Raw genomic sequence first — 64,765 nt, forward strand, 5'->3', positions numbered from 1 at the left:
ACTAATGTGGGTTCATTCAACATTTAATTCTTAAATTAATTGTTCTGCCTTTAAACCACAAGATGATTTTCTTTTCATTTCTTTGGAATAACATTTTAGTTTATATTTAAAAATTGGAAACACTTTAAATATCCAACGTCAGAGAAAGGGATAATTATATCTATTCAATTTAATTATATAATGTCATTGTAAGGGTTGCTATCAAGGCAATATGGTAAATATTAGTAATACATAATTATGCTTTCTATGTGCTAGACATGCTCCTAAGAGCTAAAGGTGAGTTACTTCCTTTAATCCTAAGAACCCCATGAAGTAAGTACCTTTATGTCTTAGTCTATTTGGGCTGCTATAACCAAGTACCATAGATTGAGTGGCTTAAAAAGAACAGAAATTTATTTCTCCCAGTTTGGATGTCTAGGAAATCCAAGATTGAGGTACAGGGTGTCTGGTGAGGGCCCTTCTTTGTAGATGGTAGTCTTTTCACTGTGTCTTCACATGGTAGAAAAGGTAAGGGATAGGAAGGGCAGCAGAACAGAATAGACATTATGATTGATGTATGTACATTCCATGTATGTATTATATGTCAAAATACATTCTGCTGTCATGTATGACTAAAAAAAAATAAAAATAAAAATAAATCGTATGGTAAAATAAAAAAAAAAAGAAAGAAAGAAAAGGCAAGGGAGCTCCCTGGGGTCTCTTTTATAGGGACACTCATCCTATAGGGCTGAGGATGTGGCTTGGTGATAGAGCACATGGCTGGCATGTGTAAGGCCCTGGGTTCAATCCCCAATACTGCCAAAATTAATAACAACAATAATAATGATGACACTAGTCCCATTCACAGGGGCTGTGCCCTCATGACCTGATCCTCTCCCAAAGACCTACAAATGCCATCACATGTAGGAGGTTTAGGGTTTTAATGAATGAATTTTAGGGGAACACCAATAATCACTCTCTAGCATATTATTATCTGCATCTTACAGATAAGGAAACCAGGATACAGAGAAGTTAAGTAATTGCCCAAGGTCACTTAACAAGTAATAGAGCCAGAAATTAAACAGGGTGGCTGGCTTCAGCTGGCAACCTCAACTATAAAGGGAAAAGGCTTATGGTATAATGTTAGGAAGAAAAAAGAGAAGACAAAAATTATAGCTGTAATACTGTATCAGAATGTTGACTGACACTTTCGATTGTCACAGGACTGCAGCTAAGGTCTGGGGATCTAAAGAGAGCTATTAGTTGGGTACAGTGGCGCATACCTTTTATCCCAGTGACTCAGGAGGCTGAGTCAGAATGATCACAAGTTCAAAGCCAGACTCAGTAATTTAGCAAGGTCCTCATTGACTTATTGAGACCCTCTCTCAAAATAAAAAATAAAAAGGGCTGGGGATATAGCTCAGTGGTAAAGTGCCCCTGGGTTCAATCCTTAGTACCAAGGGCAGGGGCAGGGTGCAAGCTGTCAACCGACCTATGACAGCTGGAGCCATGGAGCTTAATGAAGATCCACAGGATGGCAGGCCCCTGGAGGCCTTGTTGGCCTTGTCTATGAGCAGATTGACCTTTACCTTGAGGGAAACACAACACTGTAACGGACCCAGTGTGATTCCTCTTCGTACTTGGCACTAGCCCAGTGCTGGATGTAGAGAATGGGCTCAGGAATTGTTGGGCTAAAAGGAGCCTTATGATATTGACAGCCACTGTTCTAAGAGTTTTACATTCATAATACATTTATTCCTCCAAGATAAGGCTATCATTTATGCTTGAAAGAAGAGGAACTGAGCCTTTGAGAAGTTTGTCCAATACCTGCCTAAGTCCAAAGCCCAGGTTCTTCTCTGTACTCTGCAGTCCATTAATGTGGCCTCTATGCATTGCACATGAACACATACTGAAAGGCTAAACAGACACACATCAAATTTAACACTCCCATAGAGCAACCTTTAAGAAATGGGAAGTTCACAGAGGAAGAAAATACAATAATATGCTAGATGTTGTTTATAAAAACAGCTTCTCCCAGATTGCAATAAAACACAGAGACATTCACTTTCTGGTTCCATTGAAATAGCAATGCTGACATGGTCATCCTGCCAGAGCCTATCAGATGTGGCTAAATGCAAAGGTTTGGCATCCTCTGCAGACAACTATAGGACTATTGGGGCCTTTATTAACCACGTCTGCCCAGCCAAGAACGCTGATAGACAAATCATAGAAAGGGAAATACAAATGACTAAGAAACATGAAATTTTATTCAGCTAAAGTAATCAAAGAATTGAAAATCAAGACAATTAGTTGCTATTTTTTGAACCTACTGATTCTCATGAAATCAGAAGTTTTAAAAACTTGTAATACTTGCTACTGGCCAGGATTTGTCTCTCACTATTGATAGGAATTTAAATGTTGATAGAATATAACCTTTCTAGGAAGCCTTAAAATTGTTCATACTCCTCTCCCACCCCCAGTGCTGGAAACTGAACTCCAGAGCCTCACACATGCTCTACCACTGAGTCACATCCCCAGTCCCTTACTCCTCTTTGATTCATCATTTCTACTTTGAAGAATCTGTCCAAGGGAAATAATCAGATGTACATATTTATATACAAAAGATGTATATCTTTATATATAAAAATGTTATATGCATATTGTCAGTGTTATAACAATAATAATTAGAAAAACCTAAACAATTAATAATAGGGGATTGGTTAAGTACTTTGTGCTTTGTGATGTTTTATGTTGGGATATTGTACATTTCTAAAGCATATTCATGAAGGAAATTCTGGTAATATGAAATTACTAAAACATAGTTTCTATGACTATTTATACAATGATCCTAATTATGTAAAATATGATGATATATAATAAAAAACAAAACAAAATACACCAAAACATTAAATTCTTTATTTCAGAGTGATTGCATTATGGGTATTTTACATTTTTCTCCTTCATATTTGCCCTCATTTTCCAAATTTTTTTTACAATGAGTACACAGTACTCTCAGATTTAGTAATAACCAACAACAGGACTCATTTGAATCTCAGGATATGTCAGACAACCACATCCTTGATCTACCCCCTGGCATCTCTTAAGATGAGAAGAAAGACCCAAGCTGCAAACCCACATTAATTGCAAGCACCATCTCCAAGTGAGAAAACTAAATATTGAAATCCTGCTTCAAAGTCTCCCTGATGCTAAAATAAGACCAGAAAAGCATTTGCTGCAGTTCTTGGAGATCTAATGGAGGACGTCATTCACAGTGGGCACCAAGTCAAACCCTGGCCCTTCATCAGAGTTGGCTGTAGAGCAAAGAATGTGAACCATTTGGGGGAGGAATGAGGTTGAAGGTTCACAAATAACTCATTCTCTTAGGTTTCTATCATTGTAATAAAAGGGATCACTAACAGGTGCACAGCAAACAGAGCTCTTGAGCTTTGGAACAAGGTGGAGACAAGGTAGTAGCAATAGCAGCAGTAGTGATAGAAACAGTAACAACAAGCAATTAATAATGTATCAGGCATCAACTTGAAACACTTTACATACATGGTCTCCTCTAATGTTTTACTGTGAAGTAGAAGAAGAAATTACCTCTAATTTATAAGCAAGTATATTATCACTCAAAGTAGTCAAATAACTTGCCCATAGTTACTAAGCTAATAAGTAGAACTTTAGACCTCAAGTGCTTTCCACAGCTGCTAACTACACTTCCTCCATTTTAATTATTTTTTATCATTATTGTTAATTAGCAGAGACAATAATTTAGCAGTAAAGCCTGCTGGGCTCAATCCTGATCATCCTAGTTGTATAACCTTGGACAAGTAACTTCAACTCTGTGTTTCAATTTCTTCCTCTGTAGAAATGGGGATCCTCATATTTACCTCACAGAGTTCAAGGTCAAATAAAACAATGTATGTAAACCATTGAGCCAAAGTCTGCCCCACTGAAAACACTCAAAAGACACTGGTACATATCTGATTTTCCTACATGTCTTTCCACATAATGGGTCAAGGCCAGGAGGGTACAGTGTCCTTGGGGTTCCATGCTCAGAACTTCTAGACTCTCAGAAGAGTCATACTCCCCTCCTTTCATACCCTCAGTGCCTCCCCACCCCCATCCCAAGAGCCTCCCTTGGAGCACATGCTTGACAGAGGGCAGCAACAGGGCTGAGAGAGTGCTTGGCAGGAGTGGACACTTGACCCCTCTTTCTACCGAAGTGCCCTGAGAAGCAGGCCTTAGGGACTACTATGCCCTTTGTTGGAAATATGTTAAGGTAGCCATGTCAATTTCATACTGGCTTCTGAAGGCTGGGTGGTAAGGAAACCAAATTTTAAGGGAGGAAGTTTCCCCAAAAAAGACCACACAAAGAGCAACTATAGGGATGGCATGGGGACACAAGCATCAGCCCCTACAATTGCATTCAGAACCACAGAAGGAAAAGACCCTGACAAGATCTCACACTGAAAACTAGCAACAGAACCAGGATCAGACCCTAACCCTCTGAGTACAAGCCACTATCATACCCAGATCCTTCCTTACGTAAGAGGCAGCTAAGGGCCAGTTAGAGGTCTCCAGCCTACCAGCTGGACACCATGGGCCTTCCCACCCTCTGACTTCTGTTCCAGAGCTTTCTTTATGTCACTGGGCATCCCCTCCAGGAACTTTCCTCCTAGAATCACAGAAATGGTACCCTGCTGCCAGCCTATTATCAATGGTGAAGGCAGTATTTTAAATAATGACAATAATCAAGGTCTGCTCTCAAGCAGCAGTGGGGGCCTTGGGAATGACAAAATCTTCCAAATTAGGCCACATTCATGTAAGGAAACTAGAAATGTCTTTCTCATTCCATCAAGCCCAAATTAGAACAAATTCTGAAGAAGGTTGAGATCAAGCCTGTGGGTCTCATTTCCTTTCTCAAACAATCATTGCACTGTTCTTATGATCACTGGGTGTTTGCTGGGTGTGTGCAATGCCTCAAGTGCAGACTGGAATTTGGAACTGGATGTAATCCTTCGCCTCACGCTGGCAGCACTAACTCTTTAAGAAGCAGGAGCTTTGGAATCTTACTCATCCAGTCCCACATTGGGGAACTAGTCTATGAATCTACCAAGCTGGATTCCCAGCACAGTGTCCATCTCCTTTCTGTTCTGATGGGAAAAGTCCATGATCTTGTGGACCTAGCTGTACCATGTCCAGCCTATGCTACCTACAGCAAGAATCGAACTCTCTAAACTCCAGTTTTGTCATCTGTAAAATCTGCATCTAATGCCTGCTCTACCTATTATGTTCAAGGAGGATTCATTCATTCATTCAGCAAAAAGGTATTAAGCTCTGACCAAGAGACACTCTAGTAAACAAGACAACAAAGTAAGGGACTTGCACTTACGGTGCTTACAATATAGCAAGCGAAATAAACCAATTAATGAATAAATGGGTAAACAATCAAGATATTTATGGATTATGATAAATACTACAAATGAGATTAAAGGGGTATTATGATACAGAAAGACATTCCCTCAGCATGGTCAGGGAAAGTCTCTTTGAGGATGTACTATTCCACCTGAAATCAAAAGAAAGGGTTGCAGATGTAGGTCAGAGGTAGAGCACTTACCTAGCATGCATGAGACTCTGGCTTCAATCCCCAGAACTGTAAAATTAAAAAAAAAAAAAAAAGAAGAAGAAGAAGAAGAAAAGAAGGAGGAGGAGGAGGAGGAGGAGGAGAAAAAGGAGAAGGAAGAGGAGTCAACTCTGCAAAACAAGAAGGAACAGCAAGTGTGAGATTTTGAGGAGGATAAAGAGATGAAATTGAGTGAAGCATGTGAAATGCAGGAGAGAGAGGTACCAGTAAGATACTGCAGGGCTCCACAGCTCCACAAGAAGACTAGATTCTATTCATAAGAATTGAAGGCAGAGTTTTAGGCAGGGGGATGAGAGAGGATGAGGGCAGCAGGGATGGAAACTCAGAAGCCACAGATGCGGAGAGGGCCAGCAGTGAGAGGATGGTGGCATAGACTGGCCTGGAGGCAGATTCAGGATCTGTTCTGGAAGTGGGATTGTCCAAACGTGCTATTGGATTGGGTGTGGGGTGAGAGATAGACATCAAGAATGGCTAAGATTTGGGAATCAAAGGGATCACTCACTCACTCACTCATTCATCCATTCAACAAATATCATTAAGCACAAACACCTGCCTGATCTTATGCTTGGCATTGGGGATAAAAATGGGGATGGTGATCATAGCTAAGTCAGGGAGACAGACCAGAAAATAGGCAAATATAATATATTTAAATAAGTACAATAAATGCTAAAGAACATCTAACTCCACCGAAGGGAAAGGGTCAAAGAAACCTTCCTAGGGCAGGGAAAGTTGAGTCGAGTCTTGAAGGAGGAAAAGGAATAAGAAGAGCTCTGAAATACAGTAGTAGTCTAACAGTAGGAGCTGATGTTCATTAAGCCCTGAGCATGTGCTTTCAGAGGCACAATTAGTCAACTCTCACATAAAAATCCTATGAGGCATACCGTTATTATTACCCCCCCTTTATGGATGAGGAAACTGAGGCACAGTTAACCTCTGTTCCATCACTTGTACAAGATCACATAACTTGTTGTGGCAGAGCCACACTGCCTGCCTGTGGGACAGGCACTGCACGTTTGGAGCTGACAGCAAGTATAGAAGATGTAGGGTGTGAGGCAGTGGGATGTGATGAGAGGGAAGAAAATCGACATGGAGGTACCTGAATGGATCTTGCAAATTAGAAAATACTGTCCCCCAAGCAGATTATCATCATGATTTTAAATAGCTGTCCCCCCTGCCCCGTGAGAAGGGATCATTGGCCTTGGAGGGCAGTGACTTGCTTGTAGCAGGATGGGGACTGCCCAACAGAGGGGATCCTAGGAGAGAATGGGTTGCTGTGATCCTGACCCAGAGCTGCAAAACAGCAGGTATGGGCTCCAGTCCCAGATCCACCCCTAGCTTTCACATGGCCGTGGGTATGTCCTTCCCCAGCTTTGTCTTTAGCTTCCCCATCTCTAAGATGCAAGGACAGAAGACTGATGATTCCCAGGGCTTTTCCAACCTTCACATTTTGAACAACTGATGCTGGTGGCCTTCTGCTCCTCTAGACAGGGCAGGGATTGAAAAGGAATGTCTGTTTGGGGCTGTCTACCAAAGCAAAAAGCCACCATGGTTGGAAGTGACACCTTCCAGAAAGCAAAATCCATGCTGGATGGGAAGCCTATGGCCTATGACCCTATGTCCACATGGTCTGGGTCAAATGCTTCCCATTCTTCCAGCTCCTACCTGGACTCTGGTGTCAAAACCCTCGAATCCAGTCCATTGCATCCCCTTCAACCTTGCGGGGAGAGTCTGAGTAGCAACAGCATTCTAGACACTGTACTTCCGAGGATGTAGTGGGAAAACTCAGATGTAGTTGATACCCTTAAGGGGTCCTGTTTTGAGTTTCCTATGAGCCAAAATCCTATGGTTTTCTCACGTGCTGCTCCAGGGTCCTCCCTATGTCATAGGTTTTTGGAGTTTTTTTTTTAAAGTTGTTGATGGACTTTTATTTTATTCATTTATTTATATACAGTGCTGAGAATCAGACTCAGTGCCTCACACATGCAAGGCAAATGCTCTAATCTCTGAGCCACAACCCCAGCCCTTATACCATAGGTTTTGAATCCCCTGTCCCAGAATAAAAGGAATTCATATGGATGCAGCATTGATTTTTCTCATGTCTTGGGAGTCTCCAGGTTCTCATGTCTTGCAGACTCAGGCCTGCAAGAGACCCCTTTTCATCAAAGTCACGCAACCAAAACCCTTCCTGCTGACACAGAACTCTGTAAACCATAAAGACTTCCATTCATTATTAATCCACAAATTATTCCTTCTGTTATTCATTAAAGTCCTAACCTAGTTTGAACAGGGATAGGACTGCCAGATAAAAATGCAAGATGCCTAGTTAAACTTGAATTTCAGATAAATGATAAATAATTTTAGTGTAAGTATGCCCCAAGTATTGCATGGAACATACTTATATTAAAATATCATTCATCATTTATCTGAAGTTCAAATATAACTAGATATCCTGTAATTTTATTCACTAAATTTGGCAACCTTAGACAGGATCAGTTTAACCCATTTTGCAGAATTGAGACTCAAAGAGGTAAAATGACTTATCCAAAATCCTTGAGATTAGGGACTATGTCTGGTCCTTTTTTTTTTTTTTTAAGTATTCAATTTTTTTTTTAAACATGAGAAATATATTCCTTTAAAGCCAGTATATCCATGCTGTTAACAGTGATCTAAAAGATATATGTGTCATGAAAAGTCTATTCCTCTAAGAATCTATACCCTGTTTGTGTTTGTGTGTGGGGAGGGAGAGAGGTACAAAGCATTAAAAAGTTAATAAGTTCAGTTTTAATCTCCACTTGCCAAGTTAGAGCGTTGGAGTTAGCTCAGAGAAGATGCTTGTGAAATGTTTCCTCAAGCACTGGGCATTTTGAGCCTCCCACCCTCACATACTGGGGATTGAACTCAGGGACATTCTACCACTGAGCTGCATCCCCACCCCTTTTTTATTTTTGAGACAGGGTCTCACTAAGTTGCTTAGGCTGGCCTCAAAGTTGCAATCCTCCTGCCTCAGTCTCTTGAACCGCTGGATTACAGATGTGTACTATCACATTGGCTTGAGCCTTTCATTCCTACAGGAACCTACAAGGTGAAAGAAAAAGACCTGGTTCAGGTCAGAGATTGGTTGCAGAATACAGGGTTAGGCTTCTCTATTCTCCCTTCAGGTTGTGCCAAAGATAAATTAAGATGAGTTTCAGGGGAGAATAATAGACTGAAACATCATGAAATGACCATGCGGTATCATGAAAAGGCTCCTTGTCATCAATGCTGCCCAAGGATTCACTGCACTATCACCTAGATATGCAAAATCCCCCTCTTGCCCTCCATATTAAGAGTCTGGTTCCGGGGAGCTGCTAGACACATCTCTTATGATGGACACCTTTGGACACAAGTGTGTGATCTGTCCATAGCTGTGTCATCTGCCCAGTCAGAGCTGTGAATAGACACTCAAACACTCTGAGAAGCCTTGAGCTACTGATGATGGAGGTCAGAGGTCTTGATTCTGTTTCAGGCTATCAACAAAGAAAGATGAGCTGCTGAAGAATAGAACCTAGGCATGAGCCCTTGCAAAAGGCCTGATTTTTTCATGTTTGAGGTTCACTGATAGAATCCTAGATGTTAAAGTCAGAAGAGACAAAGCAACGAGGTCTAACCCAAATATTCTCAGTCTTCCAGAAGAGAAGGAAAGGATATATTTAAGCTCACACAATAACTTGGCAGCAGAACCAGGCCTGGAACTGCTATGAGCCACATTCCTGATGCAGATGATCAACTTTCTGTGCTAAGCAAACAGCAGGTGGGCGGATGTGGTCACCAACCAGTTCTCTGGCGTTTGGGTCCCCAAGCTTTAACCTTGGCACACCATTAACAGCTTAATCCAGTCCGTCACCCTTTTCTCCCTGGAGGCCCTGCAGTCCACAGAACATGGATTAAAAATGAATGGTTCTGAGCCAAACCCCTGACACAGGAGACAAAATGGCCCATAGAGACCATCTGGTCTAGTTCCCTCAGTGATGCAGAATCACCAGTATCTGTGCTGCAGCATCATTCCGGACCACTGACCTCCATGAGCTGGCTGGTGGCAGGCGATGCAGAGGCAGAGAGTGGAGAATGGACCATGGTCACAAAGTGGGGAGCCAGCACAGGAAAGTGGCAACATGACCATTCTGCCTCCTCTGGGCCCCACCCAAAAGTTCTTTTTATATTGAACTAAAGTCTGTCTCTATGAACTTCTTCCCAGTGGGCCCCGCTCAGCTCCTGGAGGCCCACAGACCAAGTCTGCTACTTCTGGAGATTTGGGTAGGAGGTGGCCCAAATCATGCCATAAGCAAAGTTGCTAAGTTAGGCAAGAGTCCCCATCTGCACGCAGCCCGGGCCCACCCTGCCTGGCTCTCAATCTGGAGAGATATATATGTCTCACTTAGGAGGAGGAAGCAAAGGGAAGAAGAGCGAGGGCAGTGCTGCCTGGAATTCTTGGATGAATTCCTCTGTCTATAGGTGCTGGAACTGTTCTCCATTCTTCAGAGAGCAGAAAGCCTGTTGCTGTTATGAATGTTATATTCTGGTTAGGGAGATGGACAATATATTATGTAAATGTCTGTAAAACAACAATTTCAGGAAAAGACAGAGCTAAGAAGCAAACACAGGCTGATGATAATAGCATAGAAAACCCCACAGAGCAGCATGTCACTTTTACCAGAGTGGCCACTTTTACCAGAAGTTCTCTTGGAAAAGGTGCCCAGAATTGAGAAGCCTGTGAGGAGGAGACAGCCTTGGGAAGGTCAAGGAGAGGGAGCAGTGGAGGGGATGCCTCTAGGACAAAAACAAGCTTGGTATATCCTAGGGGGGAGAAAATAGAATGGGTAGAATCCCTCAAAAGAGAGGAAGCAGAAAAGGAGATAGAATCTGAGAGGAGATCTTGATCTGAGCCACAACCTACTATACTGAACTGAGCTAAAGATTAAATCTGTGAAAAAGGAATCAACTATATGTATTCTTTTTTTTTTTTTTTTAAGTGCTGGGGATTGAATCTGGGGTGCTTAACCATTCAGTAACATTCCCAGGTCTTTTTATGTTTTAAGACAGTGTCTTGCTAAATTGCTTAGGGACTCACTAAACTGCTGAGGCTGGCTTTGAACTTGAGTTCCTCCCATCTCAGCCTTTAGAGCCACTGGGATTACAGCATGCGTCACTGTGCTGGGCTAGATGTATTCTTACTATTTTATAAGTATTACATACCCTGTTAGCAACCAGTTGTACTTTAATTTGGTTAAACAGATGCCAAAAGATTAAATCACGGTGATGCTTCCCCTTTCAGAGTCACAGCAAAGCAGAAACCACAGCATCATTGTGATGATAACTGTGAAGGCCAATCACTGGTATCTGGCTGGGATGGGTTTTCTGGGGCAAATCTACTGGAATCTGCAGCTCAGTTCTCAAACCCAGCAGGAAATGTCCATCCTAAGTCTCTGTCTATACCAGACAACCAGGAGGGCTTGTCTATACCTCCCACCCAGGTGCGCTGTCCTCCTAGACTAGAGAAGGTTTTAGGAGATTTTATGAACTACAGAAGGCCAGGCTCAGAGCTTCACCCACTTCGTGGGCTCCTTCACTTGCTTTCCAGCATCTTCATGATGCTCTGTATCTTCTACCCACAACTAGGTCTATTCTCAGAGTCAGCTTTAGTAAAACACTTCACCTGGGATATAAATAGTACTGTGCCCTCTCCCAGAAGTCCCATATTTTATCAAGAGTCAAAGTTCCGAGTCAAAGGAATGTATCTAAAATTGCATAATATCTCTATCATCCAGGTGGGGGAAGTACCTGTTGAGTCAGCAGGTTGAAGCAGAGCCTGCCTGGCTGGTACAGAGCTCCCTCCAGCAGGCCACGCTGCCTAGTTCAGGTAAACATTTATTACACACACCACAGCCCCCCCCCCCCCCGACGCCCAGCCCCATCACAGGCATTGGACTCTTGGGAATTCATTCGAGATTCTAGAACTTGCCCAGCTCTGGATTAACTGCAACTGCACAATTCCTGCAAAGGCAGCTGAGGCCGGGGTGGGGCAGCCCTACATAAACAGACAATCAGAGGATTGGGATATCAGTGGAGAATATTCCCATAGAAAAAAAGTCCAGCCCCTTCCAGCAAATGCTGCCTGGCTCAGCAAAGAGCGCCTTGTCATCTCGCTGGCACTGTTTCCGTGTTCCTTTCCTATTTCAGACCAGAAGTGAATACATGGACAATCTCTGTGAGTTGGTTTTATCTTTTTTCAGGATGACTTAACCTTAAGTAACAGGAACAGGAAAACCTATTCCTGTCTTTTGGCTCCTGAATCCACTTCTGGCAATTTGTCCTAAGGAAATATTTCCAAAGATTATTTTAAAACCGTGTTTTAAAAAGGGTTGATAATATCTATAATAGCACGAAGTGGGAACTATCTAGGTTCCAAGTGACAGGTGGACGAATAAACCCTGGCCTATCTGTTTGAAGGAATAATATGACAAGCTTTTAAATGGCAAATATAAGCTGGGTATAGTGATGCATGCCTCTAATCCCAGCAAATAGGGAGGCTGACAGGAGGATTGCAAGTTTGAGGCCAGCCTCAGCAATTTAGCAAGGCTATAAGCAACTTACCAAGACCCTATCTCAAAATAAAAAAAAAAAGGAGTGGGGATGTGGCCCAGTAATTAGGCACAGTACTATTAGTTTGCTACTAGGTTCAATACCCAGTAGCAAACAATAAAAATAAACAAAATAAAATGGCAAATATGAGGCTCACTGATGTGTGGAAAAGCATATACAAAAGGTATATGAGGAAAATGTTAGAAATCAAAACTGCACAAGCCAATCTATTTCTTTCCCAGAGGCCTACAGATGAAAACTGACGGAGTTCAACAGATAGTTCAATGAAATTTAAATAAAGCCATGTCTTTTTTTTTTTTTTCTTGGTAGGTATTTCTGTCTTAAATAATGTAAATAAAATAATCCTTATGAAAATGCTAATTCATATATTGTTCAAAGTAAAATTATTATTCTTTTTCTTTTCTTCAAATAATAATCAATACTGTTAATAACTGCTAATTAATTGTTCAACTCATGGTAGGTGGTTGGGATACAGAAATAATTGTTTGCTGCCTGTGATCTAGGAAAAGTGGAGTCTCCTCTTAACCCAGCCTCTACCTTCCCAGTGTTAACTAGGAACAGCACATGCTCACATCAAAGGATGGAGACCACTACTTCAGTCAGGATGTGTCCTAGACCAGGGGAAACTATCCATTGGGCCCAAGGACCTGTCCTTGTAGAAAACTGTTCTATTCCCCTAAATAAAAGCTGCAAACAAAAATCTACTATAGTAACAAAAAAAAATCTACTTATATAGTAGATATAGTAACAAAAAAAAATCTACTCTGGTAGTTTAATGATAACAATTATTATTGCCATTAGTGTTGATGCAGGTACTGTGCTAGGCTCACTGGTAAGGATTTTTATAGATATTATCTCCTTTTATCCATGACCTTGAAAGGGAGGCAACATCCCCTGTGAAGGCTTAAGTAATTGAGGCTAAGAAAGTCTGAGGAACTTGTCCCAATGCCACAGATGTAGTCAGTGGGAGATAGGGTTTTCAAAGCAAGAGCTGACAACCAAGCTTGATGTCTCAACTACCTTGCTGCTGTTTCTATGACAGAGATCCTGCTGGAATCCAACAAGCTGGCAATTGAGGCCTCTACTTCAAGGGTCCCTGCTGGCCTTAATATTTCAGGGAAATATCCAGAGAGCTGGTTAGAGTGGGTTGTTGACATTCTCCAGCACAGCCACGAAATTGGCTTTCCCAGCAGTCACACCAATGGGCAGCCAAGGCAGCTAGAAAGCAGACGTGCTCTTGGGGCCTCAGGAAACATCTGCAAGTCCTCCAGGAGGCACAACCTGCCCTTTATCACCACTCTAGGACAGATAGCAGGTCTGTTCCCTCTCCAGGGTAAGGACAAACACACTGCTTGTACTTTCCAGGCTGTGCCAGTGGAATGCCTCTTATTCTTATTAAACTTTTATGACTGGCCACTTGGGAGCAGGCCCCACACTGGGCAGTGGGGTGGCAGTCCTGAAGTCAGAGCCACCACCTGCCTCCTAAGGCTTACAGGGCAACAGTGAAGAAAGAGACAAGTAGCATTTGCAATTCGAAGTGATTGGTGCAAGAAAAGGATGTGGTGCAAGGGGAAAATATGAACTTTGGAGTCAGAAAGACCTGTTGCTTCATGTCCTGGTTGTATGACTCTGGGCAAGTTTCTTAACTTGTCCAGGTTCTTTCTCAATCTGGAAGAAGTGTAAGTAATTATACGTATACTTTTATTGCATAATTACCATGAGAATTTAAAGGAATAAGTACAGTTAAAAAACAGTGATCAGTAGAGGGAGCTCACTAAATGATAACTACTTGTGTTAACATGACTAGTATTATTTTCAAGGCTCCAGTCAGGCATCTATAAATGGTGTTGTTAAGGAGAAACAACAGAAGGGACAGATGAGCTGGGTTTTGAGGACAACATAGGAGTTGGCTGAGTGGCTGGTAGACAGGGTCTTCTGTCAGAAAAAAACATCAAGGACAGCTTCATGAAGGAGAATGGAATGTTCAGACCACAGGAGTGGACCACTTAAGGAACTACTGAAACCTTCCCATCAAGTTACAAGTGCCTGGCCTAGGACAAGAGGACTCTCTGAAGTGCACTTTATACTGTCCTCAAACAAAGGACCACAAATGACCTCTCAGTGTAAATTCATAAGCCAGCATCTTTGTTAGCTGTGCTCCTGAAGAAAAGTAGTCTCCATGTCCCAGGCCTGACAATCCACAGGTGCAAACACAGCTGGGAGCTAGATCCACGTGGCTCAAGCCTCAGATTCACCTCCTCTGGATAGGCCTGGGGTTGGTTCCTGTCTTGGCTGAGTAACCTTGATAAGTCACTAGTTTCTCTTATCTCTGTTTTATTATCTGAAAAATGGGAATAATAACAGATCATCTAGAAATCTGTGTGCATTCTCAGCACCTGGTCCATGACAGGTGCTCGCTAATCTCAGAGAAAGTAGCCACTTTCTTGCCTGAACTCACTGAAGAGTGAGGGCAGGTCTGACTTATTCCTGGAAAAGCTCAGTCTCCACCACTAAAGGAAGGAAAAAACAAACAAACAAACAAAAATTCTCACAAAAATGGCATATTATAGATTGAATTCTGCATTTAGCTTTTTCAATGAAAATAAATCACATCAATATAGTTCTTCAGTCTTTTAAATTGAGATATAATTCCCATATCACAAAATTCATCTTTTTAAAGTGTATAATTCAGTGGATTTTTAGTGTATTCATAAGATTGTGCAACCATTACTACTATCAAATTCTAGAATAATTTCATCATCCCAAAAGAAACTACACCCATTAGCAATCATTTCCCAGCCCCATATTGTCTCATCCCTCACCTCCTAAATACTGAAAATATTCTGGCTCTCTGGGTTTGCCTACTCTAGACATTACACAAAAAATGGAATCACATTATATGTGGCCTTTTGTGTCTAACTTCTTTCACTTATGCTAAGGTTTCCAAGGTTCATTCATGTTGTAACACATACCAGAATCTCATTCTTTTTATGGCTAAATAATATCCCATTGTGTAGATCTTTAAACCATACTTTGTTTATTCATTCATCAGCTGAGTTGATGGACAATGTGGATTGTTTCTATCTTTTAGCTATTGTGAATAATCCGATTTCTTTTAATGGTTGCACAGTAGTGCAATGATTAAATGTAGGACAGTTAAGTGTACTTAAGTATTTGCTGTTGAAGGATGATTCTGGTTTCGCATTTTTTTGAAAATGCAAAAAACATTGCCACAACAATTGTTTAGATTTCCATAAGAGGTAGTTGAAACTTACCCATTTCCTGAGGAAATTTTCCAATGGAGGCAAAAAGTTACAGACAAAAATAGTAATTACAGCAATTTCCACAGTAACACAAATTGGGAGCTAAAGAGTCCACAATAAGGGCTGGGGTTGTGGCTCAGTGGTGGAGCACTTGCCTGGTATGTGTGAGGCACTGGATTCAATCCTCAGCACCATATATGAAAACATAAAACAAAGGTATTATGTCCATCTACAACTAAAAATATTTTTATTAAAAAAAGAGCCAATAATAAGGTACTCTTTAAATAAATTCTATTGTTTGATGAAATAATGTACAGTTGCTAAAAATGGTTATGGTTATTATGAAGACAATATAGCAGCAAGTAAATTGCTAATGAAAACACACACACACACACAAATGCAAAAGAGCCTCCCTTGGGGCTGGGGAGGTGGCTCAGCAGTAGAGCGCTCAACTAGCACATGTGAGGCCCTGGGTTTGATCCTCAGCACCACGTAAAAATAAATAAATAAAATAAAGGTATTGTGTCCAATTACAACTAAAAAATAAATATTAAAAAGGGGGGGCCTCCCTTACCTATGCTGGGTCTAACAGTGAGAAGTGGAGCTGGGAAGTACATCCTCACCTGCTGGCCTTCAGGGGCCTGTTCCTGTCACATCACCATGATGAAGAGAAGCCAGGCTTCCTCACTAAGGAGCAAGTTGAGGACCACTGCCACCTTATACCTAGTGAGGATACCAGAAGAGGGCTTGCTCAGAGAACGAAGGAGGTCTCTCCTCCTAAGGGACAAAGGGGAGATAACATCCCTAGATTTTGGAGTTCCCTACCCTTTAGGGCCTCAGAGAGGGATCCCAGAGACACTGGTTCGACAATGATGAGAATCATGGACCCAGGTTATCTTGATGGCTGTGGAAACAGTCGTTCATAAAGGTAATGGATGATCTGTTATGATGGGTACCTCTGAATTTCCTGTGTACTGTGCTGGATCCCTTGCAAATATTCAGTATCTAGGACAAAGGCTGACTCCTCAGAGTGCTACTTGACACTGTACTTTTCAGAGGAGAGACTGCAAAGACATTCAACCACAGGAACTGTGAGCACATTCAACCTAACCAATCGCGTGAACCAATTTCTAAAAAATGTATGCCTCCTACTGCCATAGTCACATATACTACAATCATTGCCACTGAGAGTACACAATGAAAAGAAAAGAGGACACAATGTAGCAATGTTCCAGGACTGTAAAGAACACTCCAATGATGAAAATGTGCTTTCAAAATGTGTACAATGCGTCAAAATGCATTCTACTGTCATGTACAACTAATTAGAACAAATCAAGAAAATAAAAAAATATATTAATAGGAGAGGGCTGAGGATGGAGCTCAAAACAGAGCATTTGCCTAGCATGCAAAAGGCCTGGGGTTCAATTCCTAGTACCTCAAAACAAAACATATATACATGTGTATATATATATGAAAGTCAATCCCAAACAGAGCATGTGGCTTGGCAGCTTACTTTCTATTTATGGTTGTGATTTCTGTGTTGCACTTTTGCATCTTGGATCAATTGTAACAAGTTACATTTCTTTCCAAACCTTATAAACAAAAATTCTAATAATTTTTGTTAAGAAGTCTATATGAATATAAAAGACAGCATTCTGTAAAGTACACAATGACTTCCAAGTGCTCTGCCACCAGCCTCCAATCAGCTCCACAAACCATTAAGTGGTGCCACCAAGATGTCCCCGGTGTTGGGAGAAGTATGTATTAGTTAGGGTCATTGGAAGAGAGAGACCCTAAAAACTACTGGCCCAAACATGATCAAAATCTATTTCTCTCTCTTCCCAAACTGAACAGCCAGGCCAGGTTGGTGAAGTGACACTGCTATTAACTGTTTCCCTGTTGCTCTGCTATACCTTAGGGGTCATCATTTGCTAAACCAAAGCTAGGTTGCTACTCTTTGGGAAACAGAAAGAGCCAAATCCAAAACAAATCATCTGTCTTTAAGCCTCCCATACTTATCACTACACCCATTAAAAAAAAAAATTCTAAAAACTACTTGCTTCCTGGCAGCTTAGTCAGTGTTGAGGTGGACACAAAACAAAGTGTCTACAAGTCCTGAGAAGACACTTGTATAAAAATAACACACATGTGTACACGTGTATACATGCCACACACACCAAATTTCTTATACTATCAGTAATGTACAACCAGTATTGATAATGAAATATCCACTGGGATAATACCCATATGGATAGAGGCAGGATTTGAGCACTTCATTTACTCTTTCAAAAAATACTTGTTAGACGGGCTGGGGTTGTGGCTCAGTGGTAGAGTGCTTGCTTTGCACATATGAGGCACTGGGTTTGATCTTCAATACCACATAAAAATAAATAAACAAAATAAAGATATTGTGTCCATGTATAACTAAAAAAATATGAAAATACATATATATTTGTTAGAGCCAGATGTGATGGCACACGCTTGTAATCCCAGCAACTTGGGAGGCTAAGGCAGGAAGATCACAAGTTCAAAGCCAGTCTCAGCAAATCAATGAGGCCCTAAGAAACTCAGTGAGACTCTGTCTCTAATAAAATATAAAAAAGGTTGTGGATGTGACTTTGTGGTTAAGTGACCCTGGGTTCAATCCCTGGTACCAAAAATATATATAATCTGTTGAGCACCTAATATACCTCATTTTTTAAACACTAGATCTTGGAAACCAGTGGTGAAGCTATGCTTCTTGTTCTTATGGTGTTTAAGTTTCTAAATTCTTTTAATGTTTGTTGAACATCTACTACACATTTTCAAAGACCTCTTTGTCTATTATACAACATTAACCACCCACTTCCTGAGTTACAGTCTGTTAAGCACTGTAACTATTTCTAATCTCAACAACCCTATGAGGTAGATATCATTAACCCCATTTAACAAACGAGAGAACTGAGAATAACAGATATTAAGTGGATGTCCCAAGGTTACAGACAGAAAGAGGCAGAGCTCTGTTCTGACAAGTCTCACCACCTGAACATAGATTCCTGTTCCAGTGCTGTAGCCTCACCCTGCAGCATCCACTATCAGAGCCTAAGACCTAAGACTCAATGGATCTGTTTAGATGGAGCCCAGGAATATAACTCATACCCTATGCTAAATGGCAGGACCCACTGCCATAACCCTACAGTTCCACCTCTAAGAACATTCCAGGCCCCAGGGTAAACACACCAATCCTCAGGTTCCTCTAGGGGGCAGCACAAGCCAATATTTCTAAAGAACCTGTACAAGGTCAAAGAATAGTATCACTGATGACCTTCATTCATTTACTGAACCAACAGTGAGGGCTTGCCAGGCGTTAAGTACTGGGCTGGACACTGGTGGATGATTCCTGTAACTTTTCTGCTACTTACAAACTAGGAAAGCTGCTTTATAGCAATGTGGTAGATTGAAAAGCTGGGCCATAATATTTTACAGCTTCTCCTATTAAAAGGTAGAAATCTTGATTCTGGAATGTTGTCTTGGCTTGCTTTGACCCAGAGGACATGATAGAAGGGACGAGTTCCAGATACTTGACTGCAAGGCCCTGCTATGTCTACATTTGTTATCTTGGAAGGTGCCTGTCACTGAGTAGAGAGCCCAGGTTGAAAAACCAGAGGGGTGCTGGGGATATAGCTCAGTTGGTAGAGTGCTTGCCTTGCATGCACAAGGCCCTGAGTTCAATCCCCAGCACCACATACACACAAAAAAAAAATTGGCAAAACTTACTGTATGTTAATTGTACCTCAATAAAATTGACACAAAAATTGTCACAATACATCTAAAAAGAAAGAAAAAACAGAGGTACCCTGTGGTTCCCATAAAAGCCCTGGATATGTGGATGAGAAATTCAAATAAGCACGCATTAAAAAAAAGCACATTCACATGTTAAAGAAATGTCCATTAGCCAGATGTGATGGCACACATTTGTAATTCCAGCTACTCAGGAGGCCGAGGCAGGAGAATCACAAATTCAAGGTAAGCCTGAGTAACTTAATGAGATCCTGTCTCAAAATAAAATGGAAACAGAAGCTCAGTGGTAGAGTGCCCTAGGCTCAAAAAAAAAAAGTAAAATTACCACTCAGAACTAATGTTGTAAAAACATAACACTGATCCAGCATTGTGGCAACATACATCAATTTCTCACTTGGAAAGCTACAGGCTAAACATAAAGCAAAGGCCAGAGTGTTCCTTCCTTCACAAAGAGGAGGTTTCCTGCGCACCAGAAATTTTTTTTTTTTTTTCCTTGAATTGGGCAGTGGATAGACAGATGTTCACTTTGTACCTATTTGATAAAACTACTTTATTCACTCACCTATCTGTAACATAAATTTTTTTTCCTTTGCTTTTATCAACAAATCTACTGGAAACTTGTTCTAACAAAATACAAAGAAATTTTTGCTACAGCAAAACCAGAAACTACCTAATTATCCACCAAAACAGGAATAGTTAAGCAAATTACAGTACTAAAAGAACATATTGCTAAGTAGTATGTAATTGTAAAGACTTAAAGCACATTTTTGACAGCATACTAGAAAACAATGATGTGCAGTAATATAAATCTACACATGTGCATTAAGATTAAAAAAGATAGTATTAAAAATTGTAATGATCACTTGTACATTGCTGGTGGGACTGCAAATTGGTGCAGCCAATTTGGAAAGCAGTATGGAGATTTCTTGGAAAGCTGGGAATGGAACCACCATTTGACCCAGCTATTCCCCTTCTCGGTCTATTCCCTAAAGACCTAAAAAGAGCATGCTACAGGGACACTGCTACATCGATGTTCATAGCAGCACAATTCACAATAGCAAGACTGTGGAACCAACCTAGATGCCCTTCAATAGGCGAATGGATAAAAAAAATGTGGCATTTATACACAATGGAGTATTACTCTGCATTAAAAAATGACAAAATCATAGAATTTGCAGGGAAATGGATGGCATTAGAGCAGATTATGCTAAGTGAAGCTAGCCAATCCCTAAAAAACAAATGCCAAATGTCTTCTTTGATATAAGGAGAGTAACTGGGAACAGAGTAGGGAGGAAGAGCAGGAGAAGAAGATTAACATTAAACAGGGATGAGAGGTGGGAGGGAAAGGGAGAGAGAAGGGAAATTGCATGGAAATGGAAGGAGACCCTCAGGGTTATACAAAATTACATACAAGAGGAAGTGAGGGGAAAGGGAAAAATAATACAAGGGGGAGAAATGAATGACAGTAGAGGGGGTAGAGAGAGAAGAGGGGAGGGGAGGGGAGGGGAGGGGAGGGGAGGGGGGATAGTAGAGGATAGGAAAGGCAGCAGAATACAACAGACACTAGTATGGCAACATGTAAATCAATGGATGTGTAACTGATATGATTCTGCAATCTGTATACGGGGTAAAAATGGGAGTTCATAACCCACTTGAATCAAAGTGTGAAATATGATATGTCAAGAACTATGTAATCTTTTGAACAACCAACAATAAAAAATTTAAAAAAAAATTGTAATGATGAAGCAGCTATGGGTAATAGTCCTCATAAGTTTTATTAGATTATCTTTACCACAAAAAGAGAGAACATGTGGTTAAAACATTAAGGACAGGAACATCCCACTGGCAAGGATTATTCATGTTTAATCACAGCATGAGAAAATACTCTGTCCAACTACACACAGTATGCTTTGGACATTGACTGGATGAGGCAGAACAAGGAAGTCTGGGAGAACAGGAGTCGTGTGGAATTGGTCTTTCATTTTGCTTGTGACATTTTATTCTGAATTTCCAATGTCTTGAGAATCCCATAAATTTAGTTCACATTTATCACTTAAAATTATTATTAAACTATCAACAACTTATTGGGCATTATAGAGTCCCTACTATCAATCTTAAAATGTTTTTGGACAGACAGCATATTCACCTAAATTTTGAAAACTTAACGGATCAAGAGTGAAAAGTTCAGTTTGTCAAGTATGAATGGTACCATAAGATTCACTGCCAAATGAACTGCACAACTAATTACCCTAGACAATAATGTTTGGGCAGGTGGTCAGCAGATACTTTGAAGACAGTGAGAGCCAATGGGACTCTAAGACCTGGGCCTAGGACTGGTGGGAAGTAACATGGAGAACTTCCCAGTAGGAAGGGGAGAATAAGGTCCAAAGTACAAGAGCAAGGAAATCCAGAGAGCAAGTACTGTTTTCAGGAAGAGATTAGCTGGGCTCCCATTAAGCTAGGTTAAGGAATCTAGACATGTCCTGCTGGTAATCACAGCCCTGTGCTCAGAGGAATGCTTGGGGAGGACCTTGCAAGCAGATCATAAGGCAACTTCAAAGGTGCACATGGGTGGTGAAGGGGAAGGCAGCCATCTAGGTTTCAAGAGACTTACTGTGGGGAAGAAATAGAAAAGAAAAGAAGGCAGGAAAACTCCAGGTCTGTGGAAGCTGAAATTCAGGACTTCAAAATCACTACCCCATTACTCCTCTAGACAATTACTTTCCCATGCCTTAGCTTTCTTATCAACAGAACAGAAATAACAATCTGTCCTATAATGAAGCTGTTAGAGATCAAAGGTTCAGAACCATGCTAAGCAAATGACAGGGAGCCCTATATATTAAGAATAAACCCACCTTAGAACATGCTGGGTAGAAGAGGGCAAAAGGAGAAAAGCTCAAGGTCTAAAACCTGCAAAATGGTAGTTTTCCCTCCATTTGCATCAATTTGTGAAGGGTGCCAAAATTCCTCCTTGAAATTTTGCTTTTAAATTTACTCTTTTTCCCTCTTGGATCTCCTTGAGAAACTGCTATATTGTTGAGCTTATTATACTCTACAACATGCAGGAAAAAGGAGAACAGAGTCACTTTAGGTCACAGGATGCACATTTTAAACTTTTTTTTTTTGCCTTTTGGGGATGGTCAAACTCACAGCCTCTCTCACGATAGCCAAGTATTCTACAACTAAGCCCAAACACACTCACTGTGAACTAGTGGAAGGGGGGTGGGGGTGGGGTGGAGTCCAAATTGGTTGGAAAAAAACAAAACAAGAAAAAGTCTTAACTACAGAACGAGTGTGTAAAGAAATGCAGCTTTATTACTTTCAAGTACAAACAATAACTTGGGCTTGGATAACCAAATGTTGCCTAATTGAGGAAATCTGCTTTCACGTATAGATATAAATGATTTATAGTTAGCACAATCACTCATGGGTAAAAGAATGATTCTATGATGCATGAAAATAACTTCTCATCTTGTAGAAACATCTTATTTCACAAATCACTCCACTATTTGCTTAAGCAACCTCTTCTTACCCCCACCCCACACAGTTCAAATATAAACTTCACTTCATTCCCTCTAGATCACAACATACATCAGAAATTAGTGAGATGCAAGTTGCTCTAAGTGTTGGATTGTGAGCACTCTCATTAAGAGTACTGCATCTCAATTAGTGAAATACATCTGTCTGTTCACTATGTGAGTATAAGGACACCAAAACATTTGTCTTCTGAATTAATAATTTCCTGGGTTTGAATATGAAAAAAGATTTTTATTTGGACATATTCATGAGTAAAAGTAGCTGGAATCCATATGCTGCAATAATTAAGTTTATGCTGGCCAGGGCTGAAATACTAACAAAGCAACTGAACTGGCTCTGGGGAAGACTGGAAACACACTGAAACCACTTGACAGCAAAACGCCTTTTTGCACTGGGCATGATCATTTAGCCTGGTGAGGCTGATAGGAATGGTGCAAAGACTATCCAGAAATGCACTAAAGTATTTATTCTGGAAAGATTACACTCTCCTAGTACAGGCACGGGAAGCCTCTGTTCAGAGACACTGCCAAAGATGGCCAGTAAGCATTTTTTCAAGGTTAACGTATTCTTCTCATCAGATACTCTGTGACTGTGTAATTCTCAACAGTGTCTCAGTTGTCCCAATCATCTTGGCGAAAGCACCAGCATAAACAGGTAGGGAAGCTGTGTCAAGGGGACAGACCTAAAGAGCTTCTCTCCTACCCTTACAACTCTGTGTCCCTAAAGGCAAAGAGATCAGTGTGCCCTACCCAAGATTGCATCTGTGAGTAGCAATCAGATTCTCTCACTTTCCTGCAGAAAAAGGCAAGTGGCTCATACACCAAGGCCTAGAGGAAGAGGCACAGAAGATTCATCCCAGGCTTCCAAGGAACGAGGACACACAATCATACCTTCAGTGAGTCAGCTGGCTTTGGCCTAAAGCAATACCGGCCATCCAGGCTCCACCATCCTTAGCTGCTTCTGTAAGGTCAAAATGCCTAACCTAAATGATATAATTTCTTCATGTGTAAAATAATACTGTTTCCAAAAGTATTTTCTTTCCTCCTTATTTTACAAATGCATACTAGTAAGCAACCTCCTGTTAGCAATACCAGAATGAAAATATAATCTTCAAACTTTACCAATCATTTCAATTGCCAGAATGGAAGAATTTTCAAACTATGAAAAATTAAGTCCGATCCTCAGATTTCAATAGTAATGCTCCCCATGTCTCATTTTTGAAAACCTATCCAAATACATGTATCTTCCTTTGGAACTTTCTCAACCTCCAGTCCTTACACCGGAGGGTCTTTCTTCCTATTTCTCTAATAGGTCTAAAGGGTCAGGTTAGGATCGTATTTTACAATACTTATCACTTCAAATAATAGAGTCAGAGGAAACTACCTTTCAGTGAAGTGGGAACAAAGTCTACTAACCACCTCACACCCACTCAGCTCTCCAGCATTCTGTCCTCCTTTGGAGACTGAAGTTGCTGTACCCTCTATGAACCTGAGAGAAGAGATGCCCCTTGCTTCTGCCATGCCAGTGTCACCCAAGAAATTCAATCATCATAAAAAAAGGATGGGGCTATCTGCTCATAACTTAAAATTTTTCAGAAATTAAAATATTCACAGATGAGGCCAAGGTCATTTCCTTGCCTCTAGGCTAAAAAAGCAGAAGTCACTATGTGCAAAAGACAAAAGAAAGGAGACTAAGGAAGTACAGCTTAGCTTTAGTTATTCCCTGCCTGTTCCTTTCTGATTATGCCTTGCTTTATTTTGTAAAAAGGATGAGTTACCTTCCATTTTCTTTTTCTTTTTTTGAGACAGGGTCTCACTAAGTTGCCCAGGTTGGCCTTAAATTTGTGAACCTCCTACCTCAGCTTCCCAGGTCCCCGAGATTATTGGCATCCACCACTATGCCCAGCTTACCATTCACTTTTTACAAAAGCTGGCAATCATATGCATAGATTCAGCATCTATAAAGCAATTAAGTAAAATGCTCAAGTGAAAGAAAGGCCTGTGCGGGGAAGAATCAAAGTTGGACTTCAACTACTGCTGTCAAAATTGAGCAGCGCCACCTTGACAATAACTTCCATTCCACTAAAGACTGAAAAGGGACACAGAGTGAAGTTTCACACCAGTCATTTTTAATAAAACTTTTCTCACAAATGAAGCTATTGGATGAATCTGAAAATGAGGTGGAGGGTAGTGATGGTCATTAGACCAGTAATCTCAATTATTTATTCAGGCTGGTTGGAAATGAAAAAGTGATTCACCCTTATTGTCCAAAGTCTCCATGGGCTTCTGCAAAAGATTCCAGCTACAATTCTGGTTCCATTTCTAGGACAAAGCAGAGTTCGTACACAGAACTCAAATGTGACATGGATTAAACATGGATATTACTCTTTTGCCTAATCCCCTTGGTGTTTCAACATGGTCATTGACACTAAACCAGTCCTTGAAATCAACTATGAGTCTCTACTAACTACACAACATTCTGAAGTCCACTGTCTTGATCTATGCTAATGCAGACTGGGGAAGAAATGGGTTCCCAATCTATATATTTGCATTCTCAGATCTGCCAGCAACCCTTTTCTCCAGCTGACAAATGATATGCTCTATGTGGGAGGCAGCAAGAAGGAATAAGCCATATTGCTAGGCAGAGGCTTTAAATGAGGTTCCAATTCTTATGTTCATCTTCAAACTATCATCCTGTCAGGTCTGCAAAAGAAATATACCACCCCCTCACTCTCCTAGTAACACAGGGAAACACTTCCACTGCTGCTCCCTCTACTTTCTCTCTAATGCTTATGACAATTATGTTACAACATTTCCACTGATGAACCACAAAATTACCTAACTTTAGAGAGGGTGGAGAACACACGCTGGCAGCTCACAGACATGTTTTGTTTAGAATACCTTATCTTAAATTATCTTCAATCAGCTGCCAATATTTTAAAAATCAGAGGACTTCTAGATTTGAAATCTAGATTTCTAGTTCTTACAAACAAAAAACCCCAGACCTGTCAACACTTAGTTTATTTCAGCTAATGACAAAACAGTAAGAGCTGAGTAAGAGCCCTAAGATGTACTCTCCAGAGTTCTGCACAATCCTCCCTAGAACATTCTATTCACTTATGTTACCTACGACTCCCTCAGGCATTTGAGACTCCCTCAGGTTTTGTTTAATTTAGGACAATTGCTTTACATTAAAGATGATGAAGGTGTGGAAAGGAAAGTTAATCTGCCTGAGGCCAAAGTTCCAGTTAGAGGCAAAGGAAGAAACCAAGTCAGATTCAGACATCTTTCCTTCCCAGTTAGAAGATTGCCTCCCTACAGAATCCAGACTCCAATCATCATCAAATCCACCAATTACTTAGTTTTCTAAGTGGAAACTCATATTTTCTACATTCACCTTTTACTCATCCTTTTTATATGATCAATTTCCTTAATAACTTATCTCCAACATGACGAGAACAATAAATCAGAGATCAGATGAAACTGCAATATCAACTTCTGCACACTCCAGTGGATGCAGGACTGGAAGGAATCTTAGCTGAACACGTGGTTGCACAGACAAGGAAACTAGAGACCAGAGAAGTGTTGCCTGACACTGCAGAGCTCCTATGTAACACTCAGTCACCATTCAGTGACTCCATGTCACTTGTGCTATCACCAAGGCAGGTGGGAGGGGACCAGTTTTTTCCACAGGGAATATAAACTACAGAGCTCCCTCACATGTTAACCATGGCCAACCTTGACTCTGCCAAGAACTAGGGTTTAGAATGAGTTGTGAACAATCAATTTATAGAATTAGATTTGCACTGGAAGACAGACTTTCTGTAGAACTCGTATTTGATGGAAAATTTGTGTCACAGGACTCATTGGTCTTTTTAACACTGGCTCTTATAAAAAGCTAAGCCCCATATGAGAGAAGTTGCTATAACAGCATCATAGCACCTTTGCTTCAACTTCAAAAGAAAAAAAGGCTATGGTAAGAAGCTTTAATAACAGACTGAATGTGATTTTTATAGGCAACCAATTAGCAAATTAATGAACCATTTCACTTTCTTAAAACCAATATTCCACTCAAGAAAGACGAACCCAAAAAGCATCCTCTTATCCTGACCAACATAACTAAGTACAAATGAAGTCAATGGTGTACCCTATTAGCATGCTGCGCTGTATGTCAATAAAACAAACCCTCCCCCACCCTGAGCCCTGGCCCCTGGCAAACATAGATAAATGATTGTGCACTGCGTGATGATACCATTAGGTGAGAACTTTGGTTCATGCAGTTGGCTGCCACAGAGGTTGCACTCAAAACCTGCAGCCCCGGCACCCAAAGTCAATCAGTGGTGGTGGTTGTTTGTGGCATCAGCCGTGCTCCTTCCACAACACCAGGTGAATACTGTGGTCAGGCATGCTGGTAGCAAAGACCAAGCCTGTGTCATTGTGCCCATCCAGTCCATTCAGCCAGGATGCTTCGCCTGCCAGGAAGCTCGAACCTCTCTTTGATTTCCTGTACTCTGGCAAAGGCCAACGGCTAATCAGGCTCTCTGTCCGCAAGTCCATGATGTACAAGTAGCGGTTGTCAAACAGCAGGGCAAAGACATCTCCAAAGCCAAGCAAGGCCAAGTTTGCTATCTCAGGAATCTTGATGACCCTACAAGGATGAAAGGGATCATGAAGCAGAAGGTAACTTTGCTTCTGTTTATGTCACTGAAATCTTTTCTGGAGACATTTAAAACCAGCATAAAATTCAAGTAAATTTAGAATTAAATGAAAGTATCTGATAAAAAGAAAAATATGAAGCCAGACACAGTGGTGCACCCCTGTAATCCCAACTAAGGAGGCAGCAGGAGAACTGCAAGTTCAAGGCCAACCCCAGCAATCCCTAAGCAACTTAGCGAGCCCCTGACTCAAAAAATAAAAAGAGGCCTGGGAATGCAGCTCTGTGTGTTTTCAGTTTAACTAACATGTAAGAAAGTAGTGTTTGATCAAAGTTTATAAAAGCACAAAACATCCATCCAAGCTACAAAAGATCTTAGATTATCTAAGTTAACATCCTCATTTATATTTATAAACACACACACACACACACACACACGTTGCAGAAGGGTCACATTAACTTTATTTATTTTTATGTGGTGCTGAGGATAGAACTACCTCACACGTGCTAGGCAAGAGCTCTACCACTGAGCCACAACCCCAGCTCCAACATTCTTATTTTTAAAATATGAAAACTAAAGCCCAGACAAGGTACACCCTTTGGCTAAAGATTCACAACTTGTCAGGTACCAGTTAGAACTAGACAAGAGTCAACTCCTACCATTAGGTAAAAAGACTTTTTCATAAAGTCCTAAATAATAGATTCTGTAATACAGAACAAGCCTAAAGCCAAGTGACTATAGATCTACTCTGCTCACCAGGCAGCAAACAAGTGGGTTTCCTTCTAAGAAAAAGGCTAAAAAGTTGTTAGAGCAACCTGGGCAATCTGTGAGGCAGCCCCAACTTTTGCACACTGGTAGTTTCTAAAATGTCAAAGGCACAAAATGGGAGAGATTCAATTAAGCATCAACATAAATGAAGAAGAGAAAAAAAAATAGTTTCTGTAATTTGCACCCTTAGTGGGAGCAAAATGTTGATAAGAAAGTTAATGTCTTCCTTCTTTGGAGGCACTAGAAAAAAAGTTATAAGATATGGGGCATATAACCAGTCTTCTACAATATGGTTGGGCTCCTGGGGGAGGGAAATTCAGCTTATGTGTTAACAAGGACACTATTAAACCAGTGTATGTCCAAGAGTCCAGCCAGAATTGGGAGGGCTGGTAACCAGAACAAGTAAGGAACACCTGAAGGACATTAGCTGAGAATGGAGAAAAAGAATGGGGCAGGGACATCATTACCTCTAAACAGCAGAGGATGTGTATAAGAGAAAGGCCAAACATTACAAGGTCTAGAAGACGAACTAGGATCAAAAGAAAAAGTCACAAAGCAAATTTCATTTTGATATTAGGAAGGAAGGAGACTTTATGTTTTATCTAGCATTTACCAAGTACCCGACACAATTAACATGTTATCACAGTCCTCACACAATGTGGTGAGGTAAAGGTTTATCCTCATTTTACACACAGCTAATATGATGCAGACCTAGCATTTCAGCCCAGATCTGTCTTGACTCCAGAACCTACCTTCTTTTTTCTACATACAGCACCTTTCTATGAGGAGAGCACTGAGCATCTCCAATCAATGTGTACAACTCCTGAATGAATGGATAAGGGCACAAATGAATGATTTCAACTGAATAGATGTGTTTTTAGTGTCAGACATGCTGAATAATAACTGGGTCCCTGAGAAAAGATGAGTAAATGGTGTTCGTCCCTTGGAACAGGGAAGGCACAACATATATAACTGTGAATATAAGACCATGCTCAACACAAACACCACACTGTATATAATGGAAACATCAAGGAATTCTATCTTAAATATTATTCTACCTTTTATCGGATGGCCTTGGAAGAGCACTGTTTCTTTCCTGAATAAGTGGAATTGGGTATATCATATGGAAGACAATATTAAAGGACTCTCTCAATTTTACAAATTCTGTCACAAGCCAAATGTTTTCTTACAAACTGATAATCTTTTATTTTAAAAAATTCTGCAATAGTAATAATATCTATAGGGACAACACTTCTATGAAACTAAGAAAACTGTTAAGTACTGCTGGTCCTCTGCTTGAAAAGCAGATCAGAAAATAAGCTCACCTTCTTAGACTGAAAACAGAAGAAACTCCTACTAAAACAGAACTATTTAGATGCCTACATTTAAGAATAGCATTCATCCAAAGTCAATCACTAAACAATCCCTACGGTGCAAGCCTTTATAAACAGGCTATAGGATGAAGACAGATCCCAGGGAAAGGAGGGAACTCGGATTAACTTCAAATAAAGGGGAAATAGAGCTTCCAATTAATGTTCTTCAGATGAAATATAATCACAGTAACTCATTCATCATTCTCTACCTGGTGATTATGTTCATTCACTCACAAATATTTATTGAGAATCTAAAGTATACTAGCTGATATTGGAAGTAGGATTAAGTTGTTAAAAAAAAAAAAAAAGGCAAAATTCTTTACACACACACAAACTGTGCAAAACTGAATTTATTAGCCAAACCTGCTTCTCCGTTTCCTCACTCACTCATTCACCCAAGTAAGTGCTCAAGCTAGGAAACATGGCAACCACCTAACTCTCCACCTTACTCAAATCAGAGATTCAATCACCAAGCTTTATTGATTTTACCTGCTGAATTTTTCCCTAATGTATTCATTACTACCTCTATTACCACAGTTCCAGTCTAAGACACCATCTTAGCTTATAGTATTGCCAATAGCTTTCTATTGATTGCTCCCCAAGAGTAAATCACTTAACTCCTTTCAGTAAGTTCTCTTCACAATGAAGTCTGATTTTGTTACCACCTTGCTTAAATCTTTAAACTCTCTGATGACTCCCTACCATCCTCTTATCTGCAGTCACACTGGTGAATTCCTCAAACAGACTGGTTTTTCAGTCTGCAACACTCCTCACAACAGACCCAACAGGCACACATCCTTTAGGGCTCAGTTCAAACATCTCTTCTTCAAGGGAATTACCCTGTATTATGTTCCTTCTATTCCAATCATTTAAAAATTGTATTTAGCTTTGTGTGCGTACACACCCAGAGCAGGGGTTTGTGAGCGTGGGCTGAGTGCAAGATAAGACAGGCAAGCCCTCTACCACTAAACTACCCCAGCTCCTATAGTTTGCTACTGAATGTCAGTCTTCCTTCTTACTAATCAGTAATTTCCATGAATTTGTTAAGTATTTCTTCTGCTTCCCAGTGCACATCAAAATGTGTGATACATAGGCAGTTGCTCAATAAATACTTGCTAATGAATAAAACAATGGTACAATGAACATAAATATAAACTGCTACAAAAGAGATCCAAAGGAAGCTTGGGAAAATAGCTAGAAACTCTGGTAAGGCCTACTACATCATTAATGTAAAGAAAAGTATAACTGGAAACATGGAAATCCGGGGGGGCTATAGAGAGAGGGCTTAACAAAAAAGATAAGCTGATTCCAAAGACTGAAACAAATATGTTGCAGAAATAGAACACAGGTCATGATAAGCTTGCAGGCCCTTTTACTTCTGATCACATTAGACCTGTAAACAGACATCCCTGCTAGCAGTCTAAGTCTTTGAACCTAAGTAACCCTCTATGCTGTACTGAGATAACCTAGCTCAAGAGATTACATCACATCTCACACTTATTGAGCAACATGCTGTCATCTGTGCTCTGCTCCTTTTCAATTAGCGTCAAAGCTTAAGTGGCCCAACAAGATCTTAGCAACTCAGGCAATAGGTTTTGTACTAGGGTTTCTAAAGAGGTTGGTTTGTGTTTGGAAGAGAAAAAGCAGAGATAAAGTAGTCCCCTTTTCAAAGAAAACTGTGAACCATGAGCTTCCTATCAGCAAATAATCTTGGATGTTCATTACTTAAAGCTAGAGCATCCAAAACACTAAACACCAACGAACTTTCCCCTGGCACTCTAGACACTATTCTGAGTAGAAAGTATATATGAGAAAGGTAGACTTGGGATCAAACTGAAGCCTTTAAAGAAAGACAGTAAGCACTGAAATGATTATGATACCTCTATTCTGCCTTACTTTTGCTCTCTCCTCTCAAAATTTTAATTCAAAATAAAATATTAAACTGTAAAAGATGCGATTTTCCCATGGTGAATACATAAAACTTTTTTCTTTTTTTTCAAAATATCAAGTTCTTTCAAAAATTTATTCTCTCACTTTTTGTCGCCTTAGGCTTCCTTGTATGCTATGTACATGCCCACTGAATAAGCCAGCCAAGGATGAATGAGTGTTGGATTACAGTAAGTTGTGGAACACAGAGCAAGACCCCCATTACATCTCAGCATCAGTTTCTCCCATCTATAAAATGAAGAGCTTACACTAATGTTTTTTGGAGATGTTTTCACTCTTTTCTTCACAAAGCACAAGCATCAATCATTTCTAGAAATTATTCTGACAGTTCTGAAATCTAACTGGTCAGAAATGATGGTGTGAATCAGAGACACAAATGAGGTTGTAACTTTGTGACCAAAGAGACTGGGGTCAATCAAAGTCCTGAAGGCTAGTTATGAACAGATCCCATTCAAGAAGATCTCAAACAGTTATGTATAAAAACAATGAAGGGAATGTTCAATTTTCTCTAACTCTCCCAAGCTGGCATTTACTGAATCATGCTGTGAAACACTATTTCTGTGAATTATTTATAGGTGTGTGCACCTTAGGTGTAAAGTATAGAAGTTAAACAAATTCAGACAGGTTTCTCAATATAGAGTTTCTCAGAGTTACTAGTAACAAAGATCTGTCAGGTCCCTACTAGATCCTCACCACAGGCATTTCATTTAACATTCACTTTATAGATGAGAAAACTGAAACAGAGGAGTCAAGATATTTACACAAAATCATGCCCCCAATTAGAGATGGCACCTATTCTTAAACCAAAGTCTCATCACTAATGTAAATTCTCTCACTTATCATATGGCACTGGCTTCCATCAGTCCTATATGCTAATAGATATTTCCAATGTCCAAGGAGGACCTATAATATGCAAGAAATCACAAAATTATTTGTCCATGGACCTCTTGTTTATTTCTTTAAAGGGAACCCATGCTAGTTACACTTTCTTTAGCTAGCTGTCTTTCTACTAATCAATAGAAGGCCACTTGATGCCTAAACCCCACAGAGGTTGAGCAGGCTCACACAGTAATTCCTACTATGCAGTATGACTTACCAGAATTAAAGGAGATCTGAAAGAGCTTCTCATCCAAGCACTGCATTTTCCAAAAAAGTATGTTACATTCAAAAAGTGGAAGTAGTTCACGACTTAAAGAGTAGGGGAGGGCATAGAATCCCGATCTTCAGGTTTCAACATATAACCCTTTCCTGCTCACTTACTGTCTCTAAATCATTTTGCCTAGGTGAGCTACTCAATATATATATTCCTGTGTATTAACTAATATATTAAGTATTTCATAATAAAGCAAGCTATTGATGGTATATTCAAAAATATAGTCTTGTTGCTGGGCATGGTGACACACACCTGTAATTCCAACAGCTCAGGAAGCTGATGCAGGAGGATGATCAAAGCCAGCCTCAGCAAAAGCGAGGCACTGAGCAACTCAGTGAGACCGAGTCTCTAAATAAAATACAAAACAGGGCTGGAGATGTGCCTCAATGGTCAAATACCCCTTGAATTCAATCTCCGGTACCCACCCCCCAAAATATATAGTCTTGTCTTTATTACTGAACTGCAAATAATTTTCAAAGATAAAGCATAAGGTCCAAGGAAACATTACCTGAGAATATCATAACTGGCAAAGTCCCATTGGTAGAGACCGAGTGCTGAACTACAAACAATGTATTTGCCATCAAAATGAAGTCTTGGCTGCAGGCAGATACTTCTATCCTCAGAGACAGACAATGTCTTTAAACACTTGCAGTTGATTTCTCTCCCAATTGGCCAAATCTACAGAAAACAAAGTTAGGAAAGATGACAGATCACATCACCACAAAAAAGCTTGTTCTTAAAGTGTCTTGTATTTGCTAAAGTCAGATACAAAAAAGTGAAATATACTGCAAAGACCCAGGTTTTATAGCCAAGAGTCATGGATTAAAGTCCTGATTCTTCTGCATGATTTTAGATAAAATACTTAACCTCTCTGAATCTCTGCTCCTGCAAGGAAAATAATGCCTACCACAAAGATGACTAAAAAGATGCAAGAATCACATATGAGAATGTTTTGTAAATTCTTTACAAATCATTATAGCACAAGAATGCTTGTTTCATAGTTTAGATCTAAGAAAGAACTGAAGAAAGCAGGAGGTTTTTTTTGTTGTTGTTGGGCGGGGGGGGATTGAACTCAGGGGCACTCAATCACCGAGTCACATCTCCAGCCTTATTTTAAATTTTATTTAGAGACAGCGTCTTACTGAGTTGCTCAGTGCCTTGCTTTTGCTGAAACTGGCTTTGAACTCATGATCCTCCTGCCTCAGTCTTCCAAGCCACTGGGATTACAGGTGTGCACCACCATGCCTGGCTGGTAGATGTCTTAACAGGAAGAATGAGTGCAAAATAAATTTTTGTGTTTCTTTTTCATTGACAAATTAAGAGTTAGAAACTGCATACCACATAGAGCTACCAAACATCCTCTCTCCCAATAGATTTAAGATGACTTAGACAAAGACACTCTTAGTCTTCCCCTTGGAACATTCTCCCTTTGCCATAATACTTTAATAATTAACAGAGGTAAAAAAAACTCACCTTGATCTCATATTTGTCTGCACTTAAAAGAATGTAGTCTCCAGGGCTGTGCAAGAGAGACTTGACTTTGCACTTCTGCAAAACCACCTACAAATATCAACATCTATGTTACAAAAAGATCCTTTTAATGCTGCTCCAAAATACTGATTTTATTTCACTTTTAAAACAGAAGATGAGCTTGAAATATGGTATGCTACAATAGCTAAACTATAACTCTATTACCAAATTAACCTATACTAAGATTTTTGCTACAACTAGATTCTGTTTTTAGAAGTATCTAAAAGTGTCCATGTTGGCAGCATTTAATCAGTATGGAAGAAGACATTAATTAAGTAATTTTTAAAATTATAAAATGTGACATAATATAAAACATAAGGAACAGAAAATGTCCTTACATATAAAAGTAAATGATCTGTTTTAATAAATATGTACATTATAAAGAAAAAAAGACATTACTTTATGTGTATATGTAACTACATGACCAATATGATTTTGCAAAAAGTATACTCAGAAAAATGAGAAACTGTATCCCATCTATGTATGATATATCAAAGTATATAAGTGCATCCTAATGTCATGTATAACTAATTAAAACAAATTAAAAAATTAAAAAAAACAAACCACTGGACTTGGAACCAGAATCTGCCATATACTAAACTCAACTCTGTAACCTTGGACAAGACCAAATAACCTTTTTTTTTTTCTTTCAATACTAGGGACTGAACCCAGGGTTGCATGCATGCTAAGCAAACACTCTACCAATTCTATCTAACCTCTTACCTTCCTCACCTTTAAAATAGAAAGCAAGGTACCTATTATCTTTTTTTCTTTTAATATTTTTTAGTTTCAGGTGGACTTAATATCTTTATTTATATGTGGTGCTGAGGATCAACCCAGTGCCTTATACAAGTCAGGCAAGCACTCTCCACTGAGCCACAATCCCAGCCCCAAGGCACCTATAATCTTACCTCACATAACTGAAGTGAACATAAAATTAAACCATGTAAGTAATAGTAGTATTGTAATTTAAAAAATCCCATTATCACTTGGGATAATCTATAAACACTACATTATAGTTATTTTTTAAAAATAACATTATAGTTATTTTAAAAAACTAAATCAGCATGAAGTGAAACAGGAGGCAAGATTTACTCATTCAGAAGTCTGGGTTGGAGATTCAACTGAAACTGATGGACCTGCTATTAAGTATTAGGTACCTTGCTAGGTTCACTTCCAACATATCATTTAACAGTCACAGGAACTTAGCAGATGATAAAACTCAGTTCCTGAAGGTGAAAGTAACTTGTTTGAGACATCATAGGCATATTTTGACTCAAGTCTGTTTTCTCTTACACCAAGTTGCCTTATAATATATACCTTCTCTGTTTATAAATGTGATTTGCTCAAAATATAATATTGATCTTCTCACAGACTGCTCTCCCTTCAGCTCTACCTATTTCAGAAAAAGACATAATCACCCATCCAATCTAAAATCTATCAGTTCTCTGATTCTTCATCCCCTACAATGAATCAGTATGTTTAGGTGACTTTACCTTAAAAGCATGTCTCCATGTGTGACCCTCTTTCTTCATTACCACTCAAGTCCAAGTCATGAGCATCTTTTGCTTAAACTAAGCCTAACTATTCACCCTGTTGTCTACTCATTTTTTTTTTTTTAGAATATGGTTTATTTATTTATTTATTTTTTAAGAGAGAGAGAATTTTTTAATATTTATTTTTTAGTTTTTGGCAGACACAACATCTTTGTTTGTATGTGGTGTTGAGGATCGAACCCAGGCCGCACGCATGCCAGGCGAGTGCACTACCGCTTGAGCCACATCCCCAGCCTGTCTACTCATTTTTTAAAAACATAAATCAGACCCTTGATCAGAGCTTCCAATACTTCGTATTATACTTTTGACATCTACCATCTTTACTCTGGCCTAATAAGTCATACATGATGACTACATCCACGAGTCTCTCTCAATGAAGAACAGCTACACTGGCCTTCTTCCAGGTCATCAAATGTTCCAGATTCTTATTCTTATACCCCCTGAAACACTCTTTTTCCTGCTCTTCCCACAGTTACCACCTATTGATTTTTCATGGTTTACCTCTTCTCCAAAAGCTTTCCCTGAACTAATTAATAAGATACCTTCCGGGATTCTTAAAAAACACTGTACTCCTCTTTAACAGAATTTGTAATTATGTAGCATTTATTTGCAAAATTACTGTTTAATAACTATTTGTCATACTAGACCAACATGCATAGGGCTATTCTGCTCACTCCTGTATGCTCAGCCCCTCACAAAAAGCTCAAGAGAAGTGCTTATACATGGCATATCCTTAAAGAATATACTGTATTTGACCTAGCAAAAATCTTGTTTTGAAAATTAGAAAACGCAACATTTTGTTTGAAATCTTCTATATTTTTCTTTACTTTGCCCCACTTTTTTTTTTTTTGCAGTGCTGGAGATTAACCCAGGGCCTTGTAGACAAGCACTCCACCATTGAGATACATGACCCCATTTTAAACACAAAAATTGGAAGGAGAAAAAAAAGTGAAGGCTGCTCATCTGATTAAAAGAGAGACATGAAAAATAAATAAATAAAAGAGAAACATGAGCATCTGAAAAAGGGCAAAAAGCACCCCAATCCTACCAGAAACAACACCTTCAAAATTCTGGTGCATAAATACATTTAGAAACTGGCATTATTCTCCACATACACTTTTATATGGAACCTGTCTTATTGTAAGCATCTTTCCACACCCATGTGTCATTTATTTGTTAAACTATTTACCCAGTGCCTTCCACAGAGGGGTCATTACTGTACACTACCATGCTTTGTGTCTGCATTTATTCCACTTACAACTCATCTACCAGCTATAAGGCAGAGTCTACCATCCTCTCCATTGCCCACCCGCAAAAAGCCTGGTGACAAGGAGATTTCTTCTAAGTCTTCATACCTTGGTGACCCATTCCGTGTGCCCAGTAAGTGTGTTCAGGCATGTCCCAGCAGATAAAGCCCATACTTTCACAGTGAAGTCTGCAGAGCCACTCACCAAGATATCCAGTTCATCATTGTAGTCCACGCTAAACACTAGTGCATATAAATACATAAAGTTAAAACACGCCTCTCTGTCAATGGTTCTTTTATAACAAGCATTCAATAATGTTTATTCTCCCCAGCTGCCCGACTACATAATTTCCTAACCTGAGCTACTGTAAGAATGGTGCTACTCAACCAGCAATTTTATGATAAGAAAATCTATTTCAAATTTCTTATTAAGATAGCTTATTATCCTAAAGTTGGAAAGTCCTGGGAACAATATAATCTCTGATATTTGTGCCACCTTCAGCATGAAGCAAAACCAGTGATTGAGAAAATGGCATTCCTTCTTAGGATTATCTGCAATAATAATAAAACAAAACGTAAAGAATATAAGCTGCAAAACAGTACCCAGGCTCAAGAAAAGTCAATGTAAAGAGGAAAAAAAAACAAAAAACAAAAAAAACAAGGCTCTCAAAGGTTAGACTAAGACACCAAAACAATGTATGAATTCTTCACAGTTGTATACCTAGTACCTAAATCATTTCAGGCAGCACAGGGAGTACTATTTGTTTTTAAATATCTGCCAAGCTCTAAAGGACATTAGAGACCCAAAGATGAAGACATTTCCCTCCTTTAAGGAACTCTAAGTGGGGAGAAGTGGAGGAAGTCCAGAAAGAAATAAAAGTTTACCTCTTGCTAGGGAAACACCAAGGAGAATGACTAACTCTGCCCAGGGCTATCAGGGAGGACTTCAGGGAAGAGGCGATATTGGAGATGGGCCCTGAAGGATGAGTAGAGTTTATCAAGAAAAGAAAATTGCAAGTAGAGGGAACAGCAAAGGCATGGAGTTAAGAAAAGCCACAGCAACGTCCAGGAAACAGCAAGTAGAACATTTTTTAGAACAGGGCTCTCAAAGTTGATAAGGAATAAAATCACCTGGATGTCACTGTATATCTTGACACAGTGGAATGTCACACTCAGTTTAATATCTAAATTCCATACTAAATCATAAACCCAAATAATAATTGCTGAAATAAGTGATAGCAGATAGCAAAGATTGAAGACAAATATACAGAACAAACAAAATTAAAAAAAAAAAACAAAAACGGTTTTAGCAGCAAAACAACTAGGTTTAGTTTAAAGAATACTGAGCACCAGAAACAGTGTAGGGAATTCAGAACATAAGGGTGAACAAGACAGGCAAGATCCCTGTCCTCTGGAGCTTATGGTCTGATGGGGATGTAAGGTTATGCTTACTTGTATGATGAGTGTTATGACAGTAATACAGGTTATGGGGAACAAGTAGAGGGGTCCAACCTGTTTAGGGAGTCCCAGAAGGATGCTCATAAACGTGAGGCTTAGGAGCATAAATTATGACCCCGAGAGGCTAAAACAGTACATAAATAGAGGAAAGAAAGAGGGAAGGCGATCCACAAGACTCCAGGAAATAGCTCAATATGATTTCTACATAAAACTCCAAAACAAAATGTAACATGGGGAACTCAAGTCTCAGGTTATATTCAAAAGACCAATTTTCTGCAAAATAGGTCTGGTATGCCTTTATTAAGAAACATTCACAGGCTGGGGTTGTGGCTCAATGGTAGAGCACTTGCCTAGCATGTGTGAGGCACTGGGTTCAATTCTCAGCACCGAGTATAAATAAATAAACAAAATAAAGATCCATCAACAACTTAAAAAAAAAAAAAAAAGAAGCATTCAGGCATCTATTCCTTTTATCTTTAGGTGGTTACTTGCTTTCACTGGTAGTCAAACAAGCTCCAATTAGACATAATCTGTGAAGATCACACAATCTGTGAACCACTATTGCTCCAAAGGATTTTCAGCCTTAAATCTATAAATAAAGTGGTCTGAATTTCCAAGTGCAGGACTCACTCAGTTTGGAAGTATGGAATCTGATAAAAGCAAAAGTGACTGCACAACAGGATATAAATGAAATAGGAGAAAGGAACAACTACCCCTCCTAGCACAAGGGTACATGGAAGAATTTTTAAATGAGACAAGAAAAAGCAAAATTATTGAAAACGTCCCAAATAAGGAATAAAATCTGGAATAAAACTGAGATAAAAGGAAATAACTCCAGTGACTAAGAAGAGTGAAAAATAGCAGGTTAAATTAAAAAAAAAAAAAAAAATATATATATATATATATATATAAATAGAGAATATATATACAACATACATGGCTCCTGCTTTCAAAGAAAGATGCTAAAATAATTATAAAAATCCTTGAAAAAGGGCAACCCACCCGCCCCCGTGTGCCCCCGGAAGTGCTGGGTCCTGGCTCCGGAACTCCATTCCCAGCAGGCCACAGTGTTGTCAAAGGAGCCTGTCACAAGCTTCTGTTCATCAAACTTCACCGTTGCACAAGTGTGGGTCTGGATGCCATAAACGCACTGCCCTGTGCTCACATCCCACAGCTTTGCAGACAAGTCATCTGACCCTTCAAGAGAAAAGCAGGGAGGTTAATACAAAGCAAACACCCTGCAAAGGACAATTAATCCCAAAATCATGGTATTCTCAAAGCAAACGTTCAGCGATCACCTTCTCTGACTTTAAGGTTGAGAAAACCAAAGCATAGAGAGGGCAACATGACTTGCTTAGTCACCAAAATGGTATCAAGCACACTCGGACAGAATCTAAGCTTTTTGTTTAGTCCTGTCCCTTAACTTACCAGGCTACAGTACTGGACTAAAGTATCATTTGGTGCTTTCACTTGAAAAAATCTATAAATATTTGGTTATTACAAGCTCTAATTTGGGTCTGTAATGGGTAGGTACTCCCTATGGCTGCATGTTACACCTGCATGCTTGTCCACTACACAACAGTACTGAACAAATAAGGAATGACGAATAGCAGAGCTGTCTGACAGAATATAGTCCAAAGACAAGCCAAAGATAAACCTTTGATCATGGGCTAAGTTCTGCAAAAGCCAACAGCTAATTTCCTGAGCCATCCTGAAATATATAAAGGAACATTAAAAAAAAAAAAAAACAGGAACAAATTACCCCCATTCACAGCAACTCTACAAAAAGCTTATGAAATCCCTTAAAATTCTGTGGGAAAAATCAGTTTTTTCTTTTGACTCTGATGAAAATGTTACATTAATCATGATGACAATTCAACATTGTTCTCTAAGTTTAAAATTCTAATGATTAACTCATATCTCACAATTTACTTTTAAGTCAAAGACTTGACAAAAAGACCTTCTGAGGGCTGGAAATGTAGCTTAGTGGTGGAGCACTTGCCTTGCCACCTGTGAGGCACTCGGTTCAATCCTCAGCACCATATAAAAATAAATAAACAAAATCGAGATATCACGTCCATTTATAACTAAAAAATATTTTAAAAAAAAGACATTGAGAAGATACCATAGTTGCTACAATCAGGATACCACATTCTAGGAAAGCACTATATAAATAGTTCTGAAAGAGTTGAGGCATGCTAGTGCACACCTATAATCTCAAGAGGCGGGAGAATTGCAAGTTCAAAGCCAGCCTCAGCAACTTAATGAAGCCCTAAGCAACTTAGCAAGACTCTGTCTCAAAATAAAATATAAGGGCTGGGGGCCTGGGGTTGTGGCTCAGAAGTAGAGTGCTCACCTAGCACATTCAAAGCCCAGGGTTCTATCCTCAGTACCACATAAAAATAACAAAAAATAAAGGTATGGTGTCCAACTACAACTAAAAAAAGAAAATGAATATTAAAAAAAATATATATATACACACACACACACACACACACACACACACATGGGCTCGGTATGTGGCTCAGTGTTTAAGCATCCCTGGGTTTAATCCCTAGTTTAAAAAAAAAAAATAGCTGAAATAACTAAATAAAGCCAGACATAATTCCATCTTTAGTTAAGAGCCACTGTTTTAGACAGTGGAAAAGTAATCATCACTCAGAAAAGAATGAGACCATGACTTTAACTTTGGCAAACTCTATGAGTTACACTAAAATGGGTAGGAATACCACCCATTTCAGACTCAAATTAGAGCTTGTAATAACCAGCTATTTATAAATTTTTTATTGCCACTTTGCTATTTTTGTGGGGCTGGACTTGGTTAGTAGGTTCTCAATGAGTATCTGAGACATTAGAACCATCCAGAGAGCTTTAAACAAAAGGCCTTGGGTTCAATCCCCAGCACTGGATAAAATGAACACACACACACACAAAAGCAGGGCCCTATCTTCAGAGAATTTTAGTTTAGAGTATCTAAAATGAAGTGCAATCATCTTGAGTTTGTCGGGTGATTCTAATTTATCAGCAACATTTTGAGAACCAAAGGTCTAGAATAGTGCTATCCAACAGAAATATAATATAAACTGCATACATAATATATCCTATTAGAAAATTTTTTAAAGACATGAAGAAAATAATTTATTTACCTAACTCGATATGTTAAAAATTAAATATTTTATATTTTTTTACATTCTAAGTTTTTGAATCCTGGTATTTCACTTCACAGTTTGGACTAGCCACAGCTCAAGAACTCAAAAGTGAAATAGAAGTGGTAGCCACTATGCTGGGCAGCAGAGTCTAGATAGATGGTGTTTAAGCTCCTTCAGCTTGGACATTTTGTAATTGTATTCTAAAGGAGCTAGAGCAGGCAATCATTTTAGTCCTAGATAAACTTGGTTCTGACTTATTTCCACTGTTCAATTGGGGTTTGATTCATTTATCCATTCAATATATATTTATAGGACTTCTGTATCTATATTTATCCATTCAATATATATTTATAGGACTTCTGAGCAGGGAGGGCTCCTGCTCTCATGGCACTTATATCTACTTGTGAAGACAAAAAGGCTAAACAAGCAAAAACAATTCAGTCAGTGGTAAACAGCACAAAGTCCACAGCAAACATAAGGGGATAAAAAGCAAAAATGTCTCACATGAGGCTCCACTGAGATTGACTGTGCTCCTCAACATGCATGTGTTCTACAAACTTATCTCAGGAGCTGGCATGATCAGCTCCTCAACTATACTTCTCTTTGGTTTTTAAGCCAGGTTTTAGCATATTTGAAGAAGGGATTTCATGGTTTAAAAAACTAAGTTTTTACTAATTAAAATCTGAACGATGACTCAGTTAATGAAACCAAAGAATAAAATATACAATGGAATAGTATATATGTATGTAAACACACACACACACCCCAGAGGTCAGTAAAGCTTTCTCTGTGAAAGACCAGATAGTAAATACTTTAAGCTTTGTGAACTAGAATCTCTATTGCAATCACTCCTTTCTGCTGGACATGGTTCACAGTCCAGTTTGCCAACCCCAGGTATACACCTATTGACCATTATTAAGTATTTCTATATTACATAAATATTTGTGAGTAGGCATTGAGGCCAATTCATAAAGAAATATTTAGAACCATCCTAAAAATTAAAAATTATTTACATAAATTGTCAAAATTAATTGCCTAAAATTTGGACACTGATTCTAAAAAAGAGTTTGGCCTGTGAAATAGTGGCAAAGTCAAGTGGGACCACTGGGTCGGAAAGATGTTTTGACTGTGACCTTATCTACATTTCTGATAGACAATCATGACTGCATTGTGGAAAACAGTTTGAAGCAGGGAACAAGACCAGAGGCTATATATAAAGCTGGGCGCAATGGTGCACACCTGTAATCCCAGTGGCTCAGAAGACTGAGAAAGGAGGATCAAGAGTTCAAAGCCAGCCTCAGCAATGGCGAGGCGCTAAACAACTCAGTGATTCCCTGTCTCTAAATAATTTTTTTTTAAAGGCTGGGGTTGTGGCTCAGTGGTTCAGTTCCCTGAATTCAATCCCCAGTACTAAAAAAAAAAAAAAGAAGAAGGTCATAAAAAATCAAAGGGAGGAATATAGCTCAGTTGGTAGAGGGTTGCCTCACATGCACGAGATTCTTGGTTCTATCCCCAGCACCACAAAAAAAAAAAGGGGGGGGGGGGTCAGGTGACGGATCACAAGCTCAAGGCCAACCTCCAAAACAGCAAAAACCTGTTTCAAAACAAGAAATAAAAAAGATCTGCTGACGTGGCTCAGTGATAAAGTGCCCTGGGTTCAATCCCCAATACAAAAAAAAAGAAAGAAAGAAAGAAAAAATCTAAAGTGTATCCATACACACAGAGAAATATTATTCAGCCTTAAAAAGGAATAAAATTCTAACATTGTTACAATGTGGAGGAACCTTAAAGACATTATGCTAAAAAAAGTCAGTCACAAAAAAACAAATACTACATGAGTCCACTTAGATGAGGTTTCTAGATTAGTCAAATTCACAGAAAGTAGAATGGAGGTTCCATAGGCTGGAGGAATAGGCAATTAGTGTTTAGCTGGTACAATTTCAGTTTAGCAAGATGCATAAAAATTCTGGAGCTAGATGGTGGTGATGGTTGCACAATACTGTGAAAGTACTTACTGAGACAGAACCGTACACTTTAAAATGATAACTTTTGTTATGTGTCTGCCACAGCTTGAGAAGAAAAAAACTAAGGGATTTTCCCAACTAATTATTTAAACTAATTTTATAGAAAAATGGGTCATTTGGTTTTACACTCTAAAGAAGTTTAAAAATCAAAAAAGAAAACCAGGTTGAGTTACATTTTATAGTGGTTCAGATTACTCCTAAGGGTTAAACCTTTAGGAGCCACTGTTCTCCACTCCTTTCTGGTATTATTGTAGGCCTCTCCTCTGGATTCCCATTTGCTGCCCTGTCACATTTTTTGAAAGAGGTCACCAATAATGCAGCCTAGAGGTGAAAGAGGATGAAATAAATGTATATGCTTCTATATCTCGTGAAAGAAAAAACCCTCTCAATTCTGAAAATAGTACTATGATATGAAAAAAATGAAGGCAGAAAAATGAACTGTAACCCAAATGGAGTAAACTATCTTATCAAGTTTAAATATTTAACTGGTAGAATCAGATCTCAGCTCTCGAAACACCTCTGAGGCATGTGACTCTAGTGACCAATTGAATAAACAAAACCAGCACCTCTTCAACACAGGCTGTCATTCGCCGTGAAACCCTTCATCACACCTGTTTCCTTCATTCTCTTCAGCACCCTTAACAAGGATCCACTCTAGGCTCGTCTTTTTTCCTAACTCTCCTTTGAAAATGTCACTGCTCCAGCCACAGCTGTGATGTTACGAACTCCTAATCTTTCTCTTGAGCTCAGAGTACTCTTCAAAGCTCTGACTCTGCATTTCCAAATACCATGAGAACTCCCTTGGGCAACTGAATTCAGTTCATCCCAAACAGAATTCCATCTACCCTCTCAAACTCATTCCTTCATTTTCTAGTTTTGTTAGTAGTGCTATTATCTTCCCAGATATACAAAGCTAGAAACCTAATCCACTTCTGAAATCTCTTCTCCTATAATACCGTCTTTATTGTTTGCTCTCTAAAAGTCACTGTAAACTTATTGCCAAATTCAGGATTTCACAATTCAAGTGAAAATGCAAGCTCTTGCCTCTCTCCACTATAGAGAGATAGCCTTTATTTGTCAGCTCTGACAAATAAACTCTCGTGTGTAAAAAAAAAGAAAAAGAAAGAAAGAAAATGCAAGCTCTTAAGAAACAAGATGACATAAACACATATACAATTCTGCTACAGGTACTTCTCTCACTAGTAAACTCCCAGGGATGCTGCTATTTAAAAAAAATGCTTTAGATTATTTAACAGCTATAGCATAATTTTCAATATGCAAACCTGGTGAATTTAGTCAGAAAAAAAAGAATAACATTAATATATAGGCACACTTAAGAAACTAATTTTAAAATATAGGTTTGGATGTTAAGGATGTAGCTCAATGGTAGTATACTTGCCTAGCACAGGGATGAAGGTGGGGGAGAGCAGGGCTAGGTGTATTTATTGTAGATATTAACTTTCCCAACAGAGAATTCAGGGAACTGTTTCCCATTGATTTCTGCTCTGAGTAATTACTACTTTATTTTATTGCATTTAAAAAATAAAGTATGGGAGCTGGGATTGTGGCTCAGCGGTAGAGCGCTCGCCTAGCGCAGGCAGGACCCGGGTTCGATCCTCAGCACCACATAAAGAAAAATAAAGGCATTGTGTTTGTCCATCTACACCTAAAAAATAAATATTTTTTGAAAATAAATAAATAAAATAAAGTATGATGAAAGAAGAATAGTTTTCTAAAGCTGGAGTGGCTGTGACACAATGAGTCAACAGTCAACATTTATGTAAGTGGAAGGCAATACTGCATTTTAATCTTTTAAAAATACTTACCATAAATGGTGAGGCAAAAAAGAAATGGAAGAGCCATCACCATACTGGAAAAGTACATCAAAGTACATAGATATAGATGATATTGCTCCAACAATCAGGCTTATAAGACAGGGAGAATAATGTAAGCATGAAATAACTTTATGCTTACAAATGACAAATCAAACCACTGCCTTAAATCAAATGCATACTTTATAAAACTGGCAAAGTGTCTGACATTTCAAAGAATACATTACCATGTGGGAAAATATACATCCATAAGGTAATGCAATTTTAAAATAACCTTGAGAAGTTACATTCTCTTAACTATTAAAAATGTTAAAGGGGACCGAGGCTGTGGCTCAGTGGTAGAGTGCTTGCCTAGCACACGTGAGACACTGGGTTTGACCCCCAGCACCACATAAAAAAATAAACAAATAAAATAAAAGTATGGGCTGGGGTTGTGGCTCAATGGTAGAGCGCTCGCCTAGCAAATGGGAGGCACTGGGTTTGATCCTCAGCACCACATAGAAATAAATAAAGATATTGTGTCCATCTACAACTAAAAAAAAATTTTTTTAAAGTTAAAACTGTATCTGGTGAGACTAAAAGAGGGGCAAGTTATTTAAAATTTGCTGTGTACATGGCATCAATTCAGTATATCTGCAAAGTCACTAAGTAGAACTATAAAATCATTCAGATTTCTGGACCTGGTAATTCTACTTATCAGCTTCTGTTCCAAATAAAGAATTCAGGAGAATAAAAGTAATGTAAAGATACTCATAAAAATAGGAGAAAAAAAAAACCCTGAATATACACTAACATGGAAATAGCTAAATAATGATATATTTCCACAGAGGAACAATTCATAATACTTATTAAAAGTGACAACTCTAGGGCTGGGGATGTGGCTCAAGCGGTAGTGCGCTCGCCTGGCATGTGTGCGGCTCCGGGTTCGATCCTCAGCACCACATACAAACAAAGATGTTGTGTCCGCCGAAAACTAAAATAAATAAATATTAAAAAAAAAAAAAGTGACAACTCTATAATTTAGGTAATGTACAAATGTTTTGTCAGAAATTATCCTGGATAAGGGCTGGGATTGTGGCTCAGTGGTAGAACACTTGCCTAGCATGTGTGAGGCACTGGGTACAATTCTCAGCAATGCATATAAATAAAGACCCACTGACAACTTAAAAAAAATATATATATACACACACACACACACACTCTCACACACGTGTGTGTGTGTGTAGAAATTAGTAAAAAGAACACCAAGTATCCTTATACAATACAATTGGGATCATTAATAAGAACTGCCTAGAGCGATTATAAACACTGCCTAAGAATTATTTACATTGCCTGTCAAAATGTGTTGCCTAAAATGTGGGCAGAGATTAAAACTATTTGTAGAAACACATACCCATTATAATCCAACAGTAATACACAAAGTACACAAAGTTCCAAATTTTAACGATTACATATGTTATATAAAGTCACTTAATTGCCTAGTTTAAAAGTACACAATTCATTCCTATGTCCAAACTTTCAACTTCCAATTCTTAAAATCACAGGATTTTAGAACAAGGAAGAAAATCCTCCTTTCCCATATTTTTTATTGACAAGGAAATAATTCATCCAAAATGATCTAACTACTGGAAAAATTAACCTGTGTATTTTAATAGTTCTGTTCAAAAAGACCATTCAAGCAAGACTGCTAACAAATGAAGTATTAAAAATTAATGTAAAAAATTTAGCATTACAACTTTATCCTTAGTTACTACAATTTTACAGTTAATGTCCCATATTCACTTCAAAACTTTTCCATGCATATAAAAGAAAATACATTTGGGAAAACATTTTAACAAATCATTTTCTCTGAAACATAAATCAGTGAAACAAGCTGATGTGTCTGACTTGTTCCTTGAATAGTTAGATACCAATTTTTTCACCTACTGACTCCTTTCCCACCCCCCCCACCCCCGCCAAATCACTTAGAGTAAAAGAAACAGAATTAACCAACATGGAGGACTATACATGGAAGAAAAATATAGAAAAGATAATCTACAGCTTTTTCATTCACCTTATGCTTAGAAGAAAGTCTGAAGCTTTTTTTTTTTTCTTCCTTTCATTAAACCTTATAAAAATGATTGTCTTCTACAGAGGGACAGAAGATAAAGAGGGGTGGACAATATACTCAAAGGCTAGGAGGAATATGCCATTTCAGATAGCTAACATAATCAACACCTGACCCTCACAAGCTTGATTTTAAGATAAAATAAACAAAAACAACAACCAGCATATCTTACCTGTACAGAGAAGTCCATCTTTGTAGTAAAGTGCATACACTCTGGCACTGTGTCCAATTAATGATGAGGTCTCAAAGGCTTCATGGTCCTCCAGTTGCTTCATTCTTAAAATAGCCTTCAAATAAACCTTCTTCCAGTGCAAAGCGTCCTGAACAGAATCATCTATCTGCCAGCCCAAATTTTTACAAGCAGTCTGCCACACCTCTGTACAGGCACTTATCACCTTATTCCACTGTTTAGAGACGAGGCAGCATGTGAGTAAAGTCTGAGGATCAAGCCATTTTAACAAATAAAAACTGAGCTCCAAGGGAAGGAGTTTGAGGAAGTCTCGCTTGAGGAGAGTCTCCAGGTTATTGGAGAGATGCCTGAGCTGGACTGCCCCACTCAGACTAATCAGGTGATCCAGAGTTTCATTTTTCTGCAAGTCCGTCAGAGAAAGAAACGTAACAGAAATGTTATCAAGCCATGTCTCAAAGTCCTTTCTCTCCATAAGGTTATGGAAAAATTTACCTGTGGCACATCAAAATATTGTATTAGTTCTGTTCAAAAAGACCATTCAAGCAAGATTGCTAACAAATGAAGTATTAAAATTAATGAAAAAATTTAGCATTACAACTTTATGCCTAGTTACTACAATTTTACAGTTATGTACCATATTCATTTTAAAACTCTTCCAATGCACATAAAAGAAAATAAATTTGGGAAAACATTTTAACAAATCATTATCTCTGAAACATAAATCAGTGAAACAGGCTGATGTGTCTGACTTGTTCCTTTTGAAGTCTAGCACATGCTACATGCATTATCACAGTAAAAGACTTACAAATATTCATTCATAATGAAACAATGTATTCTATAATACATCCCCCTATCAGAGTTACTATAAAATTACTTCCTTAATTAATTCCTTAATACACTTTATTTGAGCACTAAAATCATAAAAATAAGCATCAGATATAACAACCAGAAAGCAAGTCTCTGGAGCAGTAACCTAAGACATTATTTATTAGTTATCTTGCTAGGTTTAACTTAACCTGTCACCAAAACCACAGAACTGACTGCTTGCTTTTGCAATAGATGTCCAGGCAAAAAGGTATGAAGAAAAAAATATACACAGATGAAGTAAGTTATGTGCCTCAGACATTCTGGTTCCTCTACCTCCTTTTTGGAACTACCTGTTAGAACATGAATTACATAGTCTGTTTCTATAAGCCTCAGATGAGCTACTGACAAGTCTTAATCATGTGTGCCAGAAACCCATGAGGGTCCTAGAAGCCTGCACAAATAAGGCAAATTGATAACGCTAATACTGTGGGGCACAGTGGCATACGCCTGTTACCCTTGCTCCTTGGGAGACTGAGGCAGGAGGATTCCAAGTTATAGGCTGGCCTCAGTAACAAAGTTGAGACCTGCCCTCCCCCATCTCAAAAACACAAAAACAAAAAATAATAATCTTATTTATTTATTTATTTATTTATTTTTCAGTTTTCGGTGGACACAACATCTTTATTTTATTTTTATGTGGTGTTGAGGATCGAACTCAGCGCCCCGCACATGCCAGACGAGCGCGTCACCGCTTGAGCCACATCCCCAGCCCAAAAAATAATAATCTTGATGCTTAAAACAAACAAACAGTTATCACCATCTTCACTTTGCAGATGAGAAAACTACAGGTCACAGAAGATAAATTACTTGCCTATACTCACAGAGCTAGTAAAAGAGCAGAACAGAATGGAAGGCAGTGCTCTGAAGATCAGTACACCCAGTTGTCTGTCTTAAGTCAGTGATAACCAGAAGAACCACAACCGGGTGACAAGATCTGGGGGGACTGTATCTGATTATACCATTTTTCCTTTTGGGAGAATGACAAATTGTTCCAAGACTAAATAGGACAAAAGAATTTTAAAGTATCCTGCATTAGTATCAACAGGCATCAATTCCCTCTTCATAATGTGTACTAAACTAATGGAAAGAGATCAAGAAAATAGAGCAAACCAACTAAAAAAAAAAAAAAAAAAACCCTCATCCCCAAGATTGGGACATGTACTATTAGATGAGTGACAGGTTTTTGTTTTTTTTTTAATACCAGGGATTGAACCCAGGGGCGCTCACCCAGTAAGCCACATCCCCAGCCCTTTTTTATATTTTATTTTGTGACAGGGTCTCAGTGAATTGCTTAGGGCCTCGCTAAATTGCTGAGGCTGACTTTGAACTCAGGGCAGGTCTCAACTTTGTTACCTAGGCCAGCTTATAACTTGGAATCCTCCTGCCTCAGCCTCCCAAGATGCTAGGATTATAGGTGTGCACCACTGTGCCCAGCTCCACAGGACTTTTTAAAAAAGCCTTTTAATCTGATTAGTTTCCTACAAGACTGACCTCTTAATTTTTAAAATTTATGTCCATAATAACTGAAAAAGGAAATAAATTTCTTTCCGAAAAATCACCTAGATCACAACTACACAAAAAGCCAGATCTCATCTTCCAACTTTAATATAAGGTGAGTAAACACATTTCCAATATCAAATTTGGCAAGAATGTATTCAGACAAAAAATAGTGTGACTTATTAGTTCACATCAGTCACATCTGCTATAGAATAGTTTTGGTTCCTATAACTGATTGGACTTCAAGATAATATTCTTAAAGCTGAAGGATTTGAGCTAAAGGATGTATTAATTTATAAAAGATAACTTGGTTGCCAAAAATAGTTCACATCAAGCTGTATCAACTTATTACAAGATAACAAGCCCTCTTCTTCCTCTGTATCCTAGCAACCTTCTAGAACAATCCTTTTTGGAAGGATCCCCACATTGTCACAACAGCTAATTAATTAATATGATCAATTAAAAACACATGCTTTGGTATCATTTTTTGTTGTTGTTTACAGTAAAGTGTGGAGGGACATCCTTCACCACATCTACCCACACACACCTACACACTATGACACACATCTGCTTACATTTCTGAGTTAAATGGCCACAAGGCAAATCTAAAATAATCATTAAAACATCATCAGGTTCTTACCATTCATGAATATTTAAGAGCAATCCTACAACAGGCCAAAGTAATGTGCCCATAAACTTTCCAGTGAGCACCTTTATTTTAAAAGGCCCCGTCATGTCTAAGATGTACATATTTATATATTCTCCTAAGCCCTGAAAAGAATTTTTTGGTCCAGCTCTTACATTACATTACTGTTCAACACCTACGGAGGCTATTTTCTAGTTCTTCACCTCCAATTCTTATGATAAAGGTTTTTGTTTTTTGTTAAATAAAGTAGGTTTCATTAACTCTGCGGAATGTACTGTTAAAAACACCAATTTATCTCAGCACCACAAACAAGACAAAACTAACAAGCCACAGATTTTTAATTTTCTAAAAGAATTAACTAACTTTGGAAGGAACTTCCTTAAGGTCATAGGTCTAAACTGAACTCTTTTACAGTGCCTTTAGGAATATCATGTACTGGTAGCACAAGGTCTCCAGGGAGAAACCTCAGGAAGTAGAATTTCAATTCAACATGAGAAGGAGCTTTTAAATCATCAAAGCTTTCCAACAATGGAATAACCACCTCCAGAGTAGTGAGTTTCCCATTACTGTGAATAATCTGGACAGCTGGATACAGACAAAGGCAGAATGGGATAAATGAAAATGCTCTGGAGTCAAATTTTTCACTGATTCAGCCACTTCCTATGTGATCATGGAAATGTTCAACTAACTTCTAAATTTCAATTCTGTCATATGTGAAATGCAAATTACTATTCAACTTCAGGATTTTGAGAATAAGAAATAAAGCAGGGAGATGTATGGCATAGTGCCCAACTTAGGGTAACTCAAATAGTACTTTTTATTAGTCTCATTACTATGAACATCTGGAAAGGATTCCTTTTTGTGGCACTGAGGCTGGAATGACATGACCACTGACATCCCTCCCAACCTTATCTTATCATAAAGTTTCTCTTAATACCTGGAAGAAAAATTTAAGGACTCGAACTTCCTGGGTTTAATTTTATAATTAAGGGTAGTTACTGAGTTGAGGCTATAAATTGCTCACTAGGTACTTTTTCCTCTCTCCCCTACCCACATCCCCTGCTGTCTAACACTTATTTTCCCCACCTCAAACTCAACATTAAACTTGCCCTTCTGACTTTAATATTAACAATCACAAAGCTCTGAGGAAATACATATTGTGCTGAAAAGATTCCTAACTTGGGAGTTGAGACCTGGGTTTGATCTCTGGATCTGCAATTAATTTTCTCTGTTCCCTTAGGCAACTCTCTTATTTAAACTGGTTTCAAAGACTGAAGTAGTGCTCATACATATTACCTCACTTGATCTTCACAAGTTCATAAAGGTTGTCAATATTATTGTCCTTACTTAACAAATGAGAAATTTATGGCCTAAGAAATGGAGTGGCATTTCCAGAATTGCATAGAAAGTATCAAGCTCAACATCTTGACCAGTTTCCACCCTTCCCAAGCAAAACCAAATTTACACTCCAACACCTTATTAAAGACAGCACATTCTAGATAAAACAGTGTGAATGTTTTCTCTTCTTCTACTCCATCAGGACCTGGCCTAGTAAAGAATGAAAGCCAGACATATGTTAAGAAGAAGGCTTCCTCTTCCCTCTTTTTTCCTATCAAGCAGCTTTTTAAAAAAGGGGGGGGGGGGCGCTTTGAAAATGTACATTAGCCTAAAAACTTACACATGTGTAAAACATCTTGTAAACTTAAGAAAATAATAATATTGCTGCCTCCAGAGAGGCGAGATGAGGAAAGGGAGAGGTTCCTTTTACTCATACAAATAAGGGCTCTCCAACTCCACTTGCTACCAAGTGACCTTGGGCAAATCATTCCACCTACCTCAAATCCAGTTTCCTTACTTGTAAAAACAAGCGGCCACTAACAGCATTTCACACCCATAAACTCAGGTTTGTGAGGATTTAAGCAGGATAAAACACACACACACACACACACAAAAAAAAACATTTGGTATAGAACCTGGCGCACTGTAAGCACACAATAAATGCCAGCTACCATTATTACTTAGAATATTATTATCTTTGCTTTTTTCCAAGAGGCACCCCACATACACACCTGTTTCCATGGCATACCCACAATTATGGCGCAGTCCCCCATATTACCACAACGGCTTATAGTTCATAAATCACCTCGCCACACTTCCTCATCTTTCCAACTCCTGGTAGCCCTGGGACTTCAGTTATCTCATTTAGCACCTAGGAAACTGAGAAACTAGGAGGCAGGAGCTCCCAGACCTAATTTTCCCATCTCTAAAATGAACTCCAGATCCCGGAGCTGATTAGTAGCTCCCAGGTCCCCGGCTCCCGGAGCCATGCTCCGCGCGACACTGACCTGAGCGAGCGCCCCGGGGCCCGGGACCTCGCGCCGGGCTCACACCGAGTAGGCGCGCTCGGGCCGCCAGAGCCTCGCAGCGGCCGGGTCCGCTCCGCAGCCATGGCGCCTGCAGGGAGAGAAAGACAAACAGCCGGAGTAACCGCGGGTCAGCAGAGGCACGGGCGGCAGAGAGCCCCCTCCCTGACGGGCCCCGCCTCGCACACAGACCTGGACCTGCGGCCGCCGCTCTGGGTCCGCAGCCTCACTGGGGAGCGGCTTCCGGTGCTGCTCGCGTCATCTCCGCGCGTCCCGCTGTCCCCCGGCGCCCGGCGGAAGCGGCTGCACTTCCGGCCCCGCCCGAAAGGGGAGATGGGAAGGAAAGGGGTGATGGGAAGGAAAGGGGTGAGCCAGGAAGGCGGGGCACGCCGTGGGGCTCCAGCCTAGTTTATAGTGCAGTGGAGGCTCGACGGTATCTTCGGCTTCCTGCGGAACATCCAGATTTGCCCAGAGTTTGATGTCCCTTACTCAGCCTTATCTTGCACTCAGCCACAGTTTTTCTTAATAGTCTCAATTCACTGGGGAGAGGCAGCTGTGACTAAGTTGAGATGTGTCCAAATTCAATCCATTGAGCAGCTATTATAACCCAAACATTGTTCAAGGAGATAGGTTAGGGTACAAAAAACACAGAAATCCCTGACCACCTGAGGCCTACATCTAGTAGAAGCAGGAAGATATAAGTAACCAAGCAGGCATGGGACAAACCTATGGAGAAAATAAAGCTTGGCAAGGGGGCAGTCACATTACATAGATTGGAATTACAACACTTAAACTGGTTACTCAAACTGAAGTAATTACTCCTCGTTTGAAGAGTAAATATAGCACCCTGTCATCCTCTGAAGGACTGAATGAAGCTGAAAAGTTTGCAAATATTTAGTGTCAAGAACCAAATCTCTTTGTTTGCTGGCTATAATGAACTGAGCATCTTTCCTCTACCATGCTCTTCTAAGAAACCATGCATGTTAAATTCTGGCACAGAAATTATCTACATTTTGCCTATGTCCTGAGACTTTCTGTGAGGCTGAATTTAAAGGTGATGTACCTGTTAATCTGGAAGAGGCAATTTCAAGGCAGCACAGCATTCAGGCAGTGATATGGATATTGATGGCAGCTTTTGGTCAAGTTTACTGTGATAATCAGGAGCAGAAAACAGGAAAAAGATTTGAAAAATCAGGAGGATCAAGAGTACAAAGTCAGCCTCAGCAATGGAGGGGGGAGGCCTTGCTGAGGATATGGCTCAGTGGTCAAATGCTCCTGACTTCAATCCCCACCCCCCCCCACCCACCCCCCAACCCGGCCAAAAAAAAATTGAAAAACTTGCAATTTGGTCAGAAAAGTGAATGTAAAACTAGGGCCAAGAAAGTCGTGGTGATTGAAGAGCTTATAGCCACTAAAGAGATGCTAAGTAATCTGCACAGAAATGATAAGAAAGATAGCTTGAGGGCATCTCAGGAATTATCAAGACTCTATCCATCACAGGCTCAAGGGTATAAAAGTAAAAATTTATTTGAGCAGAGACCATGAGGGCACCCTGCTTGCATGGAGGGCCAAGGAAGTTGTTTCATCATGCTCAGGCATTCACAAGCTGCTTTAGGTATGATCCCAGGAGGCCTGGCTACTGCTTAAGATGGAAGCAGACCTTGGTGTCATCCATATGGCACTGGTTCTGCAGAAATTCAGGATACTGTAGTTAGGGGGTAATGGAGGCTTTCACTGAGATTCAAAGAAAGGGGGCTGGAAGGCTGGGCAAAGTGTTGCAGGTTCAGAATTCCTGCATGCAGCCCCTGAGAGGACAATGTATGAAGATGTCAGAAGGAAGCCAACCTGTAGTGGAGACCCCTGAGATTAAGAGATGTCAGTAACTTGAAACATTTGCTGAGGAAAGCTGCATAAATGAAGCAGAAACAAGAGAGAGGCCACATGGGCTGCAACCAGCAAGGCCATGGGGCAAAGCTACACAAGCCCTTAGGAGAGTACATCACAATGCCATGTACCCTAGATGCTGGACATGGAGCCACAGAACTTGATTATCCAGCTGGGTTTTGGTCTTACTTTGGCCCCTTCTCTTCTTCCTATGTCCCTATTTCTCACTTTTGGAATGGGAATGTTTACTCTGTGCCATTATATATTATACATACGTAACTTGGTTTTGATCTCTATGGAGGTTCACAGTCAAGAGTTTGACTTGAGTCTCAGATGAGATATTGGACTTGGATTTTTGGGCAATTCTGGAACTCATAAGACTATGGGTATTCTTGGAAATTGCCTAGATGTATTTTTTATTGTGATATGGGCATAAGCTTTTTGGGACTAGGGCCAGGATGTTATGATTAGGATATGAGCTGTCCCTTGGTAGCTCATATGTGAGACGATGCAGTAATGTTCAGAGGCGAAATGATTACATTATGAGAACTGTAAATTAATCAGTGGATTAATCCATGGTGGATTAATCATTTTAATAGATTAATATGTGGTCACTGTAGGCAGGTAGGGGTGGCCTACTGTAAGCCTTGGGGATTATACTATCCCTATCTCTTTATTCAAGTTCAAGTTCTCTCTGCTTCCTGGCTGTCATGAACCAGGCAGCTTTTCTCTGCCACGTCCTTCCACCATGATGTTCCACCTCATCTCAGGCCCAGAGCAATGGAGCCGTCCAACCGTGGACTGAATCTCTGAAACCATGACCCAAATAAACTTTTCTTCTTTTAAAAAAATAAAAGGAAAAGAACTAAAACTATTCCAAGTGCTACTTCTAAACACCTTTTTTTGTATTTCAACTCAAATCCACTTCAGAGCACAAGTTATCCCCACCCAGGTGTACACTCAGGCATGCACATGTGCGCAAATACATTCACATGCATTTTATACCAGCACTGTCCAAGAGAACCCTCAGAAATAAATGAAATGTCCTCTCTTGGTGCTATTCAATAAAGCAGTCACTAACCTCTTGTAGCTACTGAACACATGAAAAGTGCCTAATGTAACTGAGGAAAGACATTCTTAAATTTATTTATTTGTAGTTAATTTAAGTTTATATAGCCACATATCCAAAGTTCCAAGCATCCTGATACCATTTAGAGTACTTGAGACATGGGAAATAAAAATCATGTGGGATGAAAGCCAAGTGTAGGGTGTTCACTGTCAGGGCACAAGAGAGCAACAATATGTGGTAGACAACAGGAAGCCACTGCAGACTTGTAAGCCAGACAGTGACTGGTGACAACATTAAAAGACATATAGCAAGAGATGGATATACAAATTGAATAACCTCTAGGAAAGGGAGGTCAGAAAAGAAAAACAAGCACCAATATCTCTTTGCAGCAGTCTCAAAGCCATTAAGGTAGAAGTTTGATAAATCAAACTGAAAATTTCAAATGGAGCCCATCCAGAAATAATCTTGTTTGGATCCCTCACATATAAAATATCCATACTCTGTAAATTTGAGCCCAGAGAAGATTGAGGAGCAAAACTTATGACTTTGAAAAAAGAAAAAGAAAATTGCAAAATGGTATTCATATTTAATTAAATACTTAAAAGAATCATTTAATTATTAAATTTAATATATGTAAAACTTCCCTTTCATTTGAATTTTTAGGTTAGATTTTCCCACGTGGTAACAATTTCCAAGAATGCATGATAATTGATCAAAAACAGCCAACTTTTAGAAGCTATTCCTAGCCAAATAATTACAAAACTCCTGTGTCAGGTAGTAAAAAAAAAAAAAAGATAAAATACAGCCTGGAAGAGAACACAGTGCTCAATGCAACTGCGTTTGTGACAGGAACATGCAAATATGCTGAATGGTATTTCTTTTCTTGAAATAAACTTACCAGTAGAAATGGTGTTTAGGATAATTCCTACATGCTCTAAGAAAATAGCAAACATTAAATGTTTAGTTTCCTCATTTTGGCTAAAATGAGCTATATGATATTTTTTATTTGGAGATAAACTTCCTAGGGGAGGTAATTTTTAAATGATTTAGCAAAGTTCTTGCACAGCTGATACCAACAATTCAGAATCTTTCTCTCAATAAGATTGCCCAGACCAGCCGGATATGGTGGAGCCGGATATGGTGGAGTCTCTGTAATCCCAGAGACTTGGGAGGCTGAGGTAGGAGGACTGTGAGTTCAAAGCCAGCCTCAGCAACTTAACGAAGCCCTAAGCAACTCAGTGAGACCCTGTCTCTAAATAAAATACAAAAAAGGGCTGGGGATGTGGCTCAGTGGTTAAGTGTCCCTCGGTTCAATCTCCGGTGCTAAAAATAAATAAAAAGATTCACCAGACCACACTATTTGATGTTTCCTTGGTGAAGAAACACAAATGAATCCAGTAGGGATGACAAGTATTCCTTAATGTTTCAAACAGTTTTAGCATATGTGCATATACCAGGGAGTGGGCATTATTCCTAAGGTTTAGTTTTTTGAGTTGCACTAGAGAAACCACTGTACAATATTTCTCCTTGGTCAATGATGCTGTGGAGCGGTGATGTTGAAGTTTTTTACCAGGAACTCAGCATGAGACAAGGAGTCAGTTTCATGAGATACACAGGACTGGAAGCACTTGAAGAGGTTTGCTTTTTCTATTCTTTGTCCTAGATTTACTCTACCCGTAACGTGATCAGCACTCACTCTCCTATGCAGGCAGCAGGTATTCTGGGACAAAAGCTCAGGATGATTGGCAAGAAACCTTATCCTTAAAGTTTGAGACACAAAGTACTTTATTGCAGTTGCTGTTAGACTGGAGTGATCCTGAGATACATTTGGACACACAGCATCTGGACTCAGTAACTTCCACAGTCCTAATATTGTTCGCAAATAACATGCAGGTAAGTTTCCAATGATCTTTGAAACATTTGATATCTGTTAAAATAGGCTCTGAAAAAGTTGAAGTTTTTTCTATGTGTAAATCTGCACTGAGAAAAGGGAAGGGAGTTCAGATTATGCTCTTAGAAGTTTCTTTTGTTTTCTTGTTTTGTTTTTCTATTTAATGGTCATGGGCTAGGAGAGAAAGGAGTCAGGATTCTCCAATGATGAAGAGTAAGTTTTAGAATCTGACAAATTTGATTTCAGATCATGGGTATTACCCCAAGCCCTTGCTCATTGTGTGTTCTTGAGGCAATAACTAAACTGTTCAGATACTCAGCTTAATTTTTAAAATGACCTATCTATTTACTGGGGCTAAATGAGTTAAGACATAAAAAGCTTAGCACAATGTCTGGCACACAACAAGTGCTCAGTAAGAGCTAACTATTATTATGGAAAGCTTTGTTGGTCAAAGCTCCAATGAATAGAGATTTAATTCCTTTACTGTTCCTTAGTTATATTACAATTTTGCAGATTCCCTTTCAGATGGAAAGTTTTTATCTCCTTCACTGAGGTGAAGTAAGTTTGGCACGTGTCCATCCTAAACCTTTGAAGAGGTGCCATGCAGATAGTGGGAATCTACCCATCCTGATAGAAACCAGATGGATTAGGAGACACTGTCAAAACAGACTCTGATTCAGAATTAGATTAAATGGGAAAGTCATAGTAGAAGAATGTAAATGTTTGATAAATATTACTGTGTGATGGCCAAGAAAAGCAACCACTTCATGGAAAAATAGCCCTTGACCTTTGTAATTAAGAGAAGAAACTGATCCAAGTCCTTCCATTCAAAAAAGAACATCAGATATTTTCCTATAGGTTTTTTTAAATCACAATGATGCCACTTGTTATGTAATATCCACATTTCTGTGTCTGGTTCTTCTTTGCAATCCCCAGCGTCTAACACAGCTTCTTGGTCTAATAAGTAGGCTTTTATCCAAATAAGGAAGAGAACAACTAAGTGACATCTCACTCTGTGTCTCATTTGTGCCTAACATGGACTTAGAGCACTGGAGAAGAGAGAGCTGTCCAGGGGACCACAATCTAGTAGAACAGTCAGAGAATAGTGATAAATAATAAACACTTATCGTAGAGTGTACTGCTAAGTGCTTCAAGAAATCCATAGAGCTGGGTGCAGCGGTGCAAACACATGTAATCCCAGCAACTCGAGACTGAGGTAGAACTGCAAGTTGGAGGCCAGCCTCAACAACTTAGTGAGGCCCTAAACAACCTAGCAACCCTGTCTCAAAATTGAACATAGAATAAAATAAAGGGCTGGGGATGTAGCTCAGGAGGAAAGTGCCTCTGGATTCAATCCCCAATACCATGAAAAAAGTCCCTACAGGGTTCACTGGTAGCAAACCAGGAATGGGGATGAAGCTTGAGTGACCATGTATCCTTTTCTTATTCAGGTGACATTCTGCAGACTTCGGACTCACCAGTGGTGCTTCATTCTGTTTAATGTCATACTGTTTCATGCCTTGCTTTTGGGGGCTGACTTTGTAGAAGAATATTTTCTGCATTCTTTACCTCATGTAGATATGAAAGTTCTTGAAATTAAAGAGAAGGCAAGAAAACTGAATATGGAACCTCTAAGAAGTAATCCTTCCAAATACTATGTCTTGAGCCAGTCGGATATCTGCAAGGGGAAGAACATTTTTTTGCTCTCTCTTGTCTTCAGTAGCCCAGGAAATGGAACAAGACGGGAACTCATCAGAAAAACCTGGGGTAATGTGAGCAGTGTCCAAGGGCACCCCATTCTCACACTGTTTGCTTTGGGAATGCCTGTTACGGTAACCACTCAGAGAGAGATAGACAAAGAATCCCATAAGAATAATGATATAATCGAAGGAATCTTCTTGGACAGTTTTGAGAACCAAACCCTGAAGATCATCACAATGACCCAGTGGGCTGTGACATTCTGCTCTAATGCCCTATTCATTCTCAAAGTTGATGAAGAGATGTTTGTCAATCTGCCAAGCTTGGTAGATTATCTTCTCAATCTAAAGGAACACCTTGAAAATATCTATGTAGGAAAAGTTGTCCATCAGGATACACCCAACAGAGACCCTGGTAGCCAAAACTTTGTTCCTCTTAGTGAGTATTCACAAAAATACTACCCAGATTACTGCAGTGGTGAAGCTTTTGTGATGTCCCAAGATGTGGCTCAGATGATATATGTGGTTTTCAAAGAAGTACCCATTATGGTGCCTGCTGATGTGTTTGTAGGGATTTGTGCTAAGATCGTTGGACTTATACCCATCCACAGTTCAAGATTTTCTGGAAAAAGACACATCAGATACAACAGATGTTGCTATAAGTTCATTTTTATATCCTCTGACACTAAAGATGCTGAAATATCCCTGGCGTGGATGGAAATTAATGATGGGAAAGAATGCTCACTGTTTGAGACTTACTATGGGCTCATTTCCTGCAAACTTCTGACATACCTTGACAGCATTAAGCATTTTCACATGGGGACCATAAAAAATAATGATATGTATCTCAATGATTAAGATGTCTTTGCTTTTCTTGTAAGTCTGTCGGTTTTAAAATGCTTTTTTCCTGTTATAGAAAGCAGCCCTCTTTTCCCTTGTTTTATGTAGTTTCTCTGAATCTTTAATCATACCTAGCAAGGATACAAGATGTTTGTAGTGCTTTGATGTAATCTATGTTGTTGAGATCTCATTTTAAGAAATTTAAATTGGTGTGGCATGGTTTTTTCAAAATAAAATCTTTCAGAAAAGAGACTAGTACATCGAATTATAGCCAAGTCTTTAATATATTTTTATTTATTTTTTTATGTGGTGCTGAAGATCGATCCTCAGGTCTCACACATGCGAGGCAAGCACTCCACCACTGAGTCACAACCCCAACCCTATAACCAAGTCTTTTGATAACAATTATATAAATTTATATAAACAACATAATGTTTTGATACATGTGCATTCCAGAATGGCAAAATCCAGCCACTTAACATATGTTACCTTATGTATTTTTTAATGGTGATAACACTTAAAATATACTTTTCTAGCAATGTTCAAATATAGAATATATTGCTCCTGTCATTACCATGAAGTATAGTACATCTTCTGAACTTATTCCTCCTGTCAAACTGAAACTTTTTGTCCCTTGACAACATCTCCCTGGTCCCACCACCTCCTAGCATCTAGTAAAAACTATTTTACCCTGTTTCTATGAATTTGATATTTTAACACTCCATATATAAGCAGTATTATGTGGCAATTGTCATTTGGTGTCACGTAAGATGATGTCCTCCAGGTTTGTCCACTGTGCTGCAAATGATAGGATGTCTTTCTTTTTTTTAAGGCTGAATAATGTTCTATAGTGGATATAATCCACATTTTCTTTATCTGTTCATTCATTGAAAATCCACATTTTATCTGTTCATCTATTGATGAATTCTTTCTTCTTCTCTTTCTTCTTCTTTGTCCATCCATCCCTCCCTCTTCAGAACTATTGATTTTGCTTTACATATTTAGTTGCTTTGATGTCAGATGTACCATAGACCTATAATTGTTATATCTTCTATATGAATTTATCCACTTATCATTATATAATTATTTTCTTGGTCTAATTTGAATTTAGTTTAGTTTTGTTTTTGGTACCTGGGATTGAACTCAGGGGTACTTAGCCACTGAGCCACATCCCTAGCCTGTTTTGTTTTTCATTTTGAGACAGGGTCGTGCTAAATTGCTGGGGCTGGCTTTGAACTTTTAAGCCTCCTGCCTCAGCCCTCCTGAGTCACTGGGATTACAGGCATGCCCACTATTCCTGGCTGGTTTTACAGTTTTTGACTTACAGTTTTGATATCTGATAGAGGAATAGCTGTTTCTGCTCTTTCATTTCCATTTCCATGGAGTATATTTTCCATCTTTTCACTTTCAAACTACATTAAAGGTAAAGTTAGTTTGCTATGGTTTGAATATGGTTTGCCCCACCAAAATTTATGTTGAGGCTTAATTTCTCACTGAGGCACTGTTGGGAGGTGGGGTGTGGTGGGAGGTGTTTGTGTTATGTGGACAGACCTCTCATCAGTGGAATAATTTTTTAAAATAGGAAACAGCTATTCTGGGAACTCAGACCCTCTTTCTGTCTTCTATACATGTTGGCTTACCCTTCTGCTTTTTCTTCTTGCCATGTTGTTATACCACACGAGACCTCATCAGATACAGACATCTGATCTTAAACTTCACAGCCTGGAGAACGGTGAGCTAAATAAACCTCATTTCTTTATAAATTACCCAGTCTCAAGTATTTTGTTATGACAAGAGAAAATGGACTAAACAGAATCTTTTATAGGAAGCATATTGTTGGATTTAAAAAAAAACCTGTAGCCACTTCCTGTCTTTTAAAATTTTTTTTTTATTTATAGATGGACACAATATCTTTATTGTTTATTTATTTTTACGTGGTGCTAAGGATTGAACCCAGGGCATCACATGCGTGAGGCAAGCACTCTACTACTGAGCCATAACCCCAGCCCCCCACTTCATGTCTTTTGATTAGGGAGTTTATTCCATTTATAATCAATGTAATTATTAATACATAAGGACTTGCTCCTGCCTATTGTTTATTTTCTGGCTGTTTGGTAGATCCTTTGTTCATTTCTGTCTCTTTTTCTATCTTCCTTTGTATTACTTTATTTAATGACATGCTTTGATTCTTTATTTTTCATATTTTGTGTTTCTACTACAGGTTTTTACTTTGTGATTACCATGAGGCTTACTTGAAACATCTTGAGTTATAAAAGGCTATTTTAAGATGAAAATAACTTAATGTTGCTTGTATAACACTACATTTTTATTTCACTCCCTAGACACATTGGTGTTTGATGTCAATTTATATCTTTGCGTATCTCTTAAATTACTATATATGTTATTATTTTAATATTTTGTCTTTTAACCTTCTTACTAAAGATATAAATGATTTGCAGGGCTAGGGTTGTGGCTCAGTGGTAGAGTGGGTGCCTAGCACATGCAAAGCCCTGAGTTCAATCCTCAGCACCACATAAAAATAAATAAAATAAAGGTATTGTGTCCCAAGACAACTAAAAAATAAATATTAAAAAAATAAGTGATTCACATACCACCATTTTGGTATTTGGGTATTCTGAATTTGGCTGTGTATATACTATTACTAGTGAGCTTTACACTATGTTTTTCTGTTACTAGTTAGCATTCTTTTCTTCCAGCTTGAAGAACTTCCTTTAGCATTTTTTGTAAGGCAGGTCTGATGGTAACAAATTGCCAGTTTTTAAATTTTTTTATTTACTTATTTTGAGGTGCTGGGGATTGAATCAGGACCTTGCATGTACTAGACAAACACTCCAACATTTAACAACACCCCCTGCCCTTTTTATATTTTATTTTGAGATAGAATCTCCATGAGTTGCTCACGCTGGCCTCAAATGTGCAGTTCTTCTAACTCAGCCTCCCAACAAGCTGGGATCACAGGTGTGAGTGTGAGCCACTGTACCTTGCTATATTTATTTTAATTGACACATAAATGTATTAATAAGATACAGTGGGATATTTTTATAAGAATCAATGATCAAATCAGGGTAATTGGCATATCATCACCTCATATATCTATTTTCCCTCAGTTTTTGTCTGAAGTTTGTTTTGAATGTTTGTCTCCTCTCCAAAATTCATGCAGAAACTTAATGCAACCAGTATTGAAAGGTGGCCCATTTAGGAGGTAGGTTGGTCAAGAGAACACCTCCCCCGTAAATGGGATGAAGGTGCTTCCTGTCCTTTTGTCCTCTTCCATGCAAGGATGCAGCAACACAGTGCCATCTTGGAAGCAGAGAGCAGTACTCACAGACTGAACACACTCGTGTCATGATCTTGGCTTCCAGCCTCCAGAATTATCAGAAATAAATTTCTGGTGAAAATCAATTTGTATCCAGTCTCAGATATATTGTTATAGCAGCGTAAACAGGCTAAGATACCATCCTGTTTTCTCCTGGTCTATAAGGTTTCTCTAGCCCTTTGCCAGCCTTATTGGAACTCTCTTATATGAGAGCTTCAATAGCAGACTAGATCAAGCAGAAGAAATTTCTGAACCTGAAGATGGGTCTTGGCTGTCTTCAGAATCCTCTCTTTTTGTTTTTGATTTTTGACAATTTGATTATAATATGTCCCAGTGTATTCTCGTTTGGGTTGAATTTGATCAGTGATCTAGAATATTCCAATACCTGGGTTTTACATCTTCCCCCAGATCTGAAAGTTTTCTGCTACTATTTCTAATTTGCCCTTTATCTCTCTCATCACCTTTAGGACCACTTGTATTTCAAATATTTGTTCCTAGGTTGCTGTCCTTTAAATTCCATAAACTATCTTCATTATCTTTCATTTTCCTCTGATCTGTTTCTCCTCCTCTGATTGTGTATTTTCAGGTAACTTATCTTTGGGTTGACAGTTTCCTTCTTTTTCTAGACATCCATATCTCTTCTAAAACCTGAGAAAACTTCTACAGTTTTTTTTTTTGTTAAATAAGTTATCTGTGCTTTTCTCCATTTCTCCTCCCTCTGACAATCTCATAATGTGAAATTTTGTTCTCTTATTGGTGTCCTATAAAAAGTATAGAATAATTTCTTCATTCTTTTCTCATTGTTTTTTCTTTCCCCCTGACTACGTTATTTCCAAAGACCT

At 39.1% G+C, this 64,765-nt stretch overlaps 2 protein-coding genes across 2 annotated transcripts; one reads left to right on the forward strand and one right to left on the reverse strand.

The window, feature by feature from the left end:
* Nucleotides 1-22,598: 22,598 nt before the first annotated feature.
* Nucleotides 22,599-53,482, reverse strand: Fbxw2 (F-box and WD repeat domain containing 2). The gene is made up of 8 exons (XM_027945215.2): nt 53,398-53,482; nt 53,188-53,296; nt 47,815-48,324; nt 39,533-39,727; nt 37,182-37,315; nt 34,214-34,300; nt 33,249-33,418; nt 22,599-27,492 (listed from the first exon to the last, which is right to left on the reverse strand). The coding sequence occupies exons 3-8, from the start codon at nt 48,302-48,304 to the stop codon at nt 27,204-27,206; spliced, it is 1,365 nt and encodes a 454-aa protein (XP_027801016.1). The 5' UTR covers nt 48,305-48,324; nt 53,188-53,296; nt 53,398-53,482; the 3' UTR covers nt 22,599-27,203.
* Nucleotides 53,290-60,604, forward strand: B3galt9 (beta-1,3-galactosyltransferase 9). The gene is made up of 2 exons (XM_027936155.3): nt 53,290-53,571; nt 59,501-60,604. Exons 1-2 carry the CDS (start codon nt 53,290-53,292, stop codon nt 60,602-60,604), a joined length of 1,386 nt encoding a protein of 461 aa, XP_027791956.3.
* Nucleotides 60,605-64,765: the final 4,161 nt, after the last annotated feature.

This window comes from Marmota flaviventris, chromosome 13, assembly GCF_047511675.1.
Source record: "Marmota flaviventris isolate mMarFla1 chromosome 13, mMarFla1.hap1, whole genome shotgun sequence".
In the NCBI taxonomy this organism is placed as follows: domain Eukaryota; kingdom Metazoa; phylum Chordata; class Mammalia; order Rodentia; family Sciuridae; genus Marmota; species Marmota flaviventris.

Coding starts and splice junctions, on each gene's coding strand:
- Fbxw2 (XM_027945215.2), bottom strand. CDS start 48,304: ATGGAGAGAAAGGACTTTGAGACATGGCTTGATAACATTTCTGTTACG. Junction 33,419..34,213: donor CAGACAAATATGAGATCAAG/GTGAGTTTTTTT, acceptor TGTTTTCTGTAG/ATTTGGCCAATTGGGAGAGA. Junction 27,493..33,248: donor GCCAGTTATGATATTCTCAG/GTAATGTTTCCT, acceptor TCATCCTTGTAG/GGTCATCAAGATTCCTGAGA.
- B3galt9 (XM_027936155.3), top strand. CDS start 53,290: ATGGCGCCTGCAGGGAGAGAAAGACAAACAGCCGGAGTAACCGCGGGT. Junction 53,572..59,500: donor GGGTGATGGGAAGGAAAGGG/GTGAGCCAGGAA, acceptor TTTCTTATTCAG/GTGACATTCTGCAGACTTCG.